Genomic DNA, 66747 nt, shown 5'->3' with positions numbered 1-66747 from the left:
ATGAACAAGTATATCCCTCTATTGTGTATACTTGTCTCAAATAAGATAGAGTGTCATTTCTGTCTGCAGCTTCATTTATTTACGCGGCATTAATCACTTCTGACAAGTTTTCCTGACACCAAGAGAAAAAAAGTGAGTGGGAGGGAGCCCAAGCACATGGCCAGTGATTGACAACCTCAGCTCTGTTCCTGTGTGCTGTGTGTAGGGGGTGTGTTCCTTCCCCTCAATCAGCTCTCGGAGATGTCCTCATTGGGCTCTACAGTGTGGAATTTCAGCTCTCTACGCCTTGTTTTCTGACAGCTCAGGCAAGCTGTATAAATTCTGGACCTTGAACAGCCGAAGAGAAAACTGCAGATAAACAGTTACAACTTATGTAGGAAGATTTGTTTCAACTCTTGGTATCACCTGGGGCCAGTTTCTTCACTGGATATACTGTATGTAAAGTTAAAGACCCACCTTGACTCAAACTAGGCCCTTCTATTGCTCTGAGTCTTCTCAAATCTTCAAATAATTTTTTTTTTTTGCTGCTGTGATCCAACTTACTGTTAGAGAGTGGTTATGTTCCTTGTACATGGTCCCACTGTATGTAGAGACCTATATCCCAGATGGGCTAGAGACTATGGACTAGGGATTATGGACTATGAGATTAGTGTGCATAGAGTAGTGCATGTGACTGCAACTATTATGTACTACTCATTCCAAACAAATGGAAGTGAGGGGAAAAGGAGGGGAAAAGGAGCTCACATACAATATTACAAGGAAGCAGAAAAACACAGTAGGTAATGATTTCAGGAAAAATAGATTGTAGGACCATTGTAAAGAAACACGCAGTGCAATCCTAGGTTCCCAGGTAGGATGAAAGACCCCGGGAAGGCTGCTTGTAAAAGCAATCCAGCCATTTAGGATTGCTTGTATAAGAGTGTTCTATTGGCTGTAAAAAAAAACCCAAAAAAACACCCGGATGATGCTTGCAAGCTGCAGCCATCATTATGGTATAACCACTCAAATTCGGGTGATGTACGGGTACGTCGTCTGGCATTAAGTGGTTGTTCTAAAGCCTGGACATTTTTTATCTTAATCCATTCCCTGCCTTAAGGTAAAACATGTCCCAGTGTTTGTATCGCCCTTCACTCCCCTTTATAATTATTGGAGTCCCATCTCGCTCCAGCGCTGTGCCCATCTGCAGAGGCTCTCTCCTCTCTCTGTTCACAGAGGAAGCAGTGGGAGCTATTGCTTCCTGCTACAGTCAATTAAATCCTGTGAGCAGGGGGGTGAGGCTGACCCACGCTGTGTGTGTCAATAGACGTACACAATAAAATATATACATTTTATTAGGAGTGGTCTTTGTTACTCAAAAGCGTTTTATATTGCGCTATCTGGTTAGTGCAATTTATTCTCATTCCCGCATGCACTAGAAGCACGGATTTTTCACCTATCTGGACAATTAGCTGTCACCAACACACCACTTGCGCCATATCCAGACGCAATCTGCACTTTACTGTTGCGCTCCTTAGCGCATTTATATTGATATTTGTACTGATCTTTATTTTGACTGTGCACAATAAGTTTATTATTAGAGATGAGCGAATTATTCAAAAATTCGATTCGGCTGATTTGGCGAATTCGCGGAATAAATTCGATTCGAGTCGAATATATTCGCTGCGAATTTAACTTATAAAAAGGGTGTTTCTAGGCTTCAGAGAGCCTTTATATTAGTGCAGAACACTGTACCTTTAATTTAAATGCCCTTGGAGTCTGCTGGGGAAGAGAAATAATACTGTCAGTCAGTATGACATGCAGATGAGTGCCGTCGATCTTAGAATCACTGCACACTTCACTCATTTGGGCAGTCACGGGGCCAAAACCAGAGTGTGGAGCCACAGTGTGGCGGTGGAGGCAGCAGCAATGGGAGGCCATACAGCACCCTATGACAAAATGGAACCCACCAGCAGTGTGAGGAGACCTGAAAGTGGCACATGGCAGAGTGTGGCGATGGAGACAGCAGCAATGGGAGGCCGTACAGGGACCCATGACACACTCTGGACCTGGCAGCAGCATGAGGAGGCGGTACAGGGGCCCATGACAGATTACGGGCCTGGCAGCAGCATGAGGAGTCGGTACGGGGGCCCATGGCAGATTACGGGCCTGGCAGCAGCAATGGGAGGCCATACAGCACCCTATGACAAAATGGAACCCACCAGCAGTGTGAGGAGACCTGAAAGTGGCACATGGCAGAGTGTGGCGATGGAGACAGCAGCAATGGGAGGCCGTACAGGGACCCATGACACACTCTGGACCTGGCAGCAGCATGAGGAGGCGGTACAGGGGCCCATGACAGATTACGGGCCTGGCAGCAGCATGAGGAGTCGGTACGGGGGCCCATGGCAGATTACGGGCCTGGCAGCAGCAATGGGAGGCCGTACAGGGACCCATGACACACTCTGGACCTGGCAGCAGCATGAGGAGGCGGTACAGGGGCCCATGACAGATTACGGGCCTGGCAACAGCATGAGGAGTCGGTACGGGGGCCCATGACAGATTACGGGCCTGGCAGCAGCATGAGGAGTCGGTACGGGGGCCCATGGCAGATTACGGCCTGGCAGCAGCAATGGGAGGCCCGTAATCTGCCAGCACCCTATGACAAAATGGAACCCACCAGCAGTGTGAGGAGACCTGAAAGTGGCACATGGCAGAGTGTGGCGATGGAGACAGCAGCAATGGGAGGCTGTACAGGGACCCATGACACACTCTGGACCTGGCAGCAGCAAGAGGAGGCGGTACAGGGGCCCATGGCAGAGTGGCGAAGCGTAAGCAGCTTAAATTGAAGGCCATAGAGAGGCCTATGTTAAAAATAATAACATGTTTGGGGCATGATTCATGGCGGATTTAGTCAGTTGTGTCAGGAACTGGTGGTTTGAAATCCAGACTAATCCACGCCTGATTCATTTTCACAAACGTGAGTCTCTCCACACTTTGGGTGGACAGTCGTGTCCTCCGCGGAGTTACAATACCTCCTGCCGCACTAAACACGCGCTCCGATGCCACGCTACTGGCCGGGCATGACAGCCTTTCAAGGGCAAATTCAGCTAGTTGGGGCCAAAGGTCAAGTTTCGTTGCCCAGTAGTCAAGGGGATTGTCTACCTCGGTTGGCAGGGTGCTGTCCAAGTAGGCCCATGCCTGTTGTTTGAGGTCCTGCTCCAGGTCCACCTGATGCTGCTGCTGCTGCGGCTGGTTAGTAGTTTCCTCACTGCGCTGGTGAAGAAAGCTACTCATCATCGACTGCAGACTGAGGCAGCCTCTGCTGGTGGAGCTGCCACTGCTCCTACCACCCCACCCCTCCCCTGCTGCCATGGCAGCGGAACGCGAGCGCACAGGGCCCACAGTGTCTGAGGATGGACGTTGGCGCAGAAAGGCAGAGACCAACTGACTACATAGGTGGTTTTTATAGTACGTTATTTTGGCCTCCCTCTCAGCAGGTGTGAAAAAGGCCACCATTTTTGAACGGTAGCGAGGGTCCAACAAGGTGGACAGCCAAAAGTCATTCCTTTGTCTGATGGTTATTATTTGGCTGTCGCTACGCAAGCAACCGAGCATGCTATGGGCCATTTGTGCCAAGGAATGCGAGGGACTCCCTGCCTCCATCTCCACAGCATACTGCCACGGTGCGTCTGGGTCCTCTGTCTCCTCCTCCTCCTCTACCAGATGCTCCTGCTCCTCCACTCCTGTCCGCTGAGTGGAAAAACCACCCATTTCACTCAATAATTCCTGAGCACCAATGTCCTCCTCTACCTCCTCCTCTTCTTCCTGTCCTGCCCCCACAGGGGTCATGTGGCGTTGAGATCTGTGCGCCACGTCAACCACACCCTGACCAGCCATTGTTAACAGCATTTGTTCCAGGACGTGCAACAGAGGAATGACGTCGTTCATCCCATAGTCCTGCCGACTCACGAATAGCGTGGCCTCCTCAAAGGGCCTGAGCAAGCGGCAGGTGTCACGCATGAGCTGCCAATGGCTGACATCTAAGTTACACAGGGGAGTACTTTTATCCGCTTGTAACATCAGGAAATCGGTGATGGCCTTTCGCTGTTCGTAAAGGCGGTCTAACATATGTAGGGTTGAATTCCACCTTGTTGCAACGTCGCAGATCAGGCGATGCTGTGGAATTCCGTTCTGCCGCTGCAGCTCAAGGAGGGTGTGCTTTGCGGTGTAGGAATGGCTGAAATGCATGCAAAGTTTACGTGACATTTTAAGGATGTCTTGCAGTGGGATGGTGGATTTTAGGAACCGCTTGACAACCAGATTGAACACGTGAGCCATGCATGGCGCATGGTACAACCTTCCTTGACGCAGAGCAGACACCATGTTCTTTCCGTTGTCGGTCAACATGGTTCCGATTTTCAGTTTGCGCGGAGACAGCCATCTGTCGATTTCTCTGTTCATTACACTCAGAAGTTCCTCCCCTGTGTGACTACGTTCGCCAAGGCATACCAGGTGCAGCACAGCGTGACACCGTTGCGCCCTGCACATGTGATATGCCGGTCGGGTAATGGGACTTGGCACGGGGGTGGCGGCTGAGGACACGGCGGAAGAAGAGGTGGTAGAGGCGGACATCTTTGCTGGACCAAGGACGTGCAAACGTGGAGGCAAAAGCGGCGTGACCTGTCCAAGTTGCTGGTGCGGCTGTGCCGGCACCACGTTCACCCAGTGGGCCGTAAATGACATGTACTGTCCCTGACCGTAGTTACAGCTCCACACGTCGGCGCTGCCGTGCACTTTGGCAGAGACCGACATGCTCAAAGACTGGCCCACCATCTCTTCTACATGTGAATGCAGGGCTGGCACTGCCTTTTTGGCGAAGAAATGACGGCTTGGCACTCTCCACCGCGGCTCGGCACAAGCCATCATTTCTCGGAAAGGTGCTGAGTCCACCACTTGGAAAGGGAGGGACTGCAGCACCAGCAACTTGGACAGGAGGACGTTCAGCTTCTGCACCGTCGGGTGCGTGCTCGCAAACTGTTGTCTCTTGGAAACGGATTCCAAGAAAGACTGCTGACGGAATCCGTGAAGAGGAGTAGCAGGAGAAGGAGCATCTGAATGAGCGGAAGATGCCAACGAGCGACAACTCCCCTCAGCAGAGGTGTTGGAGCCTTGACTGGCTGATAGAGGGCGATTGACGTCGGGTGACGGAGCAAGTAACGGAGCGGGTGATGGAGCGGGGGCTGGGGCAGGCAGAACCGCCGTATCTTTATCACGGTTTTCCCAGGCCACTGAATGGCGACGCTGCATATGCTGACGCAACGCTGTAGTCCCAACATGGGCCCCCTGGCCACGCTTGACTTTCTGGCCACATAGTCGACATACGGCTACGTTTACTTCCTCGGGCGGCTTGACGAAAAATTGCCACACCGCCGAGTAGGAAACTTTGCCCCCGCTACTCCTCACTGGCTGACTGCTACTTCCTCCGTGCACACCGGCACCACTACTGGCCGTGGTGGTAGGCTGCGGTGGAGCTGGTGCTCTACTCCGTGGCCGTTTGGCTCCACTGACACTGCTGCGACCCTGCTGCCTCCTGGGCAACCCACCGACTGTTTTGCTCGCTGCCAAGCTGGCACCCTCTTCTCCTGATGATGCGGAAGCAATAGCCTGATAACGACGAGGCTGCCAAGTGCGATCAGCCTCATCATCATCAATTAGGGTCTCCACCTCACTACTAGCCCCCTCGGCTGCGTCTGGGTCAGGAGACAGACCTGTCTCTAGACCGGCTACCGAGCCACTCTTCTCGCCAGTACTTCTTCGCCTGGCTGCTGAAGAGGCGGATGTCTCCCCCCGTTCCTGACCGCCCTCTGTTAGCTCTTCCTCACTGTACAGTGGGGCTGAGCCCACAGCATGCGATACTTCGCTTGGTGAGGGAACACCAAAGGACAGGGGCAGGTAGAGGACACGTGATTTCAGTGGGCTTGCTCCCGGGCCATGCCAACTAACGGTTGTGTCTGACGTACCCACCGACCGTTGGCTGTAGGTGTCAGAGGTGACCTGGGAAGAGGAAGACGACCGAGCCAACCAATCGATGACGGCAGGGTTGTCGGTGGAGACACGACCGCTGGATGACACCGGGAGCACTGGCCTCTGGCTGCGACTAGTGCTGCCTCGACCCCTTCCTCTGCTGCCACGTCTGCTCGCTCCTGAAACATTGCCTCCTCTGCCACTCCTCTGCGTGTTGTCTGACATACTCTTTAATTCAACGATTCTGTGTCCCTGAGTAACGATTCTGTGTCCCTGAGTAACAATTCTGTGTCCCTGAGTAACAATTCTGTGTCCCTGAGTAACGATTCTGTGTCCCTCAGTAACGATTCTGTGTCCCTCAGTAACAATTCTGTGTCCCTGAGTAACAATTCTGTGTCCCTGAGTAACAATTCTGTGTCCCTGAGTAACGATTCTGTGTCCCTGAGTAACAATTCTGTGTCCCTGAGTAACGATTCTGTGTCCCTGAGTAACGATTCTGTGTCCCTCAGTAACAATTCTGTGTCCCTGAGTAACAATTCTGTGTCCCTGAGTAACGATTCTGTGTCCCTGAGTAACGATTCTGTGTCCCTCAGTAACAATTCTGTGTCCCTGAGTAACAATTCTGTGTCCCTGAGTAACGATTCTGTGTACCTCAGTAACGATTCTGTGTCCCTGAGTAACGATTCTGTGTCCCTGAGTAACAATTCTGTATCTGTCCCTGAGTAACAATTCTGTGTCCCTGAGTAACAATTCTGTGTCCCGAGTAACAATTCTGTGTCCCTCAGTAACGATTCTGTGTCCCTCAGTAACGATTCTGTGTCCCTGAGTAACAATTCTGTGTCCCTGAGTAACAATTCTGTGTCCCTGAGTAACGATTCTGTGTCCCTGAGTAACAATTCTGTGTCCCTGAGTAACAATTCTGTGTCTGTCCCTGAGTAACAATTCTGTGTCCCTCAGTAACGATTCTGTGTCCCTCAGTAACAATTCTGTGTCCCTGAGTAACAATTCTGTGTCCCTGAGTAACAATTCTGTGTCTGTCCCTGAGTAACAATTCTGTGTCCCTGAGTAACAATTCTGTGTCCCTGAGTAACGATTCTGTGTCTCTGAGTAACAATTCTGTGTCCCTGAGTAACAATTCTGTGTCCCTCAGTAACGATTCTGTGTCCCTGAGTAACGATTCTGTGTCCCTGAGTAACGATTCTGTGTCCCTCAGTAACGATTCTGTGTCCCTGAGTAACAATTCTGTGTCCCTGAGTAACAATTCTGTGTCCCTGAGTAACGATTCTGTGTCCCTGAGTAACAATTCTGTGTCCCTGAGTAACAATTCTGTGTCCCTGAGTAACGATTCTGTGTCCCTCAGTAACAATTCTGTGTCCCTGAGTAACAATTCTGTGTCCCTGAGTAACAATTCTGTGTCTGTCCCTGAGTAACAATTCTGTGTCCCTGAGTAACAATTCTGTGTCCCTGAGTAACGATTCTGTGTCCCTGAGTAACAATTCTGTGTCCCTGAGTAACGATTCTGTGTCCCTCAGTAACAATTCTGTGTCCCTGAGTAACAATTCTGTGTCTGTCCCTGAGTAACGATTCTGTGTCCCTGAGTAACAATTCTGTGTCCCTGAGTAACAATTCTGTGTCCCTGAGTAACGATTCTGTGTCCCTAAGTAACGATTCTGTGTCCCTAAGTAACGATTCTGTGGCCCTAAAGTCTCTGTGGCCCTAACTCTGTCCCTAATACACAGAGGTCTGTCTCTCCTGAATGACCGGAGGCTAATGGAGAATTCTAAGATGGCCGCGATTTATAGCTCCACCATTACACAGTGCTGGCTGGCTGGCTGCTGATTGGCTAATGCGATCACATGTCATGAATGAATGCATTATGGGTCAGCGCGCCTTGTCTGCGCGCCTTCCCAGAGATCCCCGCTCCGTCGCCACACATGTCTCCGCCATTTTTGGGAAAATTCGATTCGCGCATCCGAAGTTTGCTAATTTTCGGATTCGGCGCGAATCGAATTTTTCCTGATCTTCGAAACGAATTCCACTTCGCCATGTTCGATTCGCTCATCTCTATTTATTATATGTGCGTTTACTTAGACGCAGTTTGTGTGAATCACATGTGTTTTATATTTATATCTTATATGAGGTAATTCGTTTTTTAGCGCTGCATTTTTATATATTATACTGTCTTATGAGGGTTTGAGGTTTAACCTTTCATGCCAGCTGCTATTTATGTTTTTATATTTCTCTAGCACTCTTTTACCCATTTTACCTAATAGACGTACACAGCCTGACTGGGGATTGAGCCTGCAGGAGTGCCCCCATAGTCAATGGCTTACTAACGGGGCACACAAAGAAAAAAAGGTGCCAGAAGCATCAGTGGGGGACCCAAGAAGAGAAGGTTAGGGGCAGGTAAGTATATCATGTTGGTTGTTTTAGAAAAACAAAACAAAACAAAACAAAAGATAAAAACCTTTACAAACTCTTTAAATGATCAGATTGTAATATGTACGGGACGTCTTAGTTTACAAAAAAACCATGTTAGTAAAAAAATGAGAGGAATATAGTCATCTTCATACAATGTACTTTTGTTAGTCATTTGTAGAACAGATCATTCAATTTTCTTTCAAATCTCAGTTACATCTGTTTAACTCCTGCAAGATTGAGCCTACACACCCTTTCTTCTCTGAAAACTAACCCCAGCGTGTTTTTATTGTGAATCACATAGTGCCCACAATCATCTAAAACTAGAGAACAATGATGAGTTGATGTGTTTAGTTTAATCCAAACCTTGAAATTCACATTATAGCTAACCAACCAACACTAATTTAGAGATTAAGACCAAATGGATGAGGAATTAAATGGATGGCTGAGATGGGGGGCAGATGTGAGATGAAAGAGCTGCATTACAGGATGGGGTAGTGTAAATGCACGGTAATTGTGGCAATGAAAGAGTACAATAGCAGGACACCAAGGACAAATAAAATGGACTGGGTACCCAAGATAAATAGACTTCTTTCCTCCGCCTCCTGTCTTGTCCCTCTTCTCTTTCCAGTTTAGTGTCATCTCCTCCCCTCTGTCTCGTGGCTGCTTGCTGTGTCTCCTCCTCTATGGGATGCTCATTAAAGCAGAGATGCACATAGATACCTGTCATCAGAGACAACCAGACACTGAGGGCACTGGAGGGATCAGCAGAGCCCCTGACCTGAATCGCATCTACCCAAGTCAATATTCTTCATCAGATTCACAGGATACCTAAGTAGGACTCCAGGATCCCAGTGCTTGGCAAGTTCCAGCTGGATCACCATGGGCATGCTGAACTGTGATAGCTCAGAAGAAAAAGTTATGAGTAATCGGAAACATCTTCACACACCTTTCTCCATTGTGGACATTCTTAATCAAGGTAGAGACAAGAGACCAACAAGTGAGAGTTCCCAAGAGTCTGAGAAGGAAATGGGTGAGATGGTGGGACATCAGTAGTACATTTTTGGGGTGGTATACATTTTTTCTTTATGCAGATGTATAATTTATATTGGATTGGTGGGTGATCATGTGCACCACATCCCTTTTGATATCAAAGACACACAGGGGGGAATTTACTAAAACTGGAGAGTGTAAAATCTGGTACAGCTCTACAGAGAAACCAATAAGCTTCCAGGTTTTATTATCAAAGCTTAATTGAACAAGCTGAAGTTTGATGCTGATTGGCTATCATACACTGCTGCACCAGATTCTGAATGCACCAGTTTTAGTAAAACTCCCCCACTATATTTATTTAGTGGGGCTTTTCGGCAACAGGCATTAAAAATGCACCCCCCCCCCCGTATAAAAAATATATATTAATTAATACATTGTAAAATCCTTGAAAAATAAAAACTTCTGTGGTACCCTAACATTTTCAACAAAATTCAGCCCTATATAGTAAGGTTTAAACAATATTGCTTGCCTCCTGCCACGTGTTTGCCTTCTCACATATTTATTTGCAATAATTGCTATCATGGGTACAGCAATTCTTTTAATTTGTAGGTTTTTTTTCAAAGTATTGATAGATATATATTTTGTATGGAAAACATGCCTTATTAATGCCTGGCAGCAAAAAGTCACACTAAATGAAAAATCCAGAGCAGCTTTGCATTGGAATTGATCAGCTTTCAGGTTTTATTGTCAAAGCTTAATTGAACAAGCTGAAGTTAGAAGCTGATTGGCTGCCATGTACAGCTGCACCAGATTCTGAGTGCTCCAGTTTTAGTAAATCTCCCCCAATGTGTCTTTTTTGTTAAAGCTGAAGCCCTCATGCACACTGGACAGCTGCTGTTTTTGGCATTTGAGTTTTTGTTCTACAGTCAATAAACTCCCCAGCTTGTTATCCTATGCGTAATCAACGTTTTTTGGCTGGGACCTTTTTTGGCTGCAAAAAAAACCCAGGACTAGTGGGTTTCTAGAGAAGTTTTTTAGTTGTAAAAAAAATACACTAAAAAACGCAAACATGGAAAAACATGGGAAAAAGCCGCTAAACGCTAATGCAAAAACGCTAAGAAAAGCGTTTTTAACGTGACTTTACACAGCTAACGTTACAAGCGTTATCAAAACGTCAAGTGTGCATGAGGGCTAATTGAACAATCTGAAGTTAGAAGCTGATTGGCTACCAAGCACAGCTGCACCAGATTCTGAGTGCTCCAGTTTTAGTAAATCTCCCCCAATGTGTCTTTTTTGTCAAAGCTTAATTGAACAAGCTGAAGTTAGAAGCTGATTGGCTACCATGTACAGCTGCATCAGATTCTTAGTGCTCCAGTTTTAGTAAATCCCCCCAATGTGTGTTTTTTGTCAAAGCTTAATTGAACAAGCTGAAGTTAGAAACTGATTGGCTATCATGTACAGCTGCACCAGATTTTCCATGCTCCAGTTTTCAAAAATCAACCCCATAGGGCTTTTGTTTGGTGGTATTTAAAAATCACTGCTTTTTAAAAAATGTTTTTACTTTGTGTCATTATGCAGATTTAATATATTCTTTGTGTTCGTGGGACAATCTTTTTCCCAATAAAAATAATATAGAAGGTGCATTGGCTGACTGGTTTTAAGCTTCAGTGGTGTTCCTACTGTATATGAATTTAGGATTCATAAGTGATGTTCCTATATGAATTTAGGATTCATTTTGACATCACCTGATTTTTTCTTTATCCAAAAGAGTTTTTATTTGTCTTGAAATAGGAATGGAATAACAACATCAATGCTACCATGTGCCTATATTGTGCATATTCAGCCAAACCTGGTCTCTGCATTATATCATACACAGAAGGGATGTACGAAGCAAACCCTAATAGTTCATTCTAAAACTAAATCACAGTAAATCCTGGGAGGAGGACAGGAGCATGTGCTGATGGTTGCTCGTCTTCATTTTAGCTTGAGATGGACCAATTCCAGTTTGTCATACCCCTACACTTTGCATGGCATTCACAGGTAACCTGTTGATCTACTTTTATAGAACTTAATTGTCTTGTTATTTTACCCACCTGAACCACACTATTTCCAGCCTGCAATACTCCTTCACTACTAGGTCATTTTTCACTTTTCAGTGTTGTAATAGTTTGTCTGACAATTACTCTGTAATTACTCATGTAACACTGTACCCAAGTTAGTTTTACATGATTTTTTTCAGACAGATAGGAATTGATTTACTAAAACTGGAGAACTCTGGTGAAGTTCTGCATAGAAACCAATCAGCTTCTAGTTTTTATTTTGTCAAAGCTTAATTGAACAAGCTGAAGTTACACTTTGTTACAAAACATCAAATCAATAAGGACAGTATGAAAAACCCCAAATGACTTTTCTTTGAAAAGTAGACACCCCAAGGTGATCTCATGTTTTATCAGCATTGTTTTTGGACATGAAGAAACATGTTGTTACTGAGTAACTTATGAATAGTTTTTCCTCTTGTATTTTGTAGCAACATTCTTTTTTAACAAACAGATTTTAGGCTTGATTCACACAAGTACGGGCCGTGCAGCTTGGGTTTGCATGGGCACAGTAGCCCATTCATTTGAATGGGCTGCTATGCCCATGTTTCATACAAAAAAAAAGGTGCATACGCCTTTTCCAAAACGCATTGGCAGGGAATCCCCATGGTGTTTTTGTCCATGCTGTTTCCCTTTGGTTTCCGTACCCGTGTTCACGCTGCGAGCTGAGATGAGCTCAGAATGAATGGCAACCCCATGTGTCTCGCAAGAGCAGCACGATTTGGCTGCGGGTGGTTACAGGTGTGATTCCTGCACCCCCAACCAGCCCGCAGCCTGCAGGCTAGTGTGAACCAGGGATCAGAATTCAAAAAGTCTCAGACAAAGGCAGATGTTACTACTTTAAAATAATGACACATGGGGGGATTTACAAAAAACTGGTGCACTTAGAATCGGGTGCAGCTCTGCATGGTAGCCAATCAGCTTCTAACTTCAGCTTGTTCAGTTACACTTTCACAATAAAACTTGGAAGCTGATTGGTTATCATGCACAGCTACAGCAGATCCTGTGGGCACCGGTTTTCTTAAATCCCCCCCAAAGTCTTTCACATAAAAGAGGCATAGAGGTTGTTTGGTAGTTTAGAGGACAATCTATCCACCAAATAAAATGAATAATATTATTATTATACAGGATTTATACAGTGCCAACAGTTTGTGCAGCGCTTTACAATATGGGGGCAGATAGTACAGATACAATACAATTCATTACAGGAGAACCCTGCTCATTAGAGCTTACAATCAGGGGCGGACTGACAACTCATAGGGTCCCCGGGCAATATGGGATCATGGGGCCCCTGTGTCCTCGACCACACTCAAACTACACCCAAAAAAGCCTATAAAAAGGTACCAGGGGCATCTCATGGGGCCCCCTACTGACCCCGGGCCCTCGGGCAGTGCTGAGTTCCCAAATAGTCAGTCCGCCCCAGCTTACAATTTAAAAGATTAAAAGAATTGCAGCTTATTGATCCTCAGATGTTGTGTCTGCATTAGTTTTCTTTTTTCATACTTTGTTCCCTTTATTTGTTCTAGAACAACAACCACACTTAGCAGCGCTGTCATCTTAGGCTGTCATGCTAGGACAGGGAGTGTGTGAAGACCACATAACATCTCCCTCTCCTCTTCATAACAAGGAAAAGGTGTTTTGTAGTCCACAGAGATGGCAGGGAACAATGCTAACTGATAACAGTCCAGAAGCAGATTAGCTCACAATATTTCTGTATGAATGGACTACTTTTTTTGCACTTGTTGAACAGATTTAATAAAACCATTTCAATGGTATATTTAACAGACCAAAGGGGAGAAAATAAGAGACATTTGTTGATAGTTTACACAAGGAGAACCTTATATGCAGAAAAGAAGGAATACAAGGGTTAAAACTGTTCAAAACATTTCCATGGACAGATCTGCAAAACGTGGGAACTCCGGGACAACAACTGTGTTTTTAGATTTCCATGATACTGAAGCAGAGATAAATCTCGCTGATTACTTGGAGGCGAAGGGCCCCTGTAATTGCTCTGGCCCCTGTGGGATGCAGGGGCAGGTAGGTTTAGTTGTAAGACTGCTGTCCCTGGCAGTGATCAATATCCCATTACTGGTAGCTGCCTATCTCTGTGCACAGGCTTCCTGTCTGATGAGAAGACCCGGTATGGCAGAGATGACAGCTATCGATCCTCATCACGGGACAGTCACTTCATCAGGACTAGAAAGCCAGCAATTTCTCCTTAATAACCCTGCCTAATAAATCTTCTAGCCTGTGCTTGCCCTGTCACCTACACGTCAGGGACACAGGTCACTGCAGACAGCGCTGTCTTATCATACAAGACGATTATAGGAGGAATATTCTGTATATTATTGTGTCTCTCCAACTACTGAGGAGCTACAAGTCCCAGCAAAATGCTGCAAGATGTTCGGAGAAACCTAAAGGTGACCATACACTATACAATCTCCTTTAGATCTACCATCAATTTTGTGGTGCAAGGGCCTGTCAGGTTTGATACAAATTGGATGGATTGTTTAGGTATTTTCTGCAATATAGCTTTGGTAAGTCTAAAGGAGATTGTACAGAGATTGTACAATTAGATTGTATAGTATATGGCCAGCTTAAGATAAATTCCTTAGGTGAGAATGCTATTAAATATGATCAATCTGTTCAGTTTCCAGAGATTTCCATTTTTGTATATATACTCTATGTATGGAAAGATGCCAAAACCTATATATTTAAGGCTAACCGAGCAGCGTTTAAAGTAATCCTTTCCTTAGAGAAATATAGAGGCTTCTATTGCTGACCCTCTTTTGAAAATTCAGGTTGCCAGGCTGCCATGCTGACCCTTAAGGTCGGCCGTACATGGATCAAATTTCAACCGGCGATCAGCCGAATTTCGATCCATGTATGGGCAGGCTGGTTGTACACAAGTTGATCTATCAATTGACTTGTGTACAACCAGCCTGTTGGAAAATGTTCTCTCGATCAGCACCGCTGGCTATAGCTGGCAGGGCTGATGAGTATATTCTAACGGCAGAGAAATCTTCGAGCTTTTAGAATATAAATATAAAACACAAAAACCTCGCTACTAATGCAAAAAAAAATACCAAGTAAAATAGAAAAGCAGCTTGCACACAAAAGGCGGTATTACAAAAATGAAGAAAAGAAATGCAATGCTAATTAATTGCATAGAAATGTCAGAAGTAAAAGTCCTCAAGTGAATATAACAAGTTGCAGAAGATTCTGATGTCATAGGCCGTCACCATAGACCCGAAAAAATGAACCCCTTACTAGACATTTAAACCGTATAACACCGGTGAATATGCGCAGTGTGATAAGGAATCAGAAAGGCAGGTGTTCTTCAATAGAAATCCTCTCCCAGATAAAGGATGGTTCCTCCTCTTTAACGATCTCCAAAACTTGAATAAACTTCCCTAGGGTGGAGCTTCGGTGTGTGACGTCACCACGTTCTGGAGGGACAGTGGCCATATTTTTGGTTTGAAACAATTCCTATTCAATGCTGGTTATTTTAAATTCTTGATGTACATGGATCTTTTAATAAATCTGCCAAAACTTCATTGAATTACTGCACTATGAGTTGCCTTTGTTCTTTATTCCTTATCTGAGTATCGGATGGAAGTTTTTTCAAGTTTATTCCTTTATTTGGGAGATGATTTTTATTGAAGACTACCTGCCACACTGACTCCTTATCACACTGTGCATATTGACCAGTGTTATATGGTCTAAATGTCCGGTAAGGGGCTAATTTTTTTGGGTGTATGGTGATGGCCAGGGGCGGACTGACCATTTAGAAACTCAGGCACCGCCTGAGGGTCCGGGGTCAGTAGGGGGCCCCATGAGATGCCCCTGGTACCTTTTTCATAGGCTTTTTTGAGTTTGGGCAAGGACACAGGGGCACCATGATCCCCTATTGCCCAGGGGCCCCATGAGTTGTCAGTCCACCCCTGGTGATGACCTATGACATCAGAATCTTCAGCAACTTGTTTTATTCACTTGAGGACTTATATGGATTTTTACTTCTGACATTTCTATGCAATTTAATTAGTGCTGCGTGTCTTTTGTTCATGTCAGAATACAAAGGCTCAGCAGGAGGGATTCCCCCATCCACATCAAGTGTGTGATGGGGGAATGGAGTCATTTTCTTTTGTTCAGCCCACTGATTGAACGAAAGCATGTGACGAATGTATGGCCAGCTTTACTCTGAGTCACTGACTTCTAACAAATATGTACTTCAGGAAGGTCAGAGAAAAGTCTGCCATAGGCTTGGACGTAAAGACACAAATTAATGCAGTTCTGTATTCATCAATACATCATTAAATGCACTTTTTAAATGTAAGTAGTGTAAGGTTGACCATACATTGGTCAAATTCTGAACATTTGTTATGTCAAAAATAAAAAAAATTTAATTATCGTTCAAATTTCAAGCATTAGTAGGGCCTCAGCCACGGTCGATTTTCATGCTGCCATCGAATTTGAATGATCAAGCATGTTGTAAATTAAAAAAAAAACAACAAATTTCTAAGCAATGATTGAAGAATTGTGCAAGAAATATAATCGAAAAAGAAAAGATTCCCTGCCATGAAATTTCTTTTCCGTAACAACATGGGGTGAAACTGAAGGTTTGGTTGGTTCACGTTTGAAATTAATGATGGCACTATCGGATTAAAAAACGCACAAAATTTTCAATTTTCGATCAACAAATCATTCCAAATTTGACCCATATATGTCCTGCATAAGGCTTCATTCACAGTTGTAGGACTGCAAGGTTGAATGATTTTGGAGTGCAACTTTGGATGGATGCGACTTGGATAAGATGTGTCCCTCTGCAAAGTCGGACCACTGTTGCACCACAGTTGCATGTAAAACATTCAGGTATGACTTTCATGCAATTTTTGAGGGTTTTTTTGGCCCTCAAGTTGCATGAACGGCAGACTAAAGTAGTGCATAAATTACTTTGAAGTCGCTGCAACTTTAAGTAGCACATATGATTGGTTATAAATGGAAAACATAGGGTATGACTTGTCATGCGACTTTGAAGTCACATGACAAGTTGCACAAGTGTGAATGGGGTGCAAATGCCTTATTTAGTCTTTTTATCAGTCTCTTGCATGTCCCTGCACAGCAGAGCTCAGACTGGAAGAGGGGGAAGGTGAACAAGAAGCCAGTTAGTTGTGTTACAGTGCACATGTGCTAACAAGGGACATGCGGAGAGAGCAAAGTTGAAAAGAGATGAGCTCAAACAAAGGCAGGGGAAAGCAGAGCTATTATTATGCAGTACTTGGAAGAAGGAAATGAGCCTGCACATGTAATGTGAACAAATGTAACATCTGTCAAATTCACCTACTGAAGTCAATGGGACCGTACTTCAACCCTCAGCCAAAAGATTAAAGTATATATGAACCTTTACCTTGTAAAACAACCCACTCAGGAAGCACAAATTAGTGTTTGCAGGGGCCCCAAAAGCCATACAAAAGTGCTAAAGGGCCGCTTGTGGCCCCAGACCCTGGTTGGACACCAGGGGTCTAAACTGTCAATCACCAATGTTTTAATTTTTCTGAATCATTCACTGAAATCCATACTAATTGCTGCTCTTTTGAACCTTTACAGATGTAAGCACAGACATTGCATCTGGACCAGAAGATGAAGCAGGGCCTTCTTTGGACCCAATATCTAGGGAAGAAGAGTCTATGAAGACAGAGAATCAACAGAGCGCAAAGGTCCCCGTGACCAGTTCTAAGCCTCGACGGGCCCGCACCGCTTTTACTTATGAACAGCTTGTGGCCCTGGAAAGTCGCTTTCGAAGCAGTCGATATTTGTCAGTGTGTGAACGGCTCAGCTTGGCTCTAACCCTGCACCTAACAGAGACTCAAGTCAAGATCTGGTTTCAGAATCGGAGAACAAAGTGGAAGAAGCAGCAGCCTCCGGGAAGTTCAGAAGCCAGAGCCTGTAATACTCACAGTTGTCCTCCGAGTCCTGGTCCACAATTTATCCCACCCTATCCATCCTACCCCTGCTCTGTACAACACCCTCACATGTGCCCAACTACAAGTCACCAGATGCCACCATTTCCCAGACTCTTCTTATCTCCTTCCAACTCATTCCCACCTTCTCCAGCTTGTCCATTCCCTCGGTTTATAAATTCAGTCAGCATGACATCATTTTATAGCCCAACCCCCTAGGAGCCTGCAGCCTTCAAAATGTATTGCTCACTGCTTGTAGCAGGTGCCTGGACAATAAATGGATGCAGAAAACACGAGGATAGATGGACAAGACAGCCAGCTCTTCTAGTCCTCTGACTGGACTCTATGTAGGGAATTTACCAAGGCCGTTAACGTTTTTAAAGGACAGCAGACAAGACAGTGTGCTTTCGATACAACACCATGAACTTTTATTGTGTGCTTGCAATCCATGTGCCATCACGTGGTCCAAATAGGGTCAAAACACTCTCAGTGACATTCCTGTATTAAATACAGTGCAAATATAACATCTGGTATGCAACAGTTGTCCCTTCAATCAGCTGCAGATCTTAGAACTGGTGCAACTTTACTTTTGTTCACTAGAGGGAGGAAACTGAACCTCAAGTATGATCTCTAATGAAGACTTGCATTGGTCCAGCTCATTGTAGTTCTGCATACTTCATACTTGGTGGGCCGCTAGAGAAGCTGACAATCATCGTAGTAGTTGGCACTATTACAGGGAGAGTCACAATCTTCCAAGTGATGTGCCAACCGGCTTACCCTATGCATACTGTCCACATTGGGTCGCTTGTTCAGCACTGCCACTCTTCACAAAACATATTTTTTTAATGAATAAGAGACTTCCTCTGATTGGACGAGGTGGAGAGATGTTGTCAGCTTTTCTGGCGCCTCATCAAGTATAAAGTATATACATACATTGGTCCAAGCTCGACCAATGAAAGCATGCAATTCAGATCATACCTGGAGTTCAGATTTAAAAGAAACCGGTCATAAGAAAAATTTGTAAGCCGCAATCGCTGAGCTCTTCTCCAGAAAATGCTGGTTGCTTGGCTATCATGTTCTTGTAGTGACTTTATTACTTTCTGAGTCACTGAACTTGAAGTATACGGACGGCTTTGCACTGCTCCACTACACTTTGACTGCAGCATGGGTGCAGTGCAGTATACCTGTGGTTTTGAAATGAAAATGAGAAGCGCACCAACCTTGCGCATGACCTCAATAACCAAAATTTATTAATTGTAAAAATATACTCACAAACAGCGAATGAAATCAGGCATGCAAGTCCTCAAAGGGACTTGAAGATAGCGCAAATCCCATCAAGGGGATGGATATTCAGTACAGCTGACGCGTTTCGAAGGGTGTCCCTTCTTCATCAGAGCTCTACGGCCACATCATCCTGAATGCGCCCGATCTCATCTGATCTCGGAAGCTAAGCAGGGTAGGGCCTGGTTAGTACCTGGATGGGAGACCGCCTGGGAATACCAGGTGCTGTAGGCTTAGCTCTGATGAAGAAGAAACACCCTTCGAAACGCGTCAGCTGTACTGAATATCCATCCCCTTGATGGGATTTGCGCTATCTTCAAGTCCCTTTGAGGACTTACATGCCTGATTTCATTCTCTGTTTGTGAGTATATTTTTACAATGAATACATTTTGGTTACTGAGATAATGCACAAGGTTGGTGCGCTTCTCGTTTTAATTTAATTCTGCAGTATTGGTCGGGCTTCCCCAGCCTTGTTTGGAGCCGCACAACCCTTTATGCATTGGTGGACGATTTTTCCAGGTCTGGTTCCATCCATTCGCCACCTGTCTGGGTCCTAGAGCGCAGGAGAATTCGTCTTTGATACCTGTGGTTTTGTTGTGGGTTAGCTGCACTTCTATTACGTTTCGGCGGTTTTGATGCGCTTTCTTAAAGTGGACCAAAAGTCCTGAATGAACGGTAGCCCCGTAGAACAATGCACCGCAGCTGAAGTGCAGCTGTTCAGTGTGAAGCCGCCCTAAAGATAAAGAATTCTGATGTTATCCTGACTCACTTACTTCATGCTTGTTCTGGATCTATGACTGAGAAGAACAGGAGCAAGGTAAAGCCAGTCAACCAGTATTTTAGGAGAGCAGTTAAAAATGGTAGTCCCATAGCTCACACATGACATGACAGACGTATGCACACCCCATCTGTGTAACTATCCTGCTGCCTATGGTGCCCCATGGGTATAACAGGCCCTGAGATGCAGAAACATTAAACATCCAGTAGGGCTTCCCCTCGCCTTCTCTGTCACCTCTTGGTGCTGGTTCACACTGGTGCAATTTCTGATGGGAGTTGCACATAATTGCATAAGGGAATGACCAAGGAAATCACATTATATTCAATGGTGCCCATTCTCATCAATGAGACTCAGCAAAAATACAGCCAAGCGGCATCAAATTCACATGACATAATTGCACTGAAAATTGCTAAAAAATCACATCGCAGTGGTGTGAACCAAGCCTAAGTCATAAGAAAAGAAATGATACCTCGTCTCCCTTGGTTCCTTACACACTTGAAGATTCTGGTACTGAAAGATGGTGCTGTGCATATAGAAAGTGTGTGATAACAGACACATATACATAAGAAAAGAATAAAATCTGTCCTATGGACTCCGGGTTGGTGAAGTCCCCATTCACTCCTTTTGCATCCCCAAGAGCACGGAGAGAGCAGAAAAGGAGAGAGTGCCACAAAACTGGTTAACCCAGCAGGTCTGTCTGGTCCTTATTGAGTATACCAAGAGAAAAGGCCAACACATTACAGGGGGCTCAAAACTCTCACTTCATCAGGGCTTAATGGCTGCATTCATTGGAATTAAAAACTGTACAACAATTTGCACATAAAAAGGATCGTGATGTTATGGGTTGCTTCCCCAGAGGGCAATATTTTTGCACATGCTAGAGATTTACAAAAACTGGTGCAGGTGTGCATAGTAACCAACACGTTTCTAAATTCAGCTTGTTCAATTAAGCGTTGACAATAAAACCTGGAAGCTGATTGGCTACCATGCACAGCCACCAGTTTTAGTAAATCTCCCCCACTATATTTACAACACAGCTATGCAAGTATATATCACTTTTTTTGGCAAAATCTGAAGTTCTGTAAAAACTTCCTGTCTAAAAACAAGACTGCTACTGCTGACCTGCAAATGCTATTTGCCTGTCTGTCTCTGTCTTGGATACTTTCTGAGCCACCAGTGAAATAAAAGCATGCAGCAAGTGAAGGCAGAATCTTTGATGTGCATACATGTCCTGGTTGAGTTACTCAGAAAGAAATGAAGCTGAAGGATCAGCATGACAGGCAGAGAACTATCAACTTTAAAGGCATATTAGCAATAGCAGCCCACGTATTCCTGCCTGACTAGCTCCATTTAATTGATTACTAATTTTGGTAGGTTGCACTGCACCTATAGAGTATTTGCATGGTCTGTGTGTAATGGTTTCAGTAAAACCCCCCTCAGTAATTGTTCTTATATTGTGAGAACTACAAGAATCTGCACTTTTACAATATTTTACAATCTCATCTTTATTATTGTCTTATACAGTGTATATAAGTTCTTCCATTGTATATTGAAAGAAGGTGATAATAAATATTTTAACATTTCGTATTTTTAAAATGTTCTTTATTTTGAAGCCTTAATTGTATTATGAACAGACCTTTGTAAATATATAGCACATACATTGTATTAGAAGTAAACTTGAACAGCTAGAAAACGTGTACACATCTGTGCAACGTGAAAGACTACTCACTGTGAAGTTTTTCCCCATAAAGTGAAGTGCTTTGTAAATAGGAAATTCCGGTTTGGGTGGAATGCCAAGGAGAAACCGTGTGTAAGCCTTTATGCTGATTTACAGTAACTAGAGAAGACAAAAACTTGAGTAAAAGCGATTGTATAGACCACAGTGACCAGAAGCAAAGCATTGTGACTGCACGATGTGTATAACTCAATTTGGGTGGGTGGCGAGGGGCAGTTAAACTGCAGCTCAGACGTCTGTTCTTAAAGCCCATCTAAAAGAGCCCTAACACTTTTTCTAAAGCAGAACGTCAGTCCTAAAGGGAAGTTCCGCTTTATGTCCTCCTCCTCCCCTCTTCTCTCTCTTTTGAGAGTGACTACCTATTTCTGGCAGGTACTCACATAAACTGGAACAGGCAAGGCAATTCCACCAGAAGTTCCCAACCTGAAACCTTCTAGAACACAACACAGATCCCAGGAATCTGCAGGACTATTCAGAGTGTATCGTGGCTTGTGCATGCACAGTGGGAAGCTGTGAAAACTACAAGGACTCACAGCCAGCTTCCCATAGTAAACATGGCGGTGCCATGGACCTGAAGACTGGCGAAGAGCTCTCCCAGGTGAGGACAGTGCTGGATCCCTGGATAGGTAAGCGTCTTTTTATTAAAAGTCAGCAGCTATAGTATTTGTAGCTGCTGACCTTAAATTTTTGTTTCAAATTGAACAACCTCTTTAAGCAATAACAGCAACATTTTTTACCTTTTGGGATAAAGGCTTTACATAAATAAATTGAAGATGACCATTGTAGGTACCCCTGTCTGTGGTAAATGGTTTGTCCCAACCCTGTAACTGCCAATTTTGCTGGACAGCTTGGTCTGTTAACCACTTCAGTACTAGACACGTTCACCCCTTTTCTGTCCAGGTCAATTTTCAGCTTTCAGTGCTGTCACACTTTGAATGCTAATTACTCATGCAACACTGTATCCAAATGAAATTTTTATCATTTTTTAAGATAGAGCTTTCTTTTTGTGATATTTATTCTGCACTGGGTTTTTACTTTTTTTGCTATATAAATAAAAAAAACACAGAAAATTTTGAAAACAAAAAACACCTTTTTCTCTGTTTCTGATATTATTATATTATTATACAGTATTTATAAATAAAGTTGTATCATATATATTTGAAAATTGATCAATTACCCCCAAATGAGCCTTTTTTTGTTTTATAGTAAGAGGCACAGTGAGTTTTTTGAAGTTGTAATTGTGCCGTGACCAGGGATGCTGACTGGTGACATTCATTTTTTTGTGCAGTTATTTATATATACTGTTACCGGAGCAGTGCAGTGTTACCAATTAGGATTTTTTTTACACTAATTGCCTGTAACAGTGATGATCATTTGTATGAATCGCATCCATTCATAGCCAGTATGTACTATTGTGAGAGCTGTGATTGGCCACAGCTATCACATTGTGCGGATGCACTATGATTGGCCCTTTCTGTACCATGTGATCACTGTGACTAATCACAAAGATCATCACAATAGTACACAATCAATGGTTATGAATAAAAGCTATTCATTGTGTACAAATGTCATGTGATCATTGTGATTGGTCACAGCGATTGCATGGTACCCAGACTGGCCCAGTACAATCATCTGCCACAGGGCACAGTGGGTGACAGATCACGCCACAGAGCAGCCACATATGACGTCTTCTTGGAACACAAAGCTCCCGCTCGGCTGCCATTTGCCAATGGGTGGGTGGGAAGAGGTTAAAGGATGTTGGAATATAATTGACGCTAGATCTGGTGGCTGATCCAAACTTTGCTTAGACCACCACAAGGTCGACAATAAAACCTGGAAGCTGATTGGTTTCTAAGCAGAGCTGCACCAGATTCTGTATGCACCAGTTTTAGTACATCCCCCCTATTAAATTGTAACTATGACCAAAATAAAAAATGACATGCATGATACAGTCTGTCTCTGGCAATTGATACAGCAGTCCCCTCTCTAATATAATTTATTACCTGATGACCTAGCCAGTAAATTTGTTATTCCTCAACTTTCTTTAACAGGCCAAGCTGTTCAGCAAAGGTGACAGTTAGAGGTTTAGGACAAACCATTTACCACTGACAGGGGTGCTTACAATGCCCATCTATTATTTAGTGATGTAAAACTGTTATTCCGAAAGTAAAAAAAAACCCAAAAAACAAAACAGTTGCTGTAACTGCTTAAAAAATGTTAGCTGAAATTCTTAAAGTGGTTCTAAAACATCTGAAAAATATTTAAAAATGAGGGGTGCCTTGGTAGTATAGTTGGAGAATCAAAATGGTTAAACAGATTTATAGAAAAGGGTTGGCTAACAGGAGGGGAAAGGGAAGTTAAGATTGAAATGGACAAGGGTTTTTTTATGGGGAGGAGAGGGCTTTGGCAGGGGGGAATGGGGGTAAACTGGGTGTATTTGATGTGATAAAGATATACCATTGTTATTTGTATTGTCTTTTTGAAGAAAATTTAATAAAAGATACAATAATAATAAAAAAAAAGAAAATTGGCAAAAAAGAAGACAGGCAATTCCTGACCAGGCCAAGGGAACATGCAAAGCTAATGCCATTATTTGACTTTAGATCTGCCTTAAAAAAATTCTCCTGTCTCAACAGGGTGGCAGGCTAAACATAAGCCACCCTCCTCCTCATACTTACCTAAGCCTGAGCCCGGTCTAGCAATGTGCATGAGAGCAGAAGCTTTCCAGGGTCTCCCCCTCATTGGCTGAGACACAGCAGTGGGAGCCATTAGCTCCCGCTGCTGTCAATCATAGTCAGTAAGGAGGGAGCGGGGGACGAGGCTGAGCCACGTGTATCTGGTGCAATTCTGCTTAGTAACCAATCAGCTTCCGGGTTTTATTTCTAAAGCTTCTTTGAACAAGCTGAATTTAGAAGCTGATTGGCTACATGCACATACGACAGTCATACCACTGCATAGAAAATTGGTCATTTGTATGAGAAACAACAACATTTTTTCACTGTTGTTCAACCAGATTTTTTTGTTTGCAATATCGTTATCAATTAAAACATCCTGCTCATCAATGAAGAGAAAATCATTCGATCAGTGGTTCCGCTAAATTTTTCAGACGATTTTCTTTTCGTGTGTATGGGGCATAACCATCACATCCAGTGATTAGTATGCTACGAATATAACATTTTTTATTTTTGGGTTTAGTTATGCTTTAACCTCCCTGGCGGTATTCCCGAGTGTAGCTCGGGGTAAAGTTTCAGTACCAAAAGCGGTAACACCGAGCTACACTCAGGGATTCCCTGCAACACTTACCTTGTCCTGCGCTCCCGCGATGTGTCCCCTGCTGCGTCCCCGGCCATCTCCTCTGGCCGACGCCGGCATCTGTCTTCCGGGTTCGGTATGAGACGTACGGGGGCCGGAACCGGAATTTGAAATTTGAAAATTTTTAAAACTGACATTTTCTAATAAATGAAAATCACATAGTAAAACATTACTGTTTCAGATCTTTGATCACACAGGAGGGAGAGGGAGGAGCCTGAACATGGCGGCTGTGGGGAGCGAGCGGCTCTAGCTCCTTGCTGGGTCCCGCTCCCCGACCCACCCAGTGACCCTCAATAGGAGTTGACTCACCGGAGTCTGGACGGGGTGGAGGGTGGACCCGGAGAGCCAGGGATGGGAGCTGGTCTGAGGCTGCAGTGTCACGCCGGATCCCCCGGCGCGGTATGAGTGGGAGATCCGGCCGGCTGAGAGGAGAGGTGACGCTGCGGAGCACGTGACCTGCCGCAGAGCATCACTGGGGGAAAGAGGTGGCCGGCTGGCTTCCTGATGTGACAGGGAGCCGCTGGTCCACTGTTGCAAGTACCCCCCTGGCTGGCTGTCTGATCCTGGGTCAGGGAGAACCATGAATATTAAGAGACCCATCCTGCTTCCCTGGGACGAAGCAAAAAAGAAATAAAGCATCGGAAACCCAGAGGAATCCCCCCTCCAGGACTGAGCAGCAGTGAAGGCCCTCCACATAGGCCTGGAGCCACAAGCCTGGAACCACCGACCTGGGAAGGGTGAGTGAGTGCTGCTGGGGGCTTACTCTGTTGTGGACCCTTGAGAGACACAGGAGACCAAGGGGTGAAAGAGGGGAGGGGAGGATTCCCAGGGGTTGGAAGAGAAGAAGAGGAGGCCCAGGTGTCTTAGGAGAGTAAAAACACATAGGAAAAACAGCAAGCCTGTCTGGTCCATAAATCATAAAGAAGCGGTAAAATCCCACCTTGAGAATATGAAGAATAAAGGTTCCAAGGGAGCAGGGCTCAAAGGGTCCCAAACAGGAACAATAAAGAAATTTACATCATATGGAAATATTACGCCAGAAAGGGCCCAAGGCGCAAGCGCAAAAGGGGAAATGGACATTAGTCTAGGAAACAGTCCTAGATCATTGGGCATGAATAGCAGCTGTAGCCAACAAATAGTGGATGGCTCGGGAATAAAAGAATCTGATGGTGAACTACAAGTACCAAATAAGAAGGAGATGATAGAAATGTTTCAAAATTTGGAAAAAACGATAAAACATGAAATGACAGCTATACGAAATGATTTAGGGCATCTGCTAACAAGAATGGAAGAATCAGAGGAGAAAGTTAAAATCCAGGCCCAAAACATAGATAATCTAAGGAAACCTCCCAGAAAAAACTGATCTATAGGATGGAAGCTCAAGAAAATAAAGAAAGAAGGTGTAATCTTAGAGTACGAGGAATCCCAGAGACTGCAAAAGGGGAAACGCTATATGATCTAGTTAAAAAAAAATCTGAACTCCATAAGAGACAGACCTGATACAGATGGGATCAAGTTAGACGGAGTGTTCAGAATAGGAAAGTTCAAACAGGCTACTGAGAAGGACAGCCGAGAGACATAATTGTCCAGTTCCAAAAATTTGGGGTCAAAGATGAGATTTGGAAGAAAACTAAGGGAAGATCATCAATTAAGTATGGAGATTGGACTATCCAAATTTATGCGGACTTAACAGCAGAGACCCTATGGAGAAAGAGATCCCTGAGACCCCTGCTGGAGCAAATGAGAAAACAGAATGTGCAGTATAGATGGGGTACCTCAGCATCTCTAATTGGCTGGAAAAATGGGGTCACAGCTTATTTGAGATTCCCGGAGGAACTAAGGGATTTTTGTGATAGACTGGACTTGCAAAGAATGGAGATAGCTGGGTGGGAAGAAGAGGACAAAGGAGATACAGAGAATACAAGAAAAGAGGACTGGCAGCGGGTCAGGGGAAGGGGGAGGGAGGCTTTGAGGTTGGGAAGGGAAGGGAGGGAGAATTAAGTAGATGTTTTTTTTTTTTTTTTCTCTCTCTCGCCCCTGGTCTCTCCCCCCCTGAAAGTTGAGGTCCTCCGGGAAGCTCCGGTTAGGAGAGAAGTAAAGATACTTCCGGAGTCTAGCTGATAGAGAGAGGGGACCTGGGGGGGGGTCGGAGGAGAGGTGAGCCGTACATGGGCGGAGCTTACGCCCTAAATTTTAAATCAAAAGGTGGAAACAGATCCACAAATGATTTGTAGGCAGTCTATAAGCCTAAAAATGGGTAGGGGAAAAAGAAGAGAGGGCGGGGGGTGGGAGTGGGAGATGGGGGTTGGGCGGGAGGGAGCTGAGGGAGGGGAGGTTGGGTTGAAATACTGCAAGATAGTAGGGGGGCCTAATAGGAGGAGACGAATCAGAAGAGAGATAGACAGAATCAAGAAGGATGGAAGAAATACAGTTTATAACATATAATGTGAATGGGTTGAATTGTCCTGGGAAAAGATTTAAGTTGTTTAAAGAGTTACATCACAGGGCAACGTCAGTGGTATTTTTACAGGAGACACATTTTGAGATAGAATCAAATGTGAAATTAAAATCCAAATACTATCCAACATGGTATTACGCTGACTCTCCAATTAAAAGAGCAAAGGGGGTGGCAATAGGATTGGCAAAGAATATGAGATTTGAGTTGGAAGATAGAAAGACTGATCCGGAGGGGAGATTCCTGTTCTTGAAAGGTAAACTACAGGGAATTGAGTGTACACTAGCCAATATATATTGCCCCAATAAGAAACCGGAGATCTTTTTGAAGGGTTTGCTGAAAAAATTGATAGATTTTAAAAAAGGGCGTTTGATAATAGCAGGAGATTTAAATCTTTGTATGGACCCACAAAAGGATGCAACCTCCCTTGTGCAGAGAGAGGGGGGTAGGTCTCTGAGAGCCTTGAAGAAGGCGATCCACGAGTACCAACTGGTGGACACCTGGAGAATGATGCATATGAAAGACAGAGACTATACCTTCTTCTCTAATGCACATGAGATATACTTGAGACTGGATTACATTCTAATAGATCATCAACTCATTGAAATGCTGGTTAAAATAGAAATAGAGACAAGAACTTTCTCGGATCATGCCCCTGTCATAATGAAAATAGGATGGGGAAAAAGGTGGACGGGAGGTTTAGGATGGAGGTTAAATGAGGCTCTTCTCTTGGATGAAGATATTGTGCAGAAGATCAGGGAAGAGATTAAGGTATATTTCAAGGAGAATGAGACAGAGGAAGTAACGACAGCTACAGTATGGGAAAGTCATAAGGTATATATAAGAGGAATCTTGATTGCGATGGGAGCAAGGAAGAAAAAAGAAAGAAGAGAGAGGGTTAGTGGACTCTTAAAGGAAATCTTGGATTTGGAGCAGATACATAGGAAGAAAATAACAATAGAAACAAGACAGAAGTTAATGGATAAAAAAGACGAATTAGAGAGATTGATGGAAGAGGAGAGGAGAAGAGTATATAACAAAGTATTAAGTGAAAGATATAGATGGGGAGACAGACCAGGAAAATACTTAATGAGAGCCCTGAATAAAAAGAAAAACAGGAATTATATAGAAAAGATAAAAAGCCCTAAGGGGGAGTTGGTCCACTCAACTAAAGAAATCATTAAAGTACTCACAGAGTATTATAGAAAGTTGTATAACATCAGTCACCAAGGTTCACCAAAAGAAATTAGAGAAGATATTAACGAAAAAAGGAAGATATATTTAAAAAATGCTGGATTGCCAAAGCTCAGTGAAACACAATTGAACTCCTTGGATGCGGAAATTTCCCAGGAAGAAATAGAAGTAGCATTAAGAAGTACAGGGGGAGGGAAAAGCCCAGGCCCGGATGGTTATACAGTTAAGTACTATAAAAAATTTTGTGAAGTACTGTTACCAAAGTTAAAGAAGTATATGAATGACTTGGGAGGGGGGATGGAGGGGAGGAGGGAATCCCTTCAGGCCCATGTCGTCCTCATTCATAAGGAGGGAAAAGATCCTTCTCAGTGCTCTAGTTACAGACCAATTTCATTATTAAACACTGATATCAAGTTGTACGCAAAGGTTTTAGCAAACAGGCTGAAAGACCTAATGCCTGAATGGATCCATGGAGATCAGGTGGGCTTTGTCCCGGGGAGAGAGGGTAGAGACAATGGGTTGAGAACTTTGATGCTTATCCAGAAAAGTAGAAGAGGAAAAGCCCCGGTGGTGCTCTTGTCAATTGATGCCGAAAAGGCGTTTGATAGAGTGGACTGGGGCTTTATGATGGACAACTTGGAAGTGTTGGGGATTGGAGAGAGAATGCGTGAGTGGATAGGTAAATTATATAGGGAGCCCACCGCAATCATCACGGTAAATGGGGAGAGGTCGGAATCCATTGGGATGTCCAATGGAACAAGACAAGGCTGTCCATTATCCCCCTTGCTGTACGTTTTGACATTGAAACCCCTGTTATCAATAATAAGGAATAGTGGAGCGGTAAAGGGAATCCAGATAGAAGATATAGAACATAAAGTAGCGGCCTTTGCGGACGACCTATTGTTTTATGTAGGCAACCCCCGAATAACACTACCAAGTATAATGAAGACCCTGAAGGAATATGGTGAACTATCAAATCTAAAAATTAACCCAACAAAAACAGAGATTCTGAACATCAATATACCAAAGAGCAAAAAAGAAAAGCTACAAAAAGAATTCCCCTTTATATGGAGAGAAAAAGATATAAAATACCTAGGAATAAAACTTGCTACCTCATATAAACAACTGTATAGATTAAACTATATTTCCCTGATAAATGAGACTAAGGACGAACTAAAAAGATTAGAAGGAGGAAATCCATCATGGTTAGGACGTATAAATCTAGTTAAAATGGTAATTATACCTAAAATACTCTATAGATTTCAAATGATCCCAATCAAACTCCCAGAGGCGTTTTTTAAGATAATGAGAAGAATGTTAACAAGATATATATGGAGGAATAAAAAACCAAGAATATCATATGAAACACTGAGTAGGACTAAAGAGAAAGGGGGGATGGGACTACCTGATGTCAAGAGATATTACAAAGCAGTAATTTTAGCAAGAATATATGATTGGACTTTTAACCAGAAGGGGAAAAGTTGGGTAAAAATAGAAAATGAACTGAGTGGAATTAGTTTGAGTAAGATGATATGGGTTCCAGCACATTATAGAAGAATTAAAGAAAGCACAAGCACTTTCACTTTAAACGTTTTAAGGACATGGGATAATTTGCACAAACACATGAAATGGGAATTCAACTCTATATTAATGCCTCTTGCAAACACGGAGTTTTTCCCTCCAGGAAAAGATGAGATATCAGGGAGATGGTTTAAAAAGGAAGATATCCAATTGAGAGACGTATTGGTAGAGGGGGAATTGAGAACATTTAAAGAATTAAAAGAGAGGGGAGGAGATATGTTTACTAAAATAGATGAGTGGAAATATCATCAATTAAAATGTTTTATTGGAACTCTCCCAAAACCCTTGAGATTAAAAAAGGAGTGGAATATGTTTGAAAGGCTATTAGAAACACGTAGAGATGGGAAACACGGTGTTACAAAAATGTATAGAATACTCACAGAATTAGACACAGACACAAAGTTAATTTTTATAACAAATTGGGAAAGAGATATGGAGGTGGTGATAGATGAAGATCAACAGAATAAGATATTTAGATTAGTTCACGAGAGTGTTAGTATGAGAGACGTTGAGATTAACTATAAATGTTTGACACGATGGCATATTACTCTGAGCACTGAGCACAGGATGAGGGGGGAGAATTCAAAAATGTGTTGGAGAGGATGTGGGGAAGAGGGCACGGTGTTTCACATATGGTGGCAATGTCCAAAAATTCAGGTTTTCTGGAAGACAATAGTTAAATTAATAGAAATAATAACTGGAAATGACATAGGATTAGACCCAACCATGTGTCTCCTACATAATGTTGAGACAACAGTAAATAAATACAAAGAATCAGGCGTATGGTACTACTTAAGTGCTGCAAAAGGGTTGATTCCCAAGTTTTGGTGGAAGACAGAAGTGCCGATGGAGGAGGATTGGATCAATAGGGTAAACCAGATTAGTAGAATGGAAAAATCTTATTATATTCAGGAAGACAGGTTGAAATTACACTATTCGCGATGGGAAAAATGGGAAAAATCAGGATTGAAAGAGAAATATAGAAAACTCTAAACTAGGAAGTTATTTGAAGTTATTGGGCCTAGAGAGATTGGAGAGCTTGCTGTGGGGAGGGAGGGGGGAAGGGGGGAAAAGGTGGCTTGGGAGGGAAGGGAAAGAAAAGAGGTAAATAGAAGGGACAAAGTAGAAGTATATTGATTATTTATATGTATTGTGTCTTTTCTTGTGGAATTGTTGTAATAATATGAAAAATTAATAAATATTTAAATTAAAAAAAAACAAAAAAACATTACTGTTTCAAAGCATTTCACATACATTTTGTCCCTACTGCTTTGTCCTGTGCCCTGCCTGCATGTTTACTGTTCTTTCTGCCTGGAAACTTAGCAAAGTCCATGGCGTCCAAAAAAGCGTCCCTTTGGTCAAAAGCGGTTTTAGACCAGCTAGAGAACATGATAGTAAATCAGAACCACTTTCAGAATTAAGCGATAATGATTCGTGGGGAAATTCATCATCAGACACTGAAAACGATTTTGCGACTTTGCTCAGCGATGTGCGAACTTGGCGCTATATTCCAAATTTCAGTGTTTTTGGCTTGATTATATTATTGAATTAAATTTATTATATTATTATTTTTTATGATTATTTATTAAATTATAATTTATGATTTCGTGTTTCAAGTTTTATCATACCCGGGATGTTTACTAGACTTTTGTTCGGACAGATTTCAGTGAGTTATTCCTAAAAATTACAGGCCTACAATAAAAAAATGACATATTTCCATGCAAAAAAATGTACCGCTTTGAGCACAGAAATATGGACATAATCAGACTGCTAGGGAGGTTAAAGTGCTTGTAAACCAGGGGTGGACTGACAACTCATGGGGCCCCCGAGCAATAGGGGATCATGGGGCCCCTGTGTCCTTGCCAAAACTCAAAAAAGCCTATGAAAAAGGTACCAGGGGCATCTCATGGGGCCCCCTACTGACCCCGGGCCCTCGGGCAGTGCCCAAGTTTCCAAATGGTCAGTCCGCCCCTGTTGTAAACCCATCCATATACTCAATGAAGTGACTGACCTCGGGTAATACACACAGCAGTGTATTTACCACAAGGCAAATAAGAGGTTTGCCTAGGGTGGCAATTTTCAGCGGGGCGGCACTGCCCCCCAGAAGAAGGAACACTAGTGGCAGGGATGGGGACCTGGTCAGCTCTGCCATGAGATCCAAGGAGGCTGCACGCTGCTGGGAGATGTGGTAATGGCCGGCTGTTTCTTTCATTCCACAGGTTACGTTTAATGCATGAATCAGGTGGATGTGATGGGGGGGGGGGGCGGCGGGGGATGTGTGTTGGTTGGTGGTTGCGGTGGTTGGGGATGGAGGGGGATTGCAGTGGTCAGCTGTGGTGGTGGAGGGTGGTGGCAGTGGCGAGGGGGGGGGATGCTAGTGGGGGGCACCCGATTTTAGTGTTGCCAAGGGCAGCACATAGACTAAATACACCATTGGATGCGCAGAAATAAAAAAATTCCCCCTACATAAGTTGTACCTGTTTATCTATAGCTATCTTTCCCCTATATTCATTCAAAGTGCAGGATCTCCTAGCTCTGAAAAGCATGGGGGCAGGGAGCTGCAGTTACACACTATACAAGAGCTCTGGGACCTGATTGGAAGGAAAGGACACCCCCCCCCTCCACACAGCTCACAGGAACAGAGCTGAGGTTGTCAATCCCCTGGAGGTCCCTCCCCTGTCACCATTCTTTTTTTGGCATCAGGAAAACTTGTTAGAAGTGATTCATGCTGAAAGCAGATGAAGGAGACAGCAGACAGAAATGACACTTAGTGCTCTGGATTCAGACAAGTACACACAATAGTGGGATAAACTTTGTTCATATTCCATGTCTGAGGGAGGTAAACTGGTTTATTCAAAAGGCAAGCCCAATAGGATATTTAAAGCAAACAAAAGTTTTCTTTACTGAGCGTGAAAACGACTTGTTACAATAAAAATATAAGATTTCCGTTTCCATAACATCTGCTTCATTGAGAGTATTTTCCTGCTGATTTCTGTATCTTCTTATCTTATCTCTCATGTTATTTGCAGAGCGCACAGTGCCACTGGTTAGTATGACCCAATCAATGCAGGGACAGGCTAAAATCTGACTACTAACCCAGATCCCGCTGTGGTTAGAACACATTTTATCACCTGGAATCTATTTCAACATCCACAGAAATCTGTGAGGTTTGACTCTTGTAAACGCATGCAATGCATTGAGGTGTGTTTAGGAGCTTCATGCATTTGGGTGTTAATCCGCAACATCGCCAAAATCCGCACGTTCCTAACCCCAGAAACCACTAAACAGCTCATCCACTCCCTCATCATATCACGACTCGACTACTGCAACTCCCTCCTCACTGGCCTGCCTCGCCGCTGGCTATCCCCGCTTCAGTCGATCCTGAATACGGCTGCCAGACTCATTCACCTTTCCAACCGCTCCGTTTCCGCCACCCCCCTCTGCCAATCCCTCCACTGGCTTCCGATTGCGCAACGGATCAAATTTAAAATCCTAACACTGACGTACAAAGCTGTCCACCATACTGCCCCGAACTACATCACTGACCTAATATCCAAGTACCACCCAGCACGCACACTCCGCTCCTCACAAGATCTCCTTCTCTCTAGTTCCCTGGTCTCCTCCTCCCATGCCCGCCTCCAGGACTTCTCCAGGGTGTCACCCATCCTCTGGAACTCCCTGCCCCAACCCATCAGATTATCACCTACTCTCCTCTCCTTTAGGCGCACCCTGGAAACCCATCTCTTCAGGGAAGCCTACCCCCTGCTAACTTGACCGACCTCCTCCACTCTTCCTACCACTCCATCCCCCACAGCTATCTCCTCCTGTACCCCTATCCCCTCCCTCCTAGATTGTAAGCTCGAAAGAGCAGGGCCCTCGATCCCCTCATGTTTTGCATTGTATTGGTATTGTTCTGTCACATGTTCTGTCCCCCTTTGTAATGTACAGCGCTGAGCGAACTATTGGCGCTTTATAAATACTGTATAATAATAATAATAATAATAATTCATTTAATTGGCCAGAATAATAATTTGTTCTGGCCATTGAAATGAATTCATGCTCAAGCGCTAAACATGCCTAGGGTTAATTTACATTTTCATGCGCCAATAGTTTTTTCTGCCAAAACGCTGCTGATCCTGGACCCCTACCTCTAAGCTCCTCTAACCCCCTTTGTGTGTATGGACAGATAGGCTAACATACAGGCATGTTTAGAGGGAGATAAAAAAAATGCCCCTAACAGCCACATTAAAAATGTCCAGTGTGCATGAGATCTTAAGGCTGGATTCACACTTAAGCATAGCATCTTTAAGTGTTTTTTCATGAATTTTTGCACATTTTCATACAGTGTTTTACAGGCGTTTTTTGAGCTCTGGCATTTTTTTATTAGCCAATAGTGAAAAATATCATCTGTTGCATCATTTGTTGCTAGGTTTTTCTGCTTTTATAGCTTTCCCATCAACTTTTATTTATTTTTTTTATTATTATTCATTTTTTTTTTTTTTTGTTAGGGTAAGGGGTTAAAGTTAAGGGCTAGGGGTTAATTATTATTATTATACAGGATTTATATAGCGCCAACAGTTTGCGCAGCGCTTAACAATATAAAGGTAGACAATACAGTTAAAATACAATTTGGTACAAGAGGAAACAGAGGGCCCTGCTCGTTAGAGCTTACAGTCTAGAAGGAAGGGTATGTTATTTATTGTCTTATTATTATTTATTTATTTTCTTGTTAGAGTTCGAGTGTTAATAATAATAATGATGATGGTGAATAAATAAAATAGTTACACAAATAAATGAAAACAATCATAAATAAAATAAATGAATATTATATAATAAAAAATAAATAATAATCAACCCCTAACCTTAACCCCCGAACCCTTTTTTTTTTTTAATAAATTATTATTATTAATATATTATATTATTAATAATAATAATAATAATAATAATAATCATCATAAAAAATAAACACCCTACACCTAACGCAAAATAAATAAATAAATAAAATTAATAATAATTATAATATTTTTGTTCAGGTTTTTTTTTATTATTATTATCATTATTATGATTCATTTTTTTTTTAGGGTTAGGGGGTTAAGGTTTGGGGTGAATTATTATTTTTTTATTATGACATGATATTAATTTATTATAATATAATATATTATCTATTTGGTTATGATTATTTTTATATATTTGTGTATTTATTTAGTTTATTTTACTTTTATTAATTCATATATTCAGATACATTGTCTATATGTACGCGCAGCGGTCGGATACATTGTCTATATGTACGTGCAGCGGTCGGATACATTGACTATATGCACGCGCAGCGGTCGGATACATCGTCTATGTACGCGCAGCGGTCGGATACATTATCTATGTACGCGCAGCGGTCGGATACATTGTCTATGTACGCGCAGCGGTCGGATACATTGTCTATATGCACTCGCAGCGGTCGGATACATTGTCTATATGCACGCGCAGCGTTCGGATACATTGTCTATGTACGCACAGTGGGTGGGCACAGTGGGTGGATACATTGTCTATATGCACACGCAGCGGTCGGATACATTGTCTATATGTACGCGCAGCGGTCAGATACATTGTCTATGTACGCGCAGCGGTCGGATACATTGTCTATATGTACGCGCAGCGGTCGGATACATTGTCTATATGTACGCGCAGCGGTCGCATACATTGTCTATGTACACGCAGCGGTCGGATACATTGTCTATATGTACGCGCAGCGGTCGGATACATTGTCTACGTACGCGCAGCGGTCGGATACATTGTGTACGTACGTGCAGCGGTCAGATACATTTAGTTTATTTTACTTTTATTTATTCATATATTCAGATACATTGTCTATATGTACATGCAGTGGTCGGATACATTGTCTATGTACGTGCAGCGGTCGGATACATTGTCTATGTACGCGCAGCGGTCGGATACATTGTCTATGTACGCGCAGCGGTCGGATACATTGTCTATGTACGCGCAGCGGTCGGATACATTGTCTATGTACGCGCAGCGGTCGGATACATTGTCTATATGTACGCGCAGCGGTCGGATACATTGTCTATGTACGCGCAGCGGTCGGATACATTGTCTATGTACGCGCAGCGGTCGGATACATTGTCTATGTACGCGCAGCGGTCGGATACATTGTCTATGTACGCGCAGCGGTCGGATACATTGTCTATATGTACGCGCAGCGGTCGGATACATCGTCTATGTACACACAGCGGTCGGATACATCGTCTATGCACACTCAGGGGTCGGATACATCGTCTGTGTACACACAGCGGTCGGATACATCGTCTGTGCACGCTCAGCGGTCGGATACATCGTCTGTGCACGCTCAGCGGTCGGGTACATCGTCTGTGCACGCTCAGCGGTCGGGTACATCGTCTGTGCACGCTCAGCGGTCGGATACATCGTCTGTGCACGCTCAGCGGTCGGATACATCGTCTGTGCACGCTCAGCGGTCGGATACATCGTCTGTGCACGCTCAGCGGTCGGATACATCGTCTGTGCACGCTCAGCGGTCGGATACATCGTCTGTGCACGCTCAGCGGTCGGGTACATCGTCTGTGCACGCTCAGCGGTCGGGTACATCGTCTGTGCACGCTCAGCGGTCGGGTACATCGTCTATGTACGCACAGCGGTCGGGTACATCGTCTACGTACGCACAGCGGTCGCACACATCGTCTATGTACGCACAGCGGCAGTGAGTGGTCTATAATACAGTATTCAGTACACTGGCAGTCGCTATGAATAGAAGTGTCAGACTCTGCGCATTCCTGGCGGCCCCGCCCCTTACTCCTCCCACCTCTGTCATATAGAAGAGGGCTGGTGGAGGGAGATGGCTCGTCCTAAGCAGGCGATTGGCCATAAAAAGAGCGGAGTTTCCAATCGGCGGCAATCGTCCCGCCCCCCGGTCTCGGATATAAGCGGAGGAGGGGGCGTGGTCTCTTTCTTCGCTGTCTGAGCTTTGCAGGTGTGTGTTGGAGGATCAGTGATCCAGGTAAATGGGGCGGAGCGGGCGATGCAGAGTTTCCGATATCGGAGGGGGAGGGGATGCTGAGCGGAGTGATCTTCGGTCCGGATCGGTGTGATGGCTGATATGGTGGTGGGAGGGAGGATGCTGGCGGGGCCTTGGCTCCCTATCCAGCCATCTGCCGGGTTACATCATCGTCCGAGATCATTTATCACTCATTCATCCCTCCATGTGTGCTGCCCCATACATGCTTCTCTGTAGAGGGAGGACTTACCATACACTATACGATCTGATTGCCATCTGCTCTAGGTCTGCAGTCCACTGTATAGTATATAGGCCTGATTGACTGGATGCTGATTGAATTTCTCCTCCTACTAGATGGCTTCCACATATCTGAAGGAAATTGTACAATCAGATTGTATAGTGTATGGTCAGCCAAAGGAGTAAAATTAGAGCTGATTTTTTTTTCGTCTATTAAAAGCCAGTCTCGGGTATTTAATAAGAGGCATGGTGAGTTTTTGAAAGTGGGGTTTTTTTTTTTTTTAATTTTGTGTAATAAATTGAATACATTTTTACCTGCTGTCAGTACAGTATAGAGTCATCCGATGATTGGGGGGTGGAGATCAGGGACACTGGCGACCGTATGTAAAACAAAAACAAATCGGTCTTCAATTGTATAATGTATAACGTTTCTGTATTTCATCAGTGGTTGGGTGTCCGTAACAGAAATGTTTTGCACTGCTGTGAAGGGATTACATTCATAACAGCTGTGATTATTATTGTGCGCTGTGATTAGCCCAGATACCATGGGATAGCTGTGGGCCAGTCACAGTTGTTATAAATGAGATTAATTTCTAATGCAGGCCATAGACGTAACCACCGATGATTGCAAAAATCGTCAGGTCAAGTCAAAAAGTTAACCCCATATAACAGGGAAAACTTCTGTTCCTTCCAGGTCACGGCTCATGCGCATATTTTTTTCGTAAAAACAATCGTACGATTTGACCATCATTGACGTGAATATCGGTCGTTTTCCAACATGACCGATAATCCAAAAGTGGAAAAACCGCAAAAACTGGCCGACGATTTAACCCACGAAGTGTGAAAATCAGCCGCTTAATAATTCGGACGAAAAATTGGCCGATTTTCAAACCGTCTTTGGCTGGCATAACAGCTTTGCTGAAATTGTGATTATGTGATTGCATAGTGATCATGTGATCCCCGGCCGCTGCAACCCACCACATGCCAGATGTACAGGTGTGTGGTTGTGCCTGGCTGCGCCACTCGCCTGCAGTATAATCACTCTGGGCGGGATGGTAGCTGGGTAAAGCCCAACTCCATTGGTGTCAGTGGAAGGAGTTATGCTCCATTGTTAGCAGCTGGAATTATGCCCCATTGCTGTTGTCCTCTCAAGAATAACACCTCAAAGGCTGGATTAAAGCAAGCAAAGGGCCACACCCTGTCCCAGGGCCACAGTTGGCAGATAATCGGTGTAGTGTAGGGGATGGTAAAAACATTTTTACTTACCTTGTCCTCTGCTCTACCAGCAAATGGCTATCCTCCATGCTTATATTGGGGAATGTTCCTCCTTCTCCTCCCATCCAATGTTGGGCCCTTCATCTGTCTTGATGACATCTGTGGCCCTTAGGGCTCGTTCACACTTGACTTTATTTCTAACTCTTGCCAAACACCCCTATAGTGTTTGACAGGCGTTTGGGAGGTGTTTTTAATGCTCCCCAAACTCCCTATGTGCGGTTTTGAGGTGTTTGATAGTCATTTCCCAAGCGTTAAAACCGCACCACAAACGCCTATAATGTAGTTAAATGGTATTAACGTTCCGCAAATGCCTGCCAGGTGTTTGTGGAGCGGCACCATAGACTTGAATGGGAGACTTCAACTCCTCCTGACTCGAAATGAGGCGGCAGTTGTGATGCAATGCTAATGCTTCAGTGTGAACAGCACTATGTGCTGCCATGCAGAATTTTCATAGGCGTTTGAGAAGCGTTAAAATCCCTTCCCAAACGCCTGTCTGATGCCTGCTGACAAAGCTAGTGTGAATGTAGCCATAGAAGGGAGAGGAGGCTGTTGGGACCAGTCTAGCAGCACGGAGGAGTTTGGAGGATCGATAAGTGAATCTGCTGTTCGCCTTTATTCTTGACGCATGGTAAAGGCATCGGCGTCAAGAATTTTTCTTCTTCCAGAATCCAGCTTTCAGGAGGACAGGTGTTCAGGAGAGCTGGGGAAAGTCCCTGTATGCATGGGGCCAAAATCCCCGCTCCTGCACTGTCCTCTCCTCCCCAAAGCTCCAGGATGGGTCCTTCAGCATCATTCAGTACAATGGAGGGTTATCATGCATTGTATGTGGGAAGAGCAAGTGTGTGACTGCAGCCAGCTGTGCCTTAGAGGAGGCTGCGGATGGTCAGTTGCACCCAGGTCAACTAGAGCCCAGGGTGACCATGCCAAATTGCATCAGCAAAAATCCCCCCCCCCAAAAAAAAATAAAGCTCTAATTTGCATGCTTACACCCTAAGCATAAATCCCCCTTCCTCCCAGTTCAAATATGCCCTACCCCCCCCCCCCATGCTAAAATCCCCCCTCCCAGCATCATTCTTTGCCAGTGATTTTTTTTTTTTTTTTTTTTTTGCGCCCCCCCCCCCCTTCCCCAGTTTAAATCCTCTCTCCCTATGTCTCCCAGCACAAATTCCCCCTCCTAGCACAAATAATCTCCCCTTCAAATTTCCTTTCTGAGCACAAATACTTTTCCTCCCACTCCAAATCACCACCTCCCAGCACATATCCCCCCCCCCCCCCCAAAAAAAAAAAATAAAGCTCTAATCTGCATGCTTACCCCCTAAGCATAAATACCCCTCCTCCCAGTACAAATCTGCCCCACTACTAAAATCCCTCCTTCCAGCATAAATATTTGCCCCGAATCCTCCCCAGATCATATTCTCTCTCCCTACTTTTCCCAGCACAAATCCCCCCCCAAAAAAATCCCCCCTCCTAGCAATTCATCAAATCTACCCTTCAAATTTCCCCTCTGAGCTCAAATCCTCTCCCTACCAATCCAAATCACCCCTCCCAGCACAAATTCCCCTCCATCCCGAAATTTCCCTTCCTAGCACAAAATATGGCCCAGTCATCTCTCCTAGCACAAATCCCCTGTGCCATATCACCTTTTCTAGGCACAGCCTCCCCAAATCCCCCTTCCTAGCACAAATCCTTTTCCTCCCAATTCAACACTCCTAGTACACCTCCCCAAATTTCCCCTCCTAGCACAGTTCTGAGCCCCTGCCACCCAACAAATTCCCCCTCCCAACACTTATCCCTCCCCCCATCTCCTTGTGGTGCCCCCCCCCCCCATCTCACATGATACTACAGTGCCCAGGGCAGCTACCCCGCCTGCCCACCCCTTGTGCATGCATGGGACTGACGTCATTGTTGCTTGGCCATCCAAACGGTCAGAGCCCATATTCCCGGAGGGAATACTGGATTTACTACCCCTTTAATAGTGCTGTAGTGACCACAGGCTTTGAGGATCATCAGTTGTCACTGCGAAACCTCCTACTCAATGCCCCCCACGCTGCTTACCGTACATTTCCTATGAGCCTGCTCATAGGCACAGCTGTCATGGGACATATAATCTGCTGGGGACACAGTATCTAGGAGTGATTTGGATGTCTCCTTCCATCCCTTCTAATGACAGATGAGCGCTCTAGCCCCTGTGATGTCACATGTTGTAGAGGGATTTGTTGCTTCAGACAGGATACATAAAGAAGTTTTAAAGGATGAGTTCTCCTTTTGGTAAAAAATATTAAATGTGTGTTTTTGCAGGTGGAAAAAAGTGCATTTATTATATTTTGCTGTAGGAGTCTGTAAAGCATTGCGCCAGTTATCAGTAGATTGCTAGTGCCATGCAGGCCTCCTGCAGACCTGTCAGTGTACCTGCTTGCCTGCACAGGATGTACAGATATACTGACGGGAAGAATCAGTGAACAACCAGTGCCATGGGAGTTCGTGGAGAACTACATGGTGACAGCTGCTAAGGCTGGCGGGACTTGTAGTTTCTCATTCACAGAAGTGTACTGCAGCCAGGCTCACACGGACACTTCTAAAAATCTGACCGCTAGTGAGGGGAGAAGATCCTGTGCTAGCTGTCAAAGTGGGGGATCGGCAGGGAGCGAGGATCGGTCAGATCATAATGCTACATGTTACACCCTGAATTTGTGAAAGGTGAACTTATCCTTTAATGTATCTCTGCTTGGTAGATTTTTTTTTTTTCTGTGCTTGGCTGCTTAAGGTTCTGTTCACACCTGAATGACGCTGCATCTTCAATTTTTTGTGTATTTTTGGAGTGGCACCATTTGTGTTTTGCCACAATTCTTATGCATTTTTTCCACACAATTGCAGCAAAATTGCAGTGTTTAGGGTGCCATTAAGAAATATTGGCATGTCAAGCATGTTGCAAGTTTTGCTGTGATTCTGTAATCGCAGATGGAATGGGGCAAGTCTGCCTGTGATTCCAGTACTCAGGTGTGAATGGGGTCTAATATTCCTGTTTTGCTTTTAGTTTCTTTTTTCATTTCGGAAAGTTTTTTTTCAAAGTAAATACAGATGAAAAAAAAAAAGAATCCAAAGATACAAGTACAAAATTTTCACAGTAAGGATTGAGCAATGATGGTGTGTACATTTTTTTTCTCAGAATAGGTGCAGGCACTCCTCTCTTCTGAGTCGACCTTTGTCTGCGCCCCCTAACAACCTTGAGCACCGTCCCTTGGTTTCACCCCTTGCCTCCCAATACCACTCCAGAAGTATCATTTTGTGGATTTTGTATGGAATTTGTTAATAACAAAATAATTATTTAGGTCCTCTGTGGCTAACAGACCCCCTTCAGCAACAGTAGACCCCCTTCAGCAACCGTAGACCCCCCCGCTACAAAAGATTCACCCCAACAATAGACCCCTGCCAGCAACAAGAGATTCCTTTCTTCAACAATAGACCAATCCAGCAGAAATAGATCCCCACTGCCAGAAATGGATTTCCCCAGCAGCAATATATCCTCCCAGCGCATTCCAGCATCTCTTGCCATTACATACATTCAGTGCTGGATCTGCACCCCCCTCCCCTCCCATTCCAGCTGAAAGAGCCCTGTGCAAATGTAATATCCAACAGAGTAAGACCATGGTAAGTACATGAGATCACATTCACCACAGGGATACCCTCTCTCTTCCTGTTAGAGGGTGGCTCCATTCATTCTGTGGTCCCCCTGTATCTAGGAACATAGCCACCCTCTTGATCACTTCTGAGATGACTATGGGATTTGTAGTGTGCATAGAACAGAGTACATGACCGCATCGAACATGCACTGCTTGCTGCACAGTAATAGTACGTAACAGGGCTAGTAATTAGTGGATGTGGATTATTTTTGGAGACCGGTAGTTTGGAGTCGTTTAATATGCCATGAAGCTTTGTGAGCTATGTGACTATACAATTACATGAAACGGGTTCATTAAAGCGAACTTTTTTCTATTTTAAGAACGTTTAGTTTTCTAATAGCAAATTGATGATCCTTTCCAACCATGGTGATGAGCATTTGAAGGAAAAGGACAGAGCACTTTTCATGGAACAAGTTTTAAAAATGTTTTTTGTTTTTTTTTTCACTTGGGAAAGTCCATTCATTAAAAAATAATTCACAATCTACAAATGTACTATCTTCAAACTAAATCTGTCAAGTCACCAAATGCTGTAAATTGTATGAATGCTTGTACAAATGTTCATTCGAATCAACGGTTTGGATACTTAAAGGATAAGTTCACCTTTCCACAAATAGTCAGCAGATGACTGGTGCCCCCCCGCGGTGTCTCCCCCCGCTCCCCCCTGCGGTGTCTCCCGCTCCTGTTATCTGCAAACTGAGAAATGGTGTTTGTAATCCCAGACTGTTATCATTTTATAAAGCAAGAGTCCCAACACTGAAAGTTTGGGTACGCCATGAGTAATCTTTGTCATGAACATAATTGGCACAGGGATTGTCTGCCACGTTTGCATCTCCGGGTATGAAGCAATCCAATGACTAGGTGTGGTATTTAGTGCATTCCTGACACATCTGTTGGATTTTGAAACCTGTCCTGACTCTCGGCATAAATTAAAGAGAATAAATACAGCTTGGCTCATACATGCCTTCTAGCTGTTAAATGTCTTTCAGCTTCTGTTGAGTCAGGTTCTGTCTGCCAGGTCACGTCTGGCATGCACTCCTCCACCCCTGCCATGTATTGGATGTGGCAAGTATGGTTAGTTTACTTTGGCTGGTCTGACTGTTCAAGGATTTTGCCAAGTGGCCACTGACCGGCTGGAGCTCATTTTATGGCTTTTCCATTTGAGGAGTTCAAGGTGTATGGGTGTTAGATGGGTGTGCGCAGTTCTCTGTAGCTACTGGCTACTCTCTGGAGGGAGGGGAGTGTGGCCCCCAGCCAATTAATCCGGCAGGAGCTCCGCACGTAGGCGCACACCTCTGTTGTCACTAAAGCATGTTATCTAACCAGAGTTGATGCAATTCAGAATGGAGCTACGTAATAGGAAAGTTTTCTGGAAAGGTAAATAAAAGGTAGAAGGCAACAATTCAAACTGCTGCCATCGTGTAAACTGTATTTAAAGGGCCACTAGACACATATGACTTTTATATAGGACCTAGAACCTTGGGTGAGTTTCTATACATTTTCAGAAATAAGGTGCAATATGTTTGAAAGGTATTTCCAAGAACACAACTTGTAGTTTCAGGAAAAGTCTTGTTTGGAAAGTAAAGATCTCTCACAGCAATTGGCAGGACTGCAAGGTTATATAAAAAGCATACAACACTACTCTCAAATATATGTAATTCCCAAATAGTGCACAAGACAGAGCAAGTACATCAAATGTGCATGATTAATACATATACATTACATGTAACAGATGAAATATCAAGTAGTCAGCTGTAGGTCTATACACCATATAACGTTCGCGCAATGAATGTCACAAAAGTGGAAAGTGCCATTCTTCACATCCAATGTTGTCTATGGACTGGCCATTTAATTTGTGTCATGTATGTTTATTAATCATGCACATTTGATACTTGCACTGTATGGGAATTTTATTTATTTTTTTTTTTTGGATGGCGCTGTATAGTGTTTTTTTTTTTTTGTTTTTTTTTTTAAATACTAGTGATGGATATGGGAGTGCAGACTTAATTTTAAGTTAAAATTAAATACTGGCCATTTATGCACTTTTATGTATTTTCATACCTAGTTGTCCTGCATCAGTGCCAAGCATAATTATCTGTACAGTTTTTAGGGGATTAAAACTTTAACTTGGATAGCGTAGAGAGTTTAAAACCCACAGCAGGTCTTTTGCCATATGTTACATAAGGGTGAGTTTTATTCACTTGTCCTGTAGAGGACAACAAAAGCAACAGGAAAAAGGAAAATTCTCTCTGGTTGCTACTGCAGAAGTGAATCCCCCCCCTTTTTTTTTTTTTTTTTGTTTTTTTTTTTTTGTTTTAATGCAGTTTTATTTATTAGAGGTGAATCGCATGAATCTCCCCAGCAGGCACATAGACATACAGCAATAAAACCTGATCCAGTCACTAACACAGGTACTCCTTCATGCCTGCTGGAAGATCACATAGGTTTCTTAAAGAACTTGCACAGTGGTTTGTACTTTTTTTTTTTCTTCTATGTCATCAGTGAAGGTTTTAGACACCTTTTAATTTTTTCAGACTCCCTTTTTTTGCTTTGTAAAAAGCCTGTGACCATAACTTGAAGGTGAAGAGTTATCACAGTGATTCCTCCATAATATGGCCAAGTCTGATATTTCTATCATGCAAATGCTGTCTCAAGGCAAGCAGCATCTGCAGTTTGAGTTGGTTCTTGCAGTTGTGTTCCAGTGCCATCTGTAAAATTTTCTTTCCCAGGATTCTGTCTTTGGTCATGGGGTAAATCTCGACACTGGGGTCAATACTTCAATTAAACCTGAGATCGCTCTATTCCTCTATTCTACACATTGGATATACTCATTCTAGAGATCCTGTTGGGTTATTGGCGCTATGTGAAGCCAACAACTCGGAACGTACTGAACCCTGTTTAGGCTGATTGCACAATGCAGTAACCAGTCTCTGCTATTGATGAAGTTTAAAGCTGAATTGGGTCAGCATATATAGTAGATGTAGGTTAGGCTCGGTTCACATCTATGTGGGTGGGGGAATCACCGCTATCTCCCCCCCCCCCCACCTGCAGTAAAAATGCGGTGCTGTGAGAAGATGCAGGCCTACCTCCATTCTGAATGGCACTTTTTTTTTTTTGTGATGCAGTGTAAATTTTAAAATCTGCTCATTTTAGTGGGTTAATGTTGAATATGCTTTGCTGTAGGGTATGGGCAACTTACTCACTTTGATGGGAGTTAAAATCTGTATTAGAATGAGGTTGAATAACTTCAGTGGCACTAGTTTACAGCAGTCGGCAGCCATTACAGAACTGGGCACATGCAAAATGCCTAATCACCATCTATTAGTAGATGGGATTTGCTCACCATACAATTTAACATTTTGTATAGTGTGTAAGGTAGCCTTTCTCATAGGGTTCCTCCAGAGGTTGCTAAGGTTTAATTGAAAAACACCTTCTGCCTCTCAGATGAGTAACTGACAAGTGGTCATTGGTTATCTGTAAGGGAACATTTCTCCCAGTGACTACAAAAGTAGGGAGCATTCCTCCTAATGACCATCACACTAATGTACAGTGAGGTGTGGATATAGGAATTATTGGCAGGGGTTCTCCAAACCCAAAGTTTTTTCAAGGGTTCCTCAATGTTAGGTTGCGAGAGTCTGGATTGATGGCTAGTACCTCTTAGGTTTTTACTGCAGTCTGTCCTGATTGCAGAGATCTTTGCTTTGTGGTGACCACTGGAAAGTGCTGGAGATCTGCCCTACATATACAGACAGCAGTTAAGTCTTCAGCACTTTGCCATTCCATTAAATTGTATCTAAAGACCAAATGTTTCAATAGTTTTTCGATTAACGTAGAATAGGAGAAGAATACTCTTGATCTTGTACTCCTCAATGGCCAACTGGACCACAGATCTCACTTCTCTCTCTCCAATCTAAGCATTGAAAGTGTGATCTCTCTAACTTGTGATGAGATAGCGATAACTTCAATCTTAGTTGAATAACACAGGCAGTGACTCGATCCAGATGACACCTTGTAGATCTTGTGAAGTTTATTCCATAAACTGAGAGAATCTTACAACAATGAACATCGGATAGTTCAAAAGATCATAATGTGATCTAGTTCATAAGACATTTGGCTAGAAGCTGAAATGCATTACTGGGAAATGAATAAAAGGGTGGGGGCTATCTGAACAGAATGAACTAAACCAAAGGAAAGGGAGGAGCAGCAGCACTTAAAGGCATATGATGTCATGTGAAACATGACATCACTACTTCAATAGGACATTGCAGATAAGATTTCTGGGTGTTCCTGACTCCTCTTTGGCAAGTGCCCCCAAGCTGCTTGCTATGGGGCAGTCTTGTAGGCTCGATCCCAAGCCACGCTGCCTGATTCTAGACCCACAACGGTGCTTGGCCTTGCCCCCTGTTTCCTTGTCACAGGATTTGATTGACTGCAGCAGGAGCCAATGGCTCTCACACCCATCTGCCAGTGAGTAGAGAGGTGAATGAGATGCTGCTCTTGTTCACATTGCTGGATTGAGATCGGGCTCCGGTAAAGTGGGGCTGGGTGGGATGCTGGTCACTGGGGGTCTTTACCCGAATGCATTAGGGTAAAGCTTTAGAACTACTTTCATTGTAAAAGGTAGCTAATGCATTTACATTTTTATATGGGTAGTGCAACAGTTCCTAAGATGACAGCCTTGGATTTAAAGCCCAACTCTGGGAAACCTAAATTATGCCTCAGGTGGGGCTGTGCCTAACACTGCAAAGGTTAATTGCTTGTTCAAGTCTAGGACTTGTGAACGTAATTTACTTTCCCTGCACTGCTCGATTATCCCTGCAGTCTTCTCCCCTATGCTCCAGCAGTCTAAGGTTCTGACATCAATACAAATGGAGGGTCCATAGCTCTGCACTGGACTCTATGATGCTGAGGGCAGTCTACTGCTATGTGAGGGAGTGCCGCCTACATGGGGAGTGAAGGATGTGGTAGATCCCAAATCTTGAGATGCTGCCTGAACAGTAATGGAGGGGAAATGTTCTATTGGGGACACTAATTCTGGTGATGGCAAGAGATTTCTTCTCTTCCTGTTTTGAGTATGGAACAGGAAGTGAAGTAAAATCTTCCTAAATCAAACTAAAGTGGCAAAGGGAGGGTTCTATCCCCTATGATGATTTGCCATAACTGTCTAGGGGACAGTGTTCCCCTTTAACAAATGGGGGGTAAATCTCTGCAGCTAGGACATGGCAAAAAAATATCTTGACTTTTTACATGAGAGGTATGCTTTCAGGCTCAAACAAGGTGCTTTTGTTAACAGTGATGGAAAATTCCTATAATGGTGTTGAGTGCAAGTTCTGGCTGTGGTGACAGGAGTTCCAATAATATGTATACACTTATGACCTTGCATACACCGCTAGAGGTGTGCCTGGGGTGGTGGCTCTCTGTACCAATCAAATCCCTGAAGTCCACAGGCCAAGAATTGTGTTTACATGTATTTAGCTGTCAGCTGGAAGACGGTTTGCCCTTTTCTTAGCCTTTCCCAAACAAACATGGTTTTTGGAAGATTATTCTGTGAACTTTGTAAAGGAGTTTCTGTGATTTTGATGGATTAGTTCTATTTGTTAACAATTGCATGATTTGTTTCTGAGATTAGTTTGTAAGGTCTAGAAAAGAAACCTGTTGGGATCCATATTCTGGCGCTGTTGGGATCCATATTCTGGCGCTGTTGGGATCCATATTCTGGCGCTGTTGGGATCCATATTCTGGCGCTGTTGGGATCCATATTCTGGCGCTGTTGGGATCCATATTCTGGCGCTGTTGGGATCCATATTCTGGCGCTGTTGGGATCCATATTCTGGCGCTGTTGGGATCCCATAGGAGCCTGTTTTTCTTACCCCTACACTGTGCGTTATACACTCTTGACTCCTGCACTCTGTTTTGTATTGCTGACTCTTACTATGAATTACACATGCCTGTTCCCTACGTTCTGTACATCATGTACTCCTGGACCCTGTTCTGTCATGTACTTCTAAACCCTGCACTGACTACAGCTCTCTGCATTATATAGACCCCTGCAGTCTGTTATGTATCCTAAGCAGAAGATCTAAAAAAAAAAATCTTAGACTTATTTGCACATAATTATTGGGTTGGTGATTGGTTTTACATGTGTTTTAAATCCCTGAACAAGAGCATACATGGAAAGCTGTATGTATAGCCCTTGAGATATCCTGACACTTCCTGCATCCTGAGCTGCTTTAACATTACATTTAATCTGGTGTGTGTATTTTTTTTTAACAAATTTTCTGGTTTCTTGTCAAACTGGCCTTCCTAAATGTCAATGTTGTGCATAGTCAGCTCAGGATGTGTAGTTGGAAATGTGACAAAGCAGTTGCATCAGAACAACCCTGAAAGGTTCACGTAAACAATCCAAGCCAAAATGATGTTGCGAAGTGTTGACCCAGCAGGCTTATCTTGTTTTTGGCTGTTTTCATGGTCATTATTGTGCACAAATAGTTGTGAATGATTTGGGGGAGGAAGGCTACATAGGTTGGCTGCATTCATGCTATTGGTTACACTACTGCAAACACAAAAGGCATTGCTGCTGATTTTAGAGATTTTTTTTTCCATGCAGGTAGTGAGATCTGCTTAGCCTTTCCAAGATGTTCTCCAAACTTGTCCAAACACGCACTATGGGTGCTCTCTGCAACCTTCGGGCTTCTATGAGCTCAGCTGGACCTGCAGCCACTGAAAATCCTGTGGAAGAACCATTAAACTCAGAATATGTATATGAAAGAGAAGCAAAGTACGGGGCTCACAACTACCACCCTCTGCCTGTTGCTCTGGAAAGAGGAAAAGGTTGGTCTTTGTTCTCTAATATTACCTATAGTTTACCATTCTACGAACATCAGTTACTGCAGCAAGCTAAAGGCTTTGAAATTGCTGCTTACCATGTGCTTTTAGATTGCAAATTCATTACCCTATGAAAATGCTACTTATTGTTTGATCTTGTGCATTGGTCTTCAAAGTAACTTTAGTCTACCATTGCCTACCTCTCCTGGTTAATTACAGATTTTCATGCTAATTCAGTGGCTACAATATTTTGAGTCTGAGACCTGGAGCATGTATGGATATCAAGTTTGTCAGTATTTGCTCCAAGTAATGGCCGTTCCCGTATTCCCCCTCACTTCAAGTTTCCAGAAGGTATTCCATAAGTTTTGAAGCAAGCGTAGTGTTAAGCTGCTCTCTTCTGCTTACAAAAACAGATCTGTAGCTTATAGCATTACACCATTCAGTAACCAGTACAATGTACTAGGCTAAATCCATGAGCAGCCATCCAGATGCAAGTGGCTATAAGGGTCTGGGGCCAGCATGCTACACCTTTGTAGCAGAGGCATGGAGGTATAAAATACTCTCCCAGTCTGCAGGTCTACAAGTTGAACCTGCATTTGTCCACCCAATAGCCACCTCTGCTAGACTTGCCAGTTAGTGCAAAATGTATCCAGAAATTTGCAGTTAAAAAGCAGTGTTTGCCCATCCTTGTTACCCTTGCTTTTTTTTTTATTCATGGGTTCTAGAATAGTAGGAGCCCTTCTAATATCTAAAAATTAATTATAATATATAATGCTGGAAATGGCCCAGTGGCCACTGACTAGTTGCTGCTGATGGTACAGTTTTTTGATTATCAATGTCTACTTTTGACATATGTGGATTATATGTGCAAGTTGGGTAACTTTAAATCTCCATATTACTAAACACAAATCTTTCCATTCTAGGTGTGTATGTGTGGGATGTGGAAGGCCGGAGGTATTTTGACTTCCTGAGTGCGTACAGTGCTGTGAACCAGGGGCACTGTCATCCCAAGATTGTCGATGCTTTGAAGTCTCAAGCAGATAAACTGACACTTACTTCTAGGGCTTTCTACAACGATGTCCTTGGGGAATATGAAGAGTACGTGACAAAACTATTCAACTACAACAAAGTTCTCCCTATGAACACAGGTAATGCTGGAATTTTGCAAAAACTCTTGCCTACTGGGCACTTTCACCCATTTCCTGTGCAGGCCAATTTTCAGCTTTGAGTGTTGTCACACTTTAAATGTGCAGTTGTGCATCACTGTAGCCATTTGTTTTTCTTTTTGGTGGTATTCGATCATTACTGTTTTGCAAATGAGGAATTTTTTATCGGGGCGCCACTGATTGCACTTGCGGGGCGCCACTGATTGCACTTGCGGGGCGCCACTGATTGCACTTGCGGGGCGCCACTGATTGCACTTGCGGGGCGCCACTGATTGCACTTGCGGGGCGCCACTGATTGCACTTGCGGGGCGCCACTGATTGCACTTGCGGGGCGCCACTGATTGCACTTGCGGGGCGCCACTGATTGCACTTGCGGGGCGCCACTGATTGCACTTGCGGGGCGCCACTGATTGCACTTGCGGGGCGCCACTGATTGCACTTGCGGGGCGCCACTGATTGCACTTGCGGGGCGCCACTGATTGCACTTGCGGGGCGCCACTGATTGCACTTGCGGGGCGCCACTGATTGCACTTGCGGGGCGCCACTGATTGCACTTGCGGGGCGCCACTGATTGCACTTGCGGGGCGCCACTGATTGCACTTGCGGGGCGCCACTGATTGCACGTGCCCTGATTATTAGTGTAGATGTTCCCCTGAGGGTCTCTGGTTACTGGCTCTCTTCTCACGCTGTCAGTGTGAGAAGACTTCCTGCCAATAACCAGCGAGTCTATTTACACTGATCAGCTGTGATTGGACACAGCTGATCACATGACCACTGTGATTGTCTCTTTACCTTTCTGAACAGCTGTGTCCAAAGGACACTTCAATTACAGAGCACTCCTGATGTGCTCTGGGGGGACATCAAGACTCCCTCCCAGAAACAGCCAACTGCACTGTAGCACTTTCAGCTATAGCCCGGTCAGAAATTGGTTAAACCATACCTCTTGACTTTTTAAGATGGGAACAAGGGACGCCTATTAAAAGTATGTAGGCATAGGGCATGCCCTTAAACGGCTTTTCACCTGGCCACTGCACATTAACAGCTGGATGGGAACTTTCCTGCTCTGAGTGGACGTACCTGAACTTCCTGTAAGAATGCGCACCTTGCGCGGCAGGATCCTGTGGTGGCAGATTGGGACACGGGCGCGCTGATTTTACACTGAGTGATGGGTCACACACTTGCTCCATGCTCGCATGCAAAGGTGAACACATGCATTGGTCCCATATCCATACATAAACTGCAATTGCACCACACAAGATATTGTCACAATCAGAGCAATAATTCTAGCACCAGACCTCCTCTAACTCTAAACAAGTAACCTGTAAAGGCTTATAAAGCATTGTCTATAGAGATTTTTAAATACAAATGTTTGGTGCCATTTCACAAGCGAGCGCAAAAAAAAACCAAACCATGACATGTTTGGAATCTATATACTCGGCGCAACACACTTTATATTTTTTACCAAAAAATTGGGTATTTTTGTGTGCTTTATCCACTTGGTAACTGCACTATAGCCAAATGATGGCTAGAGCGTGATTGTCCAGTTCTGGAAAGGTGTCTTATGACACTCTCCTGCACACAACCAGCAGAGCACACCCGATCTCATTGATAGCGGTGTCCTATGGAAACAGCTGATCATGTGATGAGATAAAAGGCCAATCACAGCGGCCTTTTACCACGTGATTAGCTGTGTTCAATGACACAGCAGATCACTGAGTAAATAATATTGCCAGTTATCGGCAGCACTTTCCTCATGCTGTCACAGCTGTAACATAGCAGATCGGCACTGATGATCAGTGCCACCTCATCGATTGAGAGAAATTACCTGTTGGCAAAATTTTATAATTGAAACAACTTTTAATTTTCTTTGTTTATAGTGCCAAGATAAAATGCCCAGTGGCGATTAAATATCACCAAAAAGCTCTATTTGTGTGTGTGGGGGGGGGGGGGGGAAGCAAAATTTGATATGGGTATAGTGTTGCATGATCGTGCAATTGTCCAAGTGCGACAGCGCTGAAAATTGTCCTGGGCATGAAGGGGGTAAAAGTGCTCAGTAGACAAGTGGTTAAAATGTTAGTGTATTTTTGCGTTAGTGTAAAACTGCACAAATGTGGTGACATAAAAATTTGCAAAACACAACATTTTACAATCTAGAGCCCATGTTAAAAAATGTTTGAGGGTTCTAAGTTCTACCAAAAGTACAGATTTTTACTTGTAAACAAAGTGCCAGAAGGCCTGGTCTAAAAGTTGATAATGCCTGAAGGTTCTCCTTGGATGTTGGGCCTCTGTGGCTAGGCTGTGAGTCTTGCTTGTGGTATCGCCATACTTGGGAGAATGTGTGTTTTTCGGGTGTAGTTGCAAGTATGCCTATGCCATGTGTGAGAACTTAATGACATTTTTGAGGGGGAAAAAAACACATTTTATTTTTCCAAAGAATTGTGGAAAAAAATTACAACTTCAAAAAACTCGCCATGTCTCATATGGAATACCTCAGACTGTATTTTCCAAAAAGGGGTCATTTGGGAGGTATTTGTACTGTTCTGGCATGTTGGGGGGCCCCAAGAAATGAGTCCGTTAGTACATCAGGGGTGATAAATTTTCAATGATTGGTAACATAGCTTGTAGACTTTCACAAAGACCAAATATACACTGATTTGGGCTTTTTATCAAATGTAGCAGTATATATTATTTTTTTAATTAAAATGTAAGAAATTACTTGGCTGCAAAATTTTATAACAAACTAGAGAAAACGCACTTTTTTCTAAATTTTCAGGCTTTCTTTCATTTTTATAGCGCAAAAAAAGTAAACCTATGGTGATTAAATTCCACCTATAAAAAGCTGTCTTAAGAAAAAACTATTTCATATGGATACAGTGTTTGCATGACTTAGTAATTCAAATGCAGCTAATTAGAAATTGGATGAAAGGCTTGGCACTGGGGAACCCTCTTTGAAACAACGTACACTTTATATAAAACCTTATAGGTGAGTCCATTAAGGAGGAAAGAGGGACTTTGTTCCAAATAGGGGACAGTTGGGAACAATTATTAAACTGGTGCTTGGGCAATGATCAATTACGGGCTTATGTCCTTGGTCTGACATTTCAATTGCAGCAGGTTGAAGAGACAGAAGGGTGAAGTTGGCAGATGTGAACGTATCAATTGACTAAAAAAATTAATTTTTTTCTTTAGGTGTTGAAGGTGGTGAAACGGCCTGCAAATTGGCCCGAAAATGGGCATACACTGTGAAAGGCATTCCCAAGTACAAGGCTCAGATTATATTTGCAGGTAGGTTGCACACTGGGACATTCCAGTGACATCTTATGTGCCACAGTGCCTTTGTAGGTTTTAGTATAGGCACTGGGAAATGGCCTGCTCTAGAACTAGTCAAAAGAACTTCCTCTTATATAATCAATAGAGGGTGTCCTGAGATGGTTTCTCACTTTGGCTTATGGCAGAAAATCCTGCTGATAATTATACAAGATGCTAGAACACCACCATACATTGATCTTACTGTCAGGAGTCCACTGCTGTTGGGGTTTGGCACAGGCTCCTGGAGCAAAAACACATCTCTGAAGTTCCCCTAAGTGGGGAAAGTCACACGAAAATGTCTAATATAATCCTTCCATGCCTGAAGTGGGCAGCACCATGGCTACATGGTTGGCATTTCAGCATGGCAGCACTATGGTCATCAGTTTGAATCCCAGCCACTGCACTACCTGCCTGGAGTTTGCATGTTCTCCCTGTGCCTCCGTGGGTTTCCTCACATGCGGCAGGTTAATTGGCTCCTGTCTAATTCTTGTCCTAGTATGTGTATGAATGAGTTGGGCATGTTGGATTGTAAACTCCTTAAAGGTAGGAACTGATGTGAATGCCCAATATATGTAAGTTGCTGTGTAAATTGACGGTGCAATAGAAGTATCTGAAATGCGTAAAGACAAAACTCTTGTAGTTTTGGACTCGCCCTTTGTCCTGTTTATCATGATCAAAAGTAAACAAATTCTAAATTTTGGGATGTCCCCAATACTGTAATAGAGAAATCGTCCAATGCATAGAGGACACTAGTTCTGGTGACCTGGGGGCCCAATGGATTCCTTTTTTAACTTGCAGGGATTTCCTCTTCTGTTTTGTCTATGGGACAGAAAGTGAAGGTAAATCTCCCCAATTGAACAGATGGCAAAAAATGTAAGTGTTATAACTAGGGATGCACAAATACAATTTTTTTTCTTTGAGTACTGATACTTTGCGATACAATTTGCGTCAATACAAAATGTGTGGACGCAAATTGCGCTGCAAAGAATAGCATGTCCTTCCTTGTCCAAACTGCATGATGTTTTCCCACTGGGCACCACCTCCCTCAGGGCCAATGTGCAGTGCACACTTTGCACCCATGGATATGCCACTGCCAGAGTAGGTAGTCAACCCTGAGCCATCCTTTTTTCCTTCACATTTAACCCTTCCTGAACTCCAACTTAAAGCTTATATGGAACATTTAAATTTAAACCTTGTACCCCAACAATTAACCCCATATTCTGCAGCTCATCAAGCACCAGCCACCTTGTTATATGCAGGTCCCATGTTGACATCCTGGTGCCAGAAATGGCCGTCTCTATCCAAAAATCATTATGTAGAACTAATTCACGTGCACAGGCGTCTTTCTATATAATCAATGCAGTTCATTGCCAGGGCACTGGGGGGATGGTTTCCTATATGCTGCAGTGATGTGTAATGAGAAAATGTAAACGTTTTACTACAGTACACATGAATGTATGTAAAACAAATGCAAGTTAGTGTAGGTTCCTAATTTCATCACATCAATAGATGTCAAGGAGCATTACAATTGTACTAAAACAGAAAATGCATGTAGTGTTTATCCATGCATGTCTTTTGTGCACATTGTGGTGTACGTGGGCCCACTTACGAGTTTGTAAACCTGCTCCAAATTTCCGTTTAACATAGTTTAACTGGTTCATGTCTTGGTCTCAATGTTGCCTTTTGAAGCTTGCAGGACTTGGTAAATCCCTATGACTCAATTAGTCATCCTAGTTGACTAGACTGAGAGAGGGTGCCAAAAGCCACTCCCAGCAGGTGGATTAACACAGGCCTATATTTTATTACAGGTGCTTGTATATAGAGCCATCAGTTCACACAGTACTTTATATCAGTACAGGCCTGATTTGTAAATATATAAACAACCAGGACTTCAATTGTTTAAAAAAAGCTTGTAGCTGTGAGTTTGGTATATATTTTTCAGCTGGCATTTGACTTCCCAGTAAACGTGATCTGGGCGACTATAGGGCCACCTGATCACTTATTGCACAGTAGAGGTGCTGCCCACCATAGTTTCCAGGCTCATTTCCACCTTGCAGCCTGGGACCACTGTAAGCTATTAGGATGGAGAGAGAGGAGCACCTGTTTCCCATATCCTCTGACTAATGAACCTGGAAGCAACAAGCATTTTCACTGACTTTATTAGCAGCTTCCCCAGCTACAGTGGCTGGGAATGACAGCTATGAACCCAGATGTGATAAAATGCTTGTCACTTTCATGTCAACAGGGCCTCCCATGGCTTGAATTTTGCCCAAATGATCAGTAATTGAATGAAATTCAAGCCATGTATGGCAGGCTTTGGTAGGCTGTGCTTTCTGAATTCATCTCAAGGTATTAGTTTTTTTTTTTTTTTTTTTTTTTTAAATCCAAGCAGACTGTAGTCTTAAATTGTGCTCATATCTTGCCACCATGTCACGCAGACACCAAATTGGTGTTGTATTTGAATGGTCTTAACTGCCATTTTTATCTTTAAGATTAAACACAAGCTGCATTTTTCAAACCATTATGTTCATTCTTTCAGCTGGCAACTTCTGGGGCAGGACTATGTCTGCTATATCTGCCTCCACAGACCCTTCCAGCTATGAGGGTTTTGGACCATTTATGCCTGGATTTAAAGTAATCCCATATAATGACCTCCCTGCCCTTGAGGTAAGCAACCAGTTATCTGCTTTTTTTTGTTCTGGTTTACAGCTTCTTAACCTTCAATCCAGCGCCTCCCAGCCCTTTAAGGGGTTTCTGATGTTGGGAGGTGGGATGGGGTTTAGGGTCATGTGACCGCCGTGATTGGATGTCACGGCGGTCACATGATTGGAAAGGTCCCGATCGCAAGGAGGGATTGGGACCTTTCTGTGGTACGCCGACACGTGCTGGGAGTGCAGAGGGCGTACTGGAATATTTGCATACGCTCGGCATGGAGAGGTTAATGTAGAACTGAAGGCAAAACTTTTTTTATATTTAGATGGTGGAGATAGGATTAGAACACCTGTCAAGTCCCCCCCCCGTTAGGGAGCTTTATCTTTGTTCTGTTTTATCATTAAAAGTGAAGAAATAACATTTGGATTGTCCCCAAAATAACTTCCAATGGGGATTCTAGTTTGATGACCTGGGGGCCCAAGGAATTCCCCCAATTTGCAGGGATTTCCTCACTTCCTTTTTTTGGCTATGGGGATAAATCTGACAAGGATTATAACCCTTCCTTACTCCAGATTATTTTGCCTAAATTTCTACTTACCCTTTGACATTCAAGATCTCAGAAGCTAATTTTTTTGGGGGGAGGGGGGACTGGTAAATATTGATCACCATGTCATGTGCAAACTGATGCTTAGTATGATGGAATCATCTGACATGTTTGGTTTGCTTAGCAGCTTATTTCTTTCATGCATTGTTGACTCTTCAAACTTGTCAAAACATGGCAGTTAAAATAGAACTACTGCCAAAACTGGATTCTAGAAAGGGTTCTATCTAACCTTTTCCCAGTCTCCGATTTTAATTGGTGTTCCCATGGGAGAGATCTGCCTTCAGTCCCTGCCCCAGAGATAACAATAGAATGGGAATTCTACTTGACTGTAACTGAAATGGGTACCCCATAGGAAGATTTCCACTGGGCTTCTGTTGGGCTGGAATTTGAAAGGCCTAATGTGTTCAACACTGCTTTCAGGGGCACCTGTCATGTGTGGGTAGTTTTTTTTTTTTTTTTTTAATTTAACAGGCCAACGCCCCAGGATAAGGATCATTAAGAGTTTTATGTTCAATGTGAATATAAAATTTTGTCACGTTAGTGAGTTGGTCATATTTGTAATGGTGACCCCAGCATGTGATTGGATAGCAGGGGAGCCACAAAAGTAATTTCTGTCTTCTCCTGTCAAGGATGCTCCATGTTAGATATGCAGCACTGTGAAGAGCTATAGATTGGTTCAGAGTTCTCATCCACAGGAATCTTTGATAAATACCCTGGTGCTTATGATAGCTGCACATAAAGTACAATGATTTTTCTTTGTTTAATGCGTGACTGGATTAGGCAGAGATATTGTATATCTGCCTGGAGTTCATCTATATTAGAACTGTACCCCCTTTGTATGTCAGTAATGGAGCAAAGGGGTGTAGGGTTTAGGTATTGAAATTCTTTTTTTTTTTTTTGTGTGTTTTTTTTTGTTTTTCTTTATTTCAAAGTTGTATTTGTTCTGCCTCCTAGCGAGCTTTGCAGGACCCCAATGTGGCAGCTTTTATGGTTGAGCCTATTCAAGGTGAAGCTGGTGTCATCGTTCCTGATGATGGCTACCTGACCGGCGTGAGACAGCTGTGTTCAGCATATAATGTAAGTGGATGCAGACCTGTGGGTGAAGGTTCTGTTTGCTGTTACATGTGATTTATACCTCACTTATATTTCTCCTTCAGGTTCTGTTCATTGCTGATGAGGTACAGACTGGATTGGCCAGAACTGGGAAGATGCTTGCTGTAGACCATGAGGATATTCGGCCAGATATTGTGATCCTTGGAAAAGCCTTGTCAGGTGGAGTGTATCCGGTAGGTACTTGTGACTTTATGTAGTATATAGAACTTATCCTATAGAAACAATTTTCTAATCTTTAAGGAAAATAAAAAAGCTTACAAACGCTTTTTTGTTGGTGTTCTGTACGTTTCTGAACCTGGTAAAAACCAAGGCTAAGGCAGCTAAATTTGCCATCTTTGGGCCCCATACATGGTGGTGACCTTACTGCTGCAAGGCCTTTTAGGCTCCCGTATTCCAAAACAGGACCACTCAGTTCCCTAAGCCCTTGAGGGGGATCTGCTCTGAAGAGACCATGTCTTGGGTGAAGGCAAAGTTGGCCTTTTAAAGACCATTAATTTCTGAAGTCGGTAAAACTATCCTTTCTGTATTCTGGCTTTTCGTATGCTACATCCCTAAAAGGAGTACCAGTGTACCCCTGAGACATGTTGGCCTGTTAAGTGACTTTTAATAAATAGTTACTTCAGATGTAGTCAATATTTGGACTATGTTCTTGACTCTCAGTTTACCAAACATGGTCACGTTAAAGAAGGCCCTTGACCTTGCAAGGTTATATCCACATGTGCAGCCTTAACTCGTATGCACATCAAGATTTTACAACCTTTCAAGGAACCATAGAACATCCCAATTAACCACCACAACAAAGTGTCTACTTTTTTTTTTTTTTTTTTTTTTTTCCCCCTAGCCATGGGCAACAGATTTCCCAAGTTTTTGAATTGGGCAATGTAGATATTCATTGGGAGCAGAAGGCTGGCTTTTGTAGATGTTTATGTAATGACTTCACTGTGTATCCTGAATCAGTGTAGATCGGGAGTATTTTGCTAGAATTTTTTTTTTTTTAAAGGTTGATCGGATTGGTCATGGTACAGTAAGCGGCCATCCTGGTAAATCAGGCTGAGCAGATCATTGGGGTCTAGATTCTCAAATAACTTTGAACCCCTTGAAAATGTGAGAGTTGGCATCAGCTCTGTCATATGCATAATTTTCCTTAGTTCTGAAGTGGACTCCTCCTGTATATGAAGACATGTATTATCTGCCGATGTTGTTCAGATTTGTGCCTTTAAATTTTCATTCTCTTATTAGGTCTCTGCTGCTCTTTGTGATGATGAGGTTATGCTCACAATCAAGCCAGGAGAACATGGATCTACCTATGGGGGAAATCCATTAGCTTGCCGTGTGGCAATGGCTGCTCTAGAGGCAAGTACTGAGCCTACACCCGTTGCGCTGGAACCTTCTTTGGAACTGTAGACTTCAAATGTGCTTGCTGTCATTGGTAACAAAACTGGAGATCTTACAATGCTGCTTGTTTACAGGTGATAGAGGAGGAGAAGTTGGCTGAGAATGCCAGATTAATGGGGGAGCTGCTGAGAGCAGAGCTTATGAAGGCGCCATCAGACATAGTGACAGCTGTCAGAGGAAAGGGTTTACTTAATGCCATTGTCATAAAACAAACTAAAGGTAAGTACAGTTCATATTGTCACATACATCCCATAAAGCAACTTCAGGTCCTGTGAATCTCCATACTGATGCTATAATAGGTTGCCCCAGATATTGTTTCTAAAGCTTCATGTACACAGTGGGGAAAATGAATTTGATCCCCTGCAGATTTTGTAAGTTTGCCCACTTACAAAGAAATGAAGGGTCTATAATTTTTATCATAGGTGTATTTTAAATGATGGAGACAGAATATCAACTAAAATCCAGAAAAAACACACAATACAAATATTACTCGCGGAACTGCAACTTTGTTTACAATAAGTATTTGATCCCCAAGCAAAACATGACTTGGTGGAGAAAATAGTGTTGGCAGGCAGAGAGGTAAGATGTGTTAGTTACCAGGTTTGCACACAGCTCAGGAGGGATTTTGATCCACTCCTTAGATCTTCTCTAAATCGTTAAGGTTTCTTGGCTGTCTCTTGGCAACCCGAAGTTTCAGCTCCCTCCATAACATTTCTATAGGATTAAGGTCTGGAGACTGTCTAGGCCACTCCATGACCTTAACCTCCCTGGCGGTATGATTATTTCTGATTTTTGGTGCTGAAAGCGGTACCATTTTTTTGCATGGAAATATGTAGTTTTTTTTTTATTGTAGGCTGTAATTTTTAGGAATAACTCACTGAAATCTGTCCGAAGTCTAGTAAACATTCCGGATATGATAAAACTTGAAACACGAAATCATAAATTATAATTTAATTCAATAATATAATCAAACCAAAAACATTGAAATTTGAAATACAGAGGCAAATTCGCACATCGCTGAGCAAAGTCGCAAAATCGTTTTCAGTGTCTGACGAATTTCCCCACAAATCATTATCACTCAATTCTGCAAGTGGTTCTAATTTACTATCGCTGTTCTCTAGCTGGTCTAAAACTGCTTTTGACATAAAGGGATGCTTTTTGGATGCCATGGACTTTTCTAAGTTTCCAGGCAGAAAGAACAGTCAAAATGTAGGCAGGGCACAGGACAAAGCAGTAGGGACAAAATATATTTGAAATGCGTTGAAACAGCAATGTTTTACTATATAATAATCATTTTTTTTAAAAATGACTTTTTTTAAAAATTTCAAATTTGCCGCCGTTTCCGGCGCCCGTACGTCCTGACGTCACAGGGACCGGAACACGGATGCCGGAGGAGATGGCAGGGGACACATCGCAGGAGCGAAGGACAAGGTAAGCGCTGCAGGGACTCCCTGAGCAACGCTGTATGGTAAGCCCGAGTGTAGCTCGGGGTTACCGCTTTTAGTACTGAAACTTTACCCCGAGCTACACTCGGGAATACCGCCAGGTAGGTTAATGTGCTTTTTCTTGAGCCACTCCTTTGTTGCCTTGGCGGTATGTGTTGGGTTATTATGCTGGAAGACCCATCCAAGACCCATTTTCAGTGTTCTGGGTAAAAAGGTTCTCATTCAAGATTTTACAATGCATGGCCCCATCCATTTGGCCCCTCAATGCAGCAAAGTTGTCCTTACCTTTTTAGCAGATAAATGGCTCCAAAGTATGTTTCCACCTCTGTACTTGACTCTAGGGGTGGTGTTCTTGGGGTAATAGTCAGCATTTTTTTCTTCCTCCAAACACGACTAGTCAAGTTGATGCTAAAGCGCAAAATTTTTTTGTCTCATCTGACTACAGCACTTTCTCCCAATCCTCTGAATCATTTAGCTGTTCATTGGCAAACTTTAGATGGGCCTGTACAAGTGCCTTCTTGAGGAGCAACTTAAATTGACAGGACTAATCTGTGTAACACATGAGCACATAGCCAGTCTGTCGGAGCCAGAATTATTGTTGATTGGTAGGGGATCGAATACTTATTTTACTCACTGAACTGCAACTCAATTTATAACATTTTGTATTATGTGTTTTTTTTTTTTTTTTTCTGGATTTTTGGTTGATATTCTGTCATTTTAAACAACATCTGATAAAAAATTATAGACCCTTCATTCCTTTGTAAGTGGGCAAACGTAAAACATTTGCAGGGGGTCAAATAAATTCCCCACTGTGTTCCTGGCTGTATACTAAGCTGATAAAATTTGTGCTGAGTATTATCCAATTCTTTTTGTTCCATTCTTACCATATAGCTATAAAAAATTAGGGTAAAGTTGCTATACATTGTGATAAGATTGTTTCATTACACACATGGAAACCATTTCAATGCTTTGAACAACAGTTTCCCTCTGTCAGGTAGGCAACTTGGATAAGAGCCTACTGGCCCAATGGACTTCCAAGGGGCTTAGATGCAACCTTTGTTCTACCATTAACTAGGAAGTTAATGGCCAACTCTACTTTTTGGAAAAACTTACTTTTTCAGACAAAAGTGCCCACAAAACATTGCAGCTGTGATCAGTGGATTGCTGGTACAATGTCAGGCAGTTTTAATGGACTACATGCTTTGGAAGCTAGGAAATGCCTCCTGTGACGGAGCGTAGGCAGGACAGAACACAGAGTAGATGTCACAGTTAAAGCTTTATTAGAACAGACGACAGTCACTCAATGGGGAGTAGTGCAGAAAGAGAGTCCAAAATACTTGTAATCCAGCAAAGTTAAAGGCAAAGTTAAAGTCTCTACAGCAGTTCATAAATAGTCAGATAACACCGGGCAACCATATACTCACGCAGAGCTGGTGTGGTAGTCTCAGGAAGAGCAGGTGTGGTACTCTCGGGCGGGGCTGATGTAGCTTCTGGGGTCCCCCTGCTCCAATGGGGCTTAGGCAGAGTCTGGCCACTATCGTCCTGCCGCAGCTGGGATCCCTTAGTGACTGTATGCAGAATGGAACAAGAGACCAGCACTGGCCTCTTAAACCCCCTGAGCAGGACGAGAGGTGGAGGGGGGGGGGGGTCATTAGCAGGTGACAATGAAGAGAATGGACAGGAATGGAACTACAGTAATTTAATTTGTAGCTGTAAACAGACAGGACTGGTTGGACAGGCTGGACACTGAAATTCAATTGAATTTGCAGCTGTGTAACAGTGGGGAAAATACATTAATACAAAAGTAAGGCACTAATTGAATTTGGGACCTTTTGTGGAGGGGCGAGTTAATTACAGCTAGGGGCCTTTGGCACACAGGAGTGAATACTAATTGGAGGATGCTCTCCCTATGGCCAGGAGGGATTAATAAAGGAATTAACTGGGACTGGAAGAGACTCATATCGTGACACCTCCAAAGCAGAAGCACAGTTCCTAAAACTATTGACTCAGGTCTTGCTTTTTAGCTTTTAGTATGAATCTGAGGGTTGATGGGGCTAGTACTCCTTGGACTTTACCAGTTAAGGTGCTCTTACTGTATGTTGCAGGTAATTTTGACTTCCACATATAGAATGCTGACTAACGCCACTTGTTTTACTTTTCAGACTGCGATGCCTGGAAAGTGTGCCTCCGGCTCCGTGATAACGGACTCTTGGCCAAACCCACACATGGAGATATCATCAGACTGGCACCCCCTCTGACTATTAATGAAGAGGAGATCCAGGAGTGCACTGAAATTATCCACAAGACATTGCTTTCATTTTGAGCTGTCTTTATGGAGGCTTAAAATTGTCATTCTGCTTTGGCTCACGAACTGGAAACTCTAAGTGTTTAGAGTGCTTTTAGAATTGGTCCAATGGACACAGTCTGCTCTCTATTGATCCCACAGACAGTCTCTTCTGTGCACAGGTGATCAGTAGACTGAAGGTTTAAAGACGGGAAATTGGTCTGAATTACCAATGGTTCTGGTACTGGAAATGTGTGTTGCAAGAAAGATACATTTATTCTATTTAGTATAGCTCTGCAGTACAATGTGCTGTATGTAATGTAGTGTTAATATAATGTATAAGTAACTGTTATTTAATATTTCTGGAGTAGTTTGCTTTATGTAAAACTGTGAATAAATGTGGCTTGTTCTTGATGTTTTGCTTAAGTCTTTCATTGTAAAAACAAATTTATCAAGGGTTTGACATTACAGAAAAGTTAAAAGCCAACATTGCACAAGAGCAGTTTGAATCCAGCCTTGTCTCCATGAAGGAAACATCTTTCTGGTTAATTCCTGGAACATTCTGAAAGCATAACTCCAGGTTACCAACTCCCTTGTGCCCCTATCACAAAGATTCCATAGGCTGTTTGCTATCTCTTTACTTCCCTTTCCTGATGTCTTGAGGTCTATTATGTGATGTGCTGTGTGAGTTGGCTTTTGAAGATGTGTGTGTGTTTTTTTTTTTTTTTTTTTTTTTTTTTTTTTTTTTTTTTGCAATGGCATGGTGTGGGCAGATTTCTGCCGTTCACAGGGTGTCGTGCCCCTTAAACAGTGGCACGACAGACCCACAGAGCTTCTGGGCTTTGTGGGTCCTGGCCAGTTATTGGGGTGATCTCAGATTCCCGGCACAGTGACCGCTTCCTCGCGGTGTAGCGGTAAAATGAGTATCCTGGACCCGTAAATATATGTATCCCCTGAAGCAACTGCGCATTTGCCGGTTTCAGGCCGAAGAAGCCAATCGCCGACTTTAGCACAGAGCTGCCACAGTTAACCCCTTACAGGCTGCAAACCGCTGAAGCTGATCCTGCAGATCACTATGGGTTGTAACATCCGTTAACCCTGTATAGATTGAACCTATACAAGGTTAACTGATCTTGCAACCCATAGTGATCCGTAGGATCAGCTTCAGTGGTTTGCAGCCTGTAAGGGGTTAACTGGCAGCTCTGTGCTAAAGTTGGAGATCAGCTTCTTTGGCATGAAACTGGCACATGCGCAGTTGCTTCAGTGGAATACATATCTTCACAGGTATACTCATTTTACTGCTACACACAATGTTCCTTCCTCTCTGGAGGGGTGACACCAACCCTAGGGACGCCTCTGCCCTCCAGCATGTCCCTTAGAATATCAGGGAGGTGGCACCTCCATCAATAAAGATGTAATATCCCACCCTTGTGTTTAGATGGTTAAGGGCCATGGAGGAGGCAGGCAATGGGCTGTGATAGGGAAGAAATGCACTGAAAACTAAGCGTGTGCACTAGCTGCCAACACTGCTCTTCAGAGTCCCCAACTGCAGTGGGGACATGGACGGGAGAATACAGAAAATGAATACCATACTGACTGAGCATGAACAACATGTAACCCTAGGTTCACACCTATGCAGGTTGTGTTTGAGCTGCTTCTGCTTTGTTTTGGATGCATTTTTGATGTTTGCCATGTGGGGTTTTTTTTTTTGTAGGAATTGAAGCAACAGTCAGAGGGGCTCTAGTACAGTAGTGAATGGGCTGATCAGGTTAAGAGGAAGGTGGTAATTGCAGTGAGAATGTTTACAAGTTGCATGCTTGAAGCTCATTGATCAAGGGTGGCTATTAAGGTATCTTCACTTTGGTGTTTCCAGGATGCCCAGGTCTCCTAAAAATGGTTTTGTCCCTCAGAAGTACCACTCATCCTCCATAATGGTATTGACCCTACTAATCCACTCAGCAGTGGGTTGGTGATGGGGTCTCTTCGAGAGGGCTGGAATACAGCTTTTGGCAGTATTAAGATGTGGCACTATATAACCTTTTATAGGCAGTGATGTGTTTATAGGGTAGGTATACTGAGATTGTCCGGGCAGGGGAGTGTCTAGTCCTTGGAGATATGTGCCTAGACCCCATTCCAAAACTAGATACGATCCCCGAAATGGGAATATTACTGGTGGAGGCCACTGACCTTTTTCCCCTACTCATATTTTTGGTCTATTTTCACTAGTTTTGCATTTGGCTCAGGTAAGTGTCACTACTGTTAGCATGAGGCAATACCTGGACCCTACAGAGGTTGCACAGGCAGTCCAACACATCCAGGATGGCACATCAATACAATCCATTGCCAGAAGGTTTGCTGCCTTGCAGCAGTGTCTCAAGAGAATGGAGGAGATTCCAGGAGACAGGCAGTTGCAATAGGAGAGCTGGACAGGGCAGTAGACTGTCTTTAACCCATCAGCAGGACTGGTATCTTCTCCTTTGTGCAAGGAGGAACTGGGTAAGCACTGCCAGAGCCCTACAAAATGACCACCATCAGGCCACTAGTGTGAGTGTCTGACGAAATAATCAAACAGACTTCATGAGGGAGGCCTGAGGTCCCGATGTCGTCTGGTGGGTCCTGTGCTCACTGCCTGGCACCATAGAGCTCGATTGGCATTTGCCATTGAACACCAGAATTGGCAGGTCCACCACTGGCGCCCTGTGCTTTTCACAGATGAGAGCAGGTTCACACTGAGTGCATGTGGCAGATGTGAGAGGGTCTGGAGAAGCCGTGGAGAACGTTTATACTGCCTGTAATATCATTCAGCATGACTGTTTTGGTGGTGGGTCAGTGATGGTATGGGGAGGCATATCCATGGAGGGATTAAAAATAACCACCTCCAAAATAAAATAAATACCCTATAACACCATCAACACCCTCCCCTAAAGGTGTGCAAGATCATATAAAGTGACAGTGAATTTACAAATTTATCCTAATATACAATAACTGTGAAAAATAATCTCTATATACCTTTGTCCTAAAAATGAAAATTATTATTTTTTTATTTATATCCAATCCACTACAAAATAAAGTCCACTCAAATTTATGTCCAATCCACCAACTAAAAAGTCCAAAAATTTCTTCCAACGATGTCCCAAAATATATCCACCTCCAAAAAAAAAAATCGCATAGTGCATTACCCTTTATACATAACAATTTCCATATACTTCATATAGTGAATATCCGTGAAAAACATGAAACAAACGTGAATCAGTGAAAAAAATGAATGAATGTGTATAACACTCAACAGTGCCACATCAACGCCACAGCAAAGTTTAGTGCCACTTCTATTTATAGTAAGGGTACCCTTACCAACTACCCAAAATAGTATGCTTCAGGAACTTTCCAGGCTAGCCCTCTCAGATTTTATTTCAGACCTCCCTTGTTACCACGGTACTCTCTGATCTCCTCAGTCACTCTGAGCAGTTTACATTAAAGCATATTTGATATATCTATCTGGCGGTATTATACTATGTCCTGTGTGTTCTCTTGGAGATGAATACAAACAGAGTGTCTGAGGAGATCAGAGTACCGTGGTAACAAGAGAGGTCTGAAGTAAAATCTATGAGAGGGCTAGCCTGGAAAGTTCCTGAAGCATTTTTACTATTTTGGGATAGTTGGTAAGGGTACCCTTACTATAAATAGAAGTGGCACTAAACTTTGCTGTGGCGTTGATGTGGTACTGTTGAGTGTTATACACATTCATTCATTTTTTTTCACTGATTCACGTTTTTCACTATTTTTCACGGATATTCACTATATGAAGTATATGGAAATTGTTATGTATAAAGGGTAATGCACTGTGATTTTTCCTTTTTTTTGAGGTGGATATATTTTGGGACATTGTTGGAAGAAATTTTTGGACTTTTTAGTTGGTGGATTGGACATAAATTTGAGTG

The 66747-nt window shown here is 43.4% G+C and overlaps 2 protein-coding genes and 1 non-coding gene across 3 annotated transcripts; all 3 read left to right on the top strand.

Annotated features, from left to right (window-relative positions):
- Window positions 1-9167: 9167 nt before the first annotated feature.
- On the top strand, window positions 9168-18651 carry NKX1-2 (NK1 homeobox 2). The gene is made up of 2 exons (XM_089669803.1): window positions 9168-9454; window positions 17118-18651. The coding sequence occupies exons 1-2, from the start codon at window positions 9304-9306 to the stop codon at window positions 17687-17689; spliced, it is 723 nt and encodes a 240-aa protein (XP_089525929.1). The 5' UTR covers window positions 9168-9303; the 3' UTR covers window positions 17690-18651.
- A 215-nt stretch (window positions 18652-18866) lies between these two features.
- LOC149474214 (5S ribosomal RNA) lies at window positions 18867-18985 on the top strand. Its single transcript, XR_016311662.1, has one exon. It is a non-coding gene; the product is annotated as a 5S ribosomal RNA (ribosomal RNA).
- A 17688-nt stretch (window positions 18986-36673) lies between these two features.
- Window positions 36674-63223, top strand: OAT (ornithine aminotransferase). The gene is made up of 10 exons (XM_089669030.1): window positions 36674-36830; window positions 48624-48847; window positions 49765-49989; window positions 53197-53292; window positions 55856-55983; window positions 57527-57649; window positions 57730-57858; window positions 58925-59038; window positions 59155-59299; window positions 62688-63223. Exons 2-10 carry the CDS (start codon window positions 48652-48654, stop codon window positions 62846-62848), a joined length of 1317 nt encoding a protein of 438 aa, XP_089525156.1. The 5' UTR covers window positions 36674-36830; window positions 48624-48651; the 3' UTR covers window positions 62849-63223.
- Window positions 63224-66747: the final 3524 nt, after the last annotated feature.

This window comes from Staurois parvus, unplaced genomic scaffold (assembly GCF_062004578.1).
Source record: "Staurois parvus isolate SC_StPar_1 unplaced genomic scaffold, SC_StPar_1.0 ptg000009l, whole genome shotgun sequence".
NCBI classification, from domain to species: Eukaryota; Metazoa; Chordata; class Amphibia; order Anura; family Ranidae; genus Staurois; species Staurois parvus.
The sequence above is the reverse complement of the archived record's forward strand: the minus strand, read 5'-3'. Positions and strand labels throughout refer to the sequence as shown.

Bases quoted from the DNA above. Each gene is read 5' to 3' on its own strand.
- NKX1-2 (XM_089669803.1), top strand. From the start codon at position 9,304: ATGGGCATGCTGAACTGTGATAGCTCAGAAGAAAAAGTTATGAGTAAT. The intron at 9,455-17,117 runs GTGAGATGGTGG...GAACCTTTACAG, and splicing joins AGAGTCTGAGAAGGAAATGG to ATGTAAGCACAGACATTGCA.
- OAT (XM_089669030.1), top strand. From the start codon at position 48,652: ATGTTCTCCAAACTTGTCCAAACACGCACTATGGGTGCTCTCTGCAAC. The intron at 48,848-49,764 runs GTTGGTCTTTGT...TTTCCATTCTAG, and splicing joins TGCTCTGGAAAGAGGAAAAG to GTGTGTATGTGTGGGATGTG. The intron at 53,293-55,855 runs GTAGGTTGCACA...TCATTCTTTCAG, and splicing joins GGCTCAGATTATATTTGCAG to CTGGCAACTTCTGGGGCAGG.